This window comes from Apteryx rowi, unplaced genomic scaffold, assembly GCF_003343035.1.
Source record: "Apteryx rowi isolate R43461 unplaced genomic scaffold, aptRow1 scaffold_94, whole genome shotgun sequence".
In the NCBI taxonomy this organism is placed as follows: Eukaryota; Metazoa; Chordata; class Aves; order Apterygiformes; family Apterygidae; genus Apteryx; species Apteryx rowi.
In genome coordinates this window covers 264,841-336,929 of record NW_020451249.1, presented here as the reverse complement: position 1 = coordinate 336,929, position 72,089 = coordinate 264,841, and the positions used below count along the sequence as shown (strand labels likewise).

The window sequence follows — 72,089 nt, the reverse complement described above, 5'->3', positions numbered from 1 at the left end:
TCAAAGCTGCACAGCGAAGGAAGTTCTGCAATAAAGAAGCCAACCACTATAAAAAAAACACTTCAGAAAGACCATTTTTTTTAAAAAAAAAGCAAAGAAGATAGAGACACTGTTTCTGGGCATGGATACTGAGCATGAAAAAACTTAAGCTGCCTAAAGAAAATCTCTAAGCCCCTTTATGTGCTTTTCAAGGCGTGAAAAGAAATATACTGCACATGCAGAATTTTTTCTTAGCTCTGCTTCATGAATAGGCAAGAAACGGCCTTAAAAAGTCAGTCACTTTTAGAAAGAGAAAGAAAATAATCTACCAAAATATTCTGCCCTTGAATGGGGGTTGTTCCCCACTCGCCTCCGATCCCAGAGCCGAACCGAAGCGTGGGGGACTGCAAAAGGAGCAAACGAGCGGCAGTGCCTCTCTGCGACATGCCAGCTGCAGGCAGGAGCTGCTGAAACAGCCTTTCCTCCTGCCAAACACAGCGTAAATCTCCTGTTCCCGAAACAGCTCCCTGAAATGGGCCACCCCTACCCATGCCCAGGCCTCGGCAGCGACGTGCGGCTGGTGAGCAGCTCGCAGGAGGCGACGGGGCATGTTGCCCACCACTGGCTGCATTTTGCACTTGAGGCATTTGCTGGCCTGTTCATGATGTTCCTCCTGCTCTGAAAGCTTCCCTGCCTCCAAGCAGGTTCTCAGCTTGGAAAACAGGGACAACCTCCGGGACAAAATAGGCGTTTTCCCACGCCAGGAATGTTTTCTGCCTCACCGGCCACATTAGGCACAACTGTGCTGTGGACCAGGCAGTGTCCCTGCAGCCACTGTCTCCTGGACGGCTGATGAGGCCATCAGGGATGAATTACCCACTCAGGGCTCAGCGAATATTCCTGTCTCTCCCTTTGCCCAAAAGCTGGGAGATGAATTATTTTGCCACTAGGCTGCAACACTTTCCTGCCAGATGGCCTGCCCAGATGATCTTACTACAGCTCAGCCACTCATTTCCTTGTCCTGTGGTAGAGCCATCGTCTTTACAAGCACCCAGGGAGCTGCCTATTCCCCTTTCGGGATGAAAAGCCTACATTTCCAAACTACAAACTCAAGGGCCAGCCTGTAAAAAAAGCCACATCCTGTGTGAATCAGGTGCAAGGGTGTATGTGAAACATGCTACTGTTGTGGTTACACTGAGCTGTGATGTGATATCCTGCTTCTACATGTCCCATGATTATGAATATGTCAAGGGGTAAACCTGTCCTAGCAGCCTCAGTCAGAGCTAGCAACCTCTCAAGGGGCTTGGAAATGAATATAAATACACTTGTGTTTATCCAGAAATAAATATAAATAAACATGGTATTTTGCTTACTGCTTCTGGCATTGATATACGCAAGGCTTTTGGGTGGTACGGTGTGATACAAGTTAGCTAGCTGGGACCATCCAATGGGATGCATCAGAGGCAAAGCACCAGCCAGCACATTTGGGGAAAATCTGTACTTGTCTCCAAGCTGCAGCAGTTATTCAAAGCCCAGTGTAAAGATATTTTTCTTTCCAACAGTTCATGATTTATGCCAGGTTATTGTTGGCCACCCTGTTATTTGTAGATAGCTCCACATCTGTTAGCTAGTAAAAAAGGACGTTGTTCTCTCTTTTTCTCTCTCTCTGTTTCTCTAGGTGGGATTGTTCTGGAAGGGACACCCTGTAGGTTAAATAGGTTTTACCTTGCCCTTTAATTGTGTCAAAACTAGGATGGCCAACTCAACGCACATATGAAAGAAAGCCATGGTTTCAGTACTGATGGGTACCAGCCCTCATTTACTGCTTTCCACCTGTAGGGTCAAAGCCCTCTTGGCCATTCTCACCAAATTCTCCAGGATGACCAAGAGCAGGTCAAAAATGTCAAGAGCAAATGTAACTTGACTGCAGCATGGCTTACTTTTAACCAGCAGAAGTTTCAGGGCAGGGGGGAGGGGGAAGGAAAAAAAACCCAACTTGTTGACATGAAACATGTGGAGTCACTCATCTAGTATTGTGTAAGGGCCATAAATCTGTCTGGGAATGAGGCATAAAATGCATCATAAAAATGTATAATCAAAACTACAACATCAGTTTAAAATTTATGGTAAGTAGATTATGGAGAACATTAAATGCCTGAACTTTAAATCAAATGCTCTTCAGCTGTATATTTCTACAAGTGTTTGTATAAAACTCTTTTCTCTTCTTGCAGCTTGGGAGAAGTCTAAATATGAAAAACACATACTGATTTCTGTAAATTTGGTATTTACAGAAATGGCAGTGAAAAATTTGTAATCTGAAAGATAACACAAACCTACCACAGAAAATGAGTTACAGTAGAAAACATCAGTGATCTAAAACTGTGGGGAAAAAGGTTATTTGATAACTTGAACTAAAAGAGAACTCGTCCTCTCCCATGAATATTTGGTACATCCAACTAAAGTTTCTCTCTATTTTACTAATTACTTTAAAATGCTCTCCTGGCCTTCATACCCTTACTGTAATAATGTTGTTGGTGTTAGCTTCTCTCTTTTTCCCTCCCAACAGACTGCTTCTGTCTTTTTGTGAATAGATGGAAACCAGATGCAGAGGACGTGGCGAGGACACAGAGGGTTGGGCTATTTACCTGGATTTTGCTGTGCCTGGTGACTATGGGGAAGTGCTATCAAAATTAAATGCTCATTGCAAGATAGCTACAAGTGTAAAAACACCTCCCTGGTCACCTTTCCTGCCTGCGCACATGCAGACTATGCCACAAAGCAGTGATTTTGGATCTGGTGTGTAAAACTCCCCTGAGGAAAATTGGGTTTAAAAGAGACCCAGGTATAAGGTACAAGACACAAACAGCGACGTTATTTTTGCCTCCGTGTCACTGCCCTTGGTTCAGATCACAAGCTCATCTCCAGGAATGGAGAGCAAGGAAACTGCAGAGCAGCGAGGCACCTTCAGACCAAGCTACCTGCCCCAGTCACTCTGCAGCAAGCCCATAATTTCTGTCTTCAGGGACCTCTATAACTATTTGGAAGTCTGATACGAGAACCTTGTTTCATTTTGTCAGATTATTTTAAGAGTAACGATGACCCATTCCTCATTAAAACCTGGCGGAAATCTTTTCCTTTTACATTGTCCCTGGAGAGTGGTAGTTGTGATCCTTCCAAATTACATGGAGCCAAGCCTTTATCTTATCTAAATTTCTCTGTATCATGAACCAACCACAAATCGCCTAGCAGGATCATACAGGAGCTCAGTTTATTGGCAACGATCCCTCAAGAAAAGACTACAACAAGCCATGCAGAAAAGCGTCTTCTACCCATAGAAGAAACACCACATAAAAATCATTTTGAAAACAAACCAAAAGCTTTTCTTTTTCTGCTGATATCTTCTGTGGTTGGACTTCCTGAAGTAGTTATCTGGTAACTCTTGGAAGACTAAGAAGTGAAAGACACAGCCCTTGCACCCAGTATGGGGAGAGGTTAATGGCAGATATCTATAGTTATGAAACTGTTTCATCTAAACTGTAGTTGCAGTATGTCTAGGATGCTCCTTGCTTCTTCCCTGTTGTTCAGCTCAGTGGTAGACAGTGTTGTGCAATTGTTCATATGCAGTTATGACCACTTGCACTTCTGCCAGTCATAGTGGAAAGTATGGAAAAGTTTCTTGGCTAGACACCAAACATACTCTTAAAAAATAATTTCAGAGTTTCGCTAAGGCTCGGCATCAGCATAGCTATCAGAAAGAGCTGATGTGTCCTAGATTTCAGTGCAGCAAAGCACAGTGCTGCTGACAACTTCCTTTGTCCATGTTTCCTGGGCCTGTGTCGCTGCGTATTTCTTCTCATGGGTAAGCCTCTGCTTGCCATTGTTCCCCAGAAGACTGAGTGACATCTGGTTTTGGTTGAGTAAGAATATTTCCTTACATTGACAGCTAATTTGTAGCATATGGCCTAATGTTGTCCTAGCAGTGAATTTATGGCCTTATTACCATCATATGTTAGCATCTTCCAAGCAAATGGAAACCCTTTCTGTCGTCTATTCATCATGCCAAAGTCAGGTTTGCAGGCCAAAAGAGCGCTACAGAAGCACCCAACAGACAGCCTGAAAACTCTGCGAGCAGGCTAAATCTGTAGCCAGAAATAAATATCCATATGTGAGTTAGACAACCAAAAAGCTGCTAAAGCTACAGGCCTGACCTGTTGTGAACATATGACATATGGAGTAAATTCTGCTGAGTAGCTCCAAGAAAATAACAGACATTGCTACCACTGGGCAATCTGGAAGACCCTTGGGATTAATGAATGATTCAGTAAGTAGAGCTGAAATCTGGAATTTACAGCTAAGTTCTCTACAACCCCTGAATAAGCAGGTAGCATGTAGGTGTGTTGTCGCAAGAGCTCTGTGACCCAAAGACTCACAAGCTGGTGCCCGAAGCCTCTCTTGCACAAAGAGAAGAGGAGTAGATGCTACATCTGCCCTGGCGCAGGCATCCTCCTCTCCCAGGCTGGCTTGACTGCTCCTCTGATCCCGAGCCAAAGATCTGCCCAGCCGTCATCCACCTCCAGCCACACGTGGGAGAAAGCGGAGCAGTTTCCTGGTGCCTCTTCCTCTCACTGCAGTGTGAAAACCTGAGCAGAGGAGAGACAAATGGGTCCTTAATGCCTTTCCTGAGTACAAAAGGTTACTCTCAGTCAAGCCCCAGAAAGAAGCTGGTGCGACCAGCTATGGTAAGACTATGTTCTGCTCTTCCTTGCAAGACCAAGGAAATTCTAAAATAAAGTGAGGATGAAACACAGTAGAAAAAAGAGCATAAAAGCACAGACACAAGGCAGATTCAGAAAAAAAAAAAAATCCAACAAATAGCCTATTATCTTTAACGGAATATAGTCGTATATATCTTCTTTTATAGACCTATTACACTGTTCCCTGCTATCTGCATGTCACCATATCACTCACTTTCCACAATTTTACATGATGGATTGTCTCTCCCTTGGTGACACAGTGGTTTGGCACTTGGATTCGCAGGACAACGAATATTGATCCTGCTGGAGTGACTCCTGAGTCAAGCACAGAATGTCCCGTGCTGCAGTCCAAAGCTCGCGCCGCCTCCTTTTTGTGCTCCACTTTATCACTGATGTCTTGGCTGCATCTTCTACTTTTCTGGTTACTGAAGTGTTTTCTCTGTGGGTGTTTCTTTTTTCTTTTTTTTTTTAACTTCTTGTACTTTTGCCTATTTCCTTTTTTCACCAAGTTTTCCTTTAGAAATCTGTTGAGATGAATAATCACTACACTGTAACGTCAGCTGGAATAACATTGAACACGGAGCTGAGATTTATGTGAACTGAATGCTCAGACAGTTGTTAGCTATGGAAACTATTAAGCTTCAGAGGCTGACAGTTGATTTTGAGCAAACCTCTCTAATCTAACCTATTTATATGATCCCTTTCACTATAACATCTTTATGTGTAACTCTTGTCCATGCTTTCACCAGCAAAGGTGGGCAAAAGGAACCGCCAAAGACGAGCAACCAGAACAGGGATTTGGATCTGAGCCCTTTGTAGTGCAACACCACTGTACCCCTGGCCACTGCACATCACCTCCCAGTGCCTCACTTTCCCTCCAAGGTCCTTGAAAGCACTCGGAGCTAGGTTTTCCAGTGTTGAGACCATCCAGGACTAGCTCTCACTTCCACAAGCATTTGATTTGCTCTGGAGCAAAAAGGTGTGAGGTGATGGGACCTCACAACTTGTTTTAATGCTCTGCAGCTGCATTTTGAAATGATCTGGGCTCCAAGGTATCTTTCAGGTGCCCAAATGAGAGCAAAGTCTTGTCAGTCCCGCCCATCCTCACTCTTCATGGCCATATACCTCCATCAGGGCACTCTGCTCCATAACCCAACGTAATGCTATGGGCAGGCAACCAGGGTACATAGTGACTGCCCGTGGGTCCTTCATCTGCAGTGAAAGCAAGGTAAGAAACCCATCAGTGAAAAAGGGGACCAAGACACTCCTTTTAGTATTAGTTGCCGTGACTGTTTCATGTATTTTGGGACCTTTGGCCCATCTTGGCAGTCCTGGTAACGAATTAGCTGACACTTGCTGTTTTCCTTTCTTTTTGTTTTTTTTCTTTGCAAATGTTCTTGCTTGGTTTTAAAAGAAAAGTTTAAAAGAGAAGTAACATTTCCCCAGAGAAAAGAGGTCATGTAGCAAAAATACAAAAGTTATTAGATTTTAAAAATATATTATTTTTAAGCCATTCTTTTGGGGGCAGGTACTGCTTGTTTTGCACTTGAAGATGAAAACTATGAGCAATTCTCTTTACATGAAATAAATGACATTGAGACTGAGCTTGGCTCTTGTTTGGCTCTTTGCCTGTGGAAAACATAACAGTATGCAATGTTCCTCATGCCAGTGGATAGCCCAATAGCTATTTTAATTACTGTTTATGGTAACTGAATCGCAATAGAGAATTCAATAGCAGATTTTTAGTTTCTTAACTCAGAGTCAAGACATTCCTTCTACATATGCCATGTAGGATGCTGGATTCAGGAATATACTGGTTCAGCAGCACTGAAAATAACTGTGTAGTCAAGACACGTCTGCCTAGCCCCAGACTTATTTTAACCAAAGATCTCCCAAACATTTTTGGTTAGTTTGAAGGTCTGATGAGACCTGAAGTACTTCGCAGCTCTGAGCATTTTTGACGAGCCCACGAGAAGGAACCACAACACGGTAACCAAACAGCTGACGACTAGCAGAAAAATGATTTTAGAAAAATCATGTAAAGCCCGAGAGCCTGTCAAAATTAATGCACTGATGTGAACCCGCTGGGGCTGGCGAAAAGGAGCTGTGAGGCAAAACGAGAAGCACTGTCCTATTGCCCTCAGCTGTCGAAGAATGCACAGGCATCACCGTGATGGACACAGCAGTGACTGACATGCTAGTTATTGACACGCCAGTAACATAGCACTCGGCATTGGCCACCCTCCTTTTCCTACTGCTCATCCTTCTGACTGGACTCACTCTTTCTGGTTTTAATATTGTTAACCCTCTTTTTACCTGCTGAGAGGCAGCCTAGCTAGAGCGCGCAGTATTCACTTGCCTCCCCTGACCGTAGTGAAATCCCATTAACAACCAAAACACATGTAAGCTTTCAAGCATGAAATGAAAGTCTAGGAAATACCCTGATACCGTTGTCCCAGGGAAAACTGACTTTCATTTTTCTTCTTTTCTCTAACATCTGGTATGAGTTGCTGGGGAATGATGCTCTGTTCAGCCTTGGACTCCTTCCATGTTGTGGATATGGTAAGAGTCAAGACACCTGTACCTAAAAGCAAGGCCATCCAAGTCTGCTCGGAAATGCTGCCTGAGAGACATTTATTCTTTTCAGATGAGATGTAACTATTAGGCCCTGACTGTACTGGAAAGACCTTACTGTACTTCTTGCAAGAACTGGGTTATTAATTTCTGGCACAAACTAGAGTCAGGACAGTTTTGCTCTCCTAAAATTCCCCCACCCTGAATTTACAGTTGGTAGTATTAATCTTTATTCCTCCATCAAAAAAACACAAACTTAAATTCTGTTTCCTTGCCAGCACAGGCTGACTGTACAGTCCCAACCCCAAGTTTCAGTGATGAAGGAATATGCTGTAATGCTATTTCTCACCAAGCCTGAGGCAGCATTATTTTGACCTTTCCAAGCCTTTAAAAGCCGTCACACTTTGCTATCTACCCTGCTTCCTTGATGAAGACAGCTCTGCAGCAGATGACAGGCCACAAGTCCATGCCTTGGACGAGATGCCAAGGAGGGGATATGTGCTGTATCCCATCTGCCTCAGTACACACTCTGGGGTGATAGCACTAATCTCCAAAAAAAGCAGGATTGCACTAATAGATCAGGCTATGAACTGGCACAGCTAAAACAATATCCGTATTTTTGTAGTCACTTCTTAGGAGACACCGTGGGCTGTCTACTCACTAGCCCCAACGCTGGCTATTGCCCAAAAAGTGTTATCACAGCATAAATAATGGAGACGTGCACAAAGGAGAAAAACATCCTCTGTGTTATCTGCCTTTTTGCTCCCAAAAGATAAACTTCAGTGCAGGGGTACCATTCACAGCCATCTAGCAGGTTATAAACACAGAAAACATAAACTCAGTCAGCACTCCAGGTTCAACGCTGCTGAGGGTTTCCAAGCCAGGGGTGGTGATCTGGAGTCAGGCTGCTACTTTATATGCAGTTCTATGAAGAATAAAGAAGAGGCATAACACAGCAGTGACAGCTCAGGCCACAGAGAGCCGGTGATGGAGGAGTCTTGGCCACAGTCCTAGACAGGTGGAATCACACACTGACACTGCCAATGTGTTATATTTTACTGATGCAATATTATCGCAGCATAAATAATGGTGCAAGCAGAAAAAAAAGCTTCATTTATAAGTCAAAAGTGACTCTAAAGCTCAATCTGTCTCCAAATAAAACCACTCAGTGCCATCGCTAAGATATATGCACTCCACCAAAGGCTTTGTCTAAAGAGCAAGAGGCAGCCCAGAGGGAAGACTCAAATAAATACCATTTGTGCCAAGCTTACAAAGTGTGTCTTTCCAGTCCGGGGGTTGGCTCACTCATGCCAGCTGGGAAAAATCATCTCAGGTAGATCTGAATGCCTACAGGCATGAGCAAACAACTCTACAACAGCCCAGTGCAGTAGACTGAGCTATTTATTGAAGACAAGGGCCAGAAACAAATGAAGTGGCCTGTAAAACCAAACACTTTCGTGGCTCTTACTGAAAGAGCGCAGGATATTCCCGTTCCAGGATTCAGCACAATGGCTATGTCTAGCCGGACATGCTTTTAAGTGATTGAACTCAAGCTCTGTCTGGGCAAGGCATCAAACTCCACAAATCTCCATCCAAACCTCACACCTGATGGCACGCTGAGCCAGGCCAGACAATGTTCTAGTTCATGTCCCGCTTCTGCAGCCCCCTCTATTCCGGCAGAAAATTGCCAGCCAGCCTGCCCTCTTTTAGAGGAAGTAGAAAAGATCAAATGAGAGCAGAGCATTTAAAAAAACAAAGCAGCCCTGTTGAAAAAAGCAGACTTCCAGGGGTGGCGTGGACCATAGATTAAGGCCTTGTGACACTATGCAGTTGAGAAACACCTCGAAGCACTGGCTGCAAGAAATGCAGGATCACAGAGCAACATAGGTGGGAAGGGATGTTTGGTAGGACCAACTTCCCAATCAAAACAGGTCTAACCTCAAAATTATGTCAGGCTGCTCAGGGCCTTATCCAGCCAAGTTTTGAAAGTCTCCAAGGACAGGGATCTCATGGCTTCTCTGAGTCCATGTTCCAGCATTTGACCACACTCATTGAGTGGCTACATCTCTTTGCTGACTTTCATACAGACACAGCATGATCAGTTCCTGCTAATTTTTATACCCCCTAGACATTACACAGACACAGAAGTGTCAGCACTAGCCACTACTCCTGAGGGGACAGAGTTAGACTGAAATTTGAAGTGAGGCATTTATTCATGGACTCAAACCATTCAGAGACCAAGAATAGGTTATTTTTGTCATAGCGGCTCTTTTGGGGGTTTCTTCCTCAAAGTCACTGAAGTGTCAGCATTGCTATCATCTTGGAGATAATGCATGAAGTCTACAATTCAGCTAAACCATCACTGCATTTGACACAGAACAGGACTCCAAGGTGAAAGGATAACTTCCCTGTAATCCCATTCACACCAGAGTTACAAAGGAAAAACTGAAGTCTGAATCAGAAAAACATTTAAATTATATCAGCACCTAAGCAAAAGTTGCTCCTGAGCAACCTGCTCTGGTTGACCCTGCTTTGAACAGGAGGATTAGACAAGACAGTCTCCAGAAGTACCTTCCTTCCTCAACCATTCTGTGTGACAGTGCATGATTTTAGTGGAATTTAAGAATTCTTCATGTTGTTTTGAATACAACTATATTTAAGCATGCATTTCTAAAGTGAAGTATTACTGGGTAGCTTGTTGATAAAAACCATGGATTAAAACTAAGAAATTTTTGACAACTGGATTTTATAAAAATCCAAGCCTGGTCTGGAAATGAGTTTAGTGGTTTTAACGTTTTCCTGTATGAGCTGCTCAACCCCTATGTTTATCCGTGTGGCTGTAGGGATTTTAAGGGAACCATGATAATTTACACTCTCCGAGGAGCTGATTCCACTTTGTAATGCCCATGGTCATGTTGTCTCGCTACCAGAGCCACGTGCCTTCTTTACTTAATTTAAAGCACTGGTATCTGAAACTGTGTAATTCCTCTGGATTCTCTCTAAAACCTTCAGACAGATGACATTCAACGGGAAGACAAAAAAGCCAAAGGAAAGAAAAAACACCCTTCTCACAGAACAAGAACTGCCTGTAGTTTTATAAATGTGGCTTCCAATTTTCTGCAATAGCAATTTGCATATTCAAATATGCATCATTTCAATAGTAATTACACTGCCCAAGGTACACTTTCAACAAGCCAGCCTTAGTTTCCAGTACAGTGAGTTTCAAGAGGAAAATACAGCCTGTTGTATCCTCAGTGAAAGAAGGCCCTTAAAATGTATTAAACGTTAAGGCTGGATATCAAGAGTGTCAAGGGCCGGAGGCAGAGTGGAAGGGTGAGATGGATATGGATATAGATAGAAAATGAAGAGAGGAGGAGAGGGTGGGAAGCTGTGGGGTCTGGGTATCCACACATATGCACACACGCTGCACAGGCGGTGGCATCGCTCTGGGGGACATTAGCCCCATCTTTTGCTCCAGATATTCCTTTCAGTCCCACATTTAGGTAAATTACAGACTAAAAAGGCAAACATCTTCCATTCCCCAATTCTGCTGCAGCTCAGCTCATGCTAGAGAAGCGATTTGTTTCAAGAAGAGAAGGAGAGGACATGGCTCACAACCTGGAGATCAAGCTTCTCGGTCTTCTGAAAACTGTTGAAAGGGCTACAAGGCTACAGCCAAACCCTGAAGATAATCATGTCCTATAACTATGACAAAAAACTGGGAATAACACTGGCAGCAGAACAGACAGCCTCCTCCTGGGGACAAAAGCCAGAACACATTGATTTACAGTAAGAGGAGAAGGGGATTTTTTTTTAAAAATCAAGCCAGTCTGAATCGTCATTGAGGAAGGAACTTAAAAATAAAGACCAGACCCATGTCCTCACTCGTTTCACTGCAGTCGCTCCCTTCAACAGCATTTTGTTTGAATAAAGAGGCCTTTAACCAGATGCTATGTTTAAGAGCCTCGAACGGGCCCGTGCTCCATATGACAGTTCGGCCTTCGCAACATCCCATAGAAACAAGCTCCACCGTTTGGCGATGGATTGCATGAGAAACTGTGGCCATTGAGCTGGTTTGAACACACTGCCTGGGTACCCTGGTGTCTTCAGGGAGAAGCCCAGCCAAGAGGTGACCCCAGTTTTTAGCTTGGGGTTCAACTGAAGTTGCTAAATAAAGTGAGCGCCCATGTTATCTTTCCTTCTTTTTCTTCATCCTCATTTTGAGTTAATTAATCTGAATTGGCTAGCTGGCCTTAAGAACATGTATTTCTGTGGGTGTATGCGTATAAACACATCTTAGGTTAAAACAGAATGAGGATGTAGATATGACCCAAGCCAAGGATCCAGACACACTCTAGGCTGTAGGAAAGCATGTGCTCTGATATATAGTTTGTGCTTGAAATCAAGAAAAAACAGAGAAACACTTCAGTTTGGGAGAAGTTTGTTAGTCTACCTAGTTTTTATTTTAGCTGAGCCTATCTGATTGCAAGAAGAATTAATGACTGATTTTTTTTCTAAGGCCCTACATAGGTCCCTTCATTTTTCTTTCTTTTACTTTTTTTTTAATATTTTTGGCAAATAATTTCCTTCTCTGGCTTCTTCCATCATGTTTTGTATATGAAGGCTAAGGACATGCCTGGCTACACAGAAGGGGGTCACCATTCAGGTTACAGATTAGGAAATAGAACAGTTTGTCAACATTTGGCCTCGACAAACTTTTGGAATATAAATACAGATGGTTTTATTTAAAAGAGAAAAAGTCCAAATTCTACTAAAGGTTGAAGCTTGTTTTTTTTCCAATCCTTTTTTTCCCCTGAATGTTTGGTACATTGTGTTCTGTTGTTATCAAGCTTAATCACATTTATATAATATAATAGTATTAGAAAATGGAAATAGAAATTGAGAGTCCTTTGATTCTGTGGTTTATTCAAGAAATCCCCAGAAATTGAGTAGAATTCAAACATGACAAGTATTTTTGGGATGTTTGGGACGCATTCCCACGTTAGGATGATGAGGAGAGAATACCAGCCCAAGTAAAGTAGAATATAGGTTTTAACTCACCTAATTGCTTCATCATGGACCAGATAATGAATTGCCTTCATTCAGAATTTGACCTGTAAAATGATGAACCAACATCTTCAAGTGGCTGAACTGGAGTGGCTGAACTGCTGTTTGCTGCAGGCTCTGATCATGGATAAGTGGCACAAGACCTTGAAGAAAGCTTCCACTTAGCAAGTTCGTGCTTAGGTGAAGGGAGTTTTGCCCCAGGAAAATAACTGGAGGCCTTTACAGCCTGGCTCTGCAACGTGCCTCTCCATGTCAAAGTTCACTGGCTCGTGGTGGGGTCCTGAATTACCAAAGAAAATTGCACAATAAATTTTACATAACAACCAAACTCTCCACCACATCCTTGTAATTCAGGCCAACATAACACATGCTGATAACCTAATATTCAGCTTTCAATAAGCTGAATGATTAAGCAGCTGAATTTCAAGATATCAGTCTAACGTATCTCAGGCCTGACACTTTCAGTGACCTTTGGATGCTACCACCTTAAAAATATCATATCATGAAAACTCCATGCTCCAGGGCTAATAATCCAATAAACCCACATCTTGTCATTGCTTCCTGTTTTGCTAACGTTTTTCATCTCTCTCTCTGTCTCTCCCTCCTTCCCTAACAAAAGCAAAGGGATTCATTCGCTATATGTGAAGCATGGAGTAAACAAAAGCCCAAGACTGAATAAAGTAAAAATAGTGCTATTGCTGTAGCCAGGGACACACTGAGATGTACAGAATCAACTTTGTGAAGAAAAGGTTTGGGTTAAGACCACTGTTTTATCAAGAGAGGTGGAAAAAACGACATTCCTTAGCTAAGAATTAGATAATGTTCACTGCAGGACAGCAGAGAGCATGGAGCAGAAACAAAGTTTTGGAGATTTATTTCCCTGGGAATCTTACTGTGACTCTCTCTGCATGACATTTGGATAAGCTAACATGGGTAAATATGGTGGAGACAAAACCACTGAAATATGAATGTGAAACTAATTAAAACATCCTGCTTGGTTCTATCAATTTGAAGTCAGGTCCATGGGGTACACCCGGGAATCTGCTCTAGCGAGTATTTGCACTCAGGACTCAGATAAAGAAACAAAGAGCAAACTTTCAAACTCTGAGCTTGGATCACAGTAGGAAGGTTTGCAAGAGCTTTACCAGTGAGGATTAAATTCCAAATATTCTTGGAAAACTGATGAAACAGCCTGAAAAGATCAAATTCCACAAAGACAAGATTGAAGGGTTGTGCTTAGAAAGGGGAACCCAAGGATTTCGGCATGGGGAACCAGTGGCATGGGGAGTGCACGGCTGGGCCCCGGGGCATGCGGGAGCTGGACCGAGCAGCAGACTGGCCAAGCCATGAGATGGTCACAGCACCCTCATTTGGCGTTGCGATAACGCGAGTGTTGTCCCTGCCACGCACCAGGGTCGCCCCACACCACTCGGGACTCCAGCTGAACCACTGCCCTCCTTTGGGGATGAGAGAGGCGGTGAGAATAAATGAGACAAGTCAGAAGAGAGCAGTCTAAAAAAAAAAAGACTTTAGAAAACACAGTGTGTGAACAAGAATTTAATTTGTCCGAGCTGAAAAAGCAGCAACAGGAGATGAGAAATGTGAGTTCACAGCTAACGACATAAAGATTGCGATCAAAGAAACAGCAGCCAGCAGCTCTCCAAGACTGCTGTGAGCAGCACCCAAAGCGGTCCCCTTCATTTGCAGCAAAGAGTACTTAGGTAGGGTAGCAAGAAAGCATTTATACGGACAGTTAAGGACAGGGACAGGCTCAGTTGTGAAGCTCCAGCACATGTGTTTTGTTAAAGGCGAGTAACCACAGATGAGACAGATTCCCACCAGAGAGAACCTAGGTGCATCTGATCCGGCTTCAGTGCGGAAAGGAGCAAATGGCATCTTGCAGCTGTCTCCAGCCAAAATCACATTTCTGGGATTTCTCCAGCTGCAAACCCTGAAGACATCTTCAGTCTTAAACAGTCTTTGTAATTGATACTTTGTTAGGATTTTTTTTCCCCTTTATATCAAACATCCTAAATGCAGTGGTAAATATATATATATAAATGACCTAGTAGCTTAGTCATCCACCCCACAGAGACACTGGAAAAACTTCAGTCTGGCACAAATGCAAAGGCATATGAACCACAAGAAGAACACAGTTTTGCCATGAGGACACTGTTGGTTTTCAATGCAGTTTTTGTAGTGAGTCCATAACAACGGTGATACCTGTCCTGTAGTAGTATTGATCGGCTTGTATGAACAACGAGTGACACTTCTGATTTTCAGTCATCAAGATGCAAGATTGATTTGCATTATGCAGAACACACGATCTGAACACAGACACCAGCACAAAGTGGGAGTGATACTTTATGATCACGTTTTAAGTGCTGTTTCTGTCTCTCTTAGGATTTTGAGACATTCATTTCTAAGAAAACTAAGAGAAAAATGCATCAGAAAAGGGAAGAGACATCACTTCTTAATCTGTAACTCACTCATCTGTGGTTTACAAAAATGCATCAGAAAGGGAAGAGACATCACTTCTTAATCTGTAACTCACTCATCTGTGGTTTACTCATCTGTAACTGAATCTGCACCTCTGCAAGCTGAAATTTGGAAAGCAAATGCTTACGTTTGTGTGTTTTGCTAACGCACAAAGAAGTTATGGGTCTTGCGATTCAGCTGTAATTGTGCAATCGAGTCTGGAAAGAGTTATTTAGAAAAAAAAGTATACAGAACTAGTAGCCGCTTTTGCTGCAACAGACACTAAACGGCAGTGTTACAGCCCTGCAGGACACAGTGGGAATGGTGTGAGCAACAACACGGGGGGGAAGAGCCAAGGCACCATCACAACGAGCCCTGGAGACTGCCTTTGCCTGCAGGCTTTTCATTAGGGTGACATTTGCACCCTCGTTTAGTGAATGGAGACAAAATAAGGAAAGCAAGGAAAAAGTCATCATTTAGAGGATAAGAAAAGATATCAGAGACAAAGGTAAGGGTTTAGCTGTGGATGACCTGGTTAGTGAATTAGTATTATTTACAGCTCCCACAGATGAGTCCCATAGGGCCTCAGATGCCTGGTGGGAAACTTCATATCTTAATCCCCCAAATTAGCACCTAGGGAGGAGCCAAAACTCCACCGAAGCCCCGCTGATGACCTCAATGACCTCAAAAGCTTCCTTTGCACAGGTGCAAATTTCCCCCCGAAATGCTGATTTTGCCCCCTGCGGGGCCTGTGCTTTGCAGGAGCAGGATTCTTGCACCACCTGCACTCCTGCAGTGCCAGGCAGACCTCGGGGGACATACCACGCTCCCGAGGTAGCAAGGGCTCTGCTAAATAGGATGCAAATAATCAAGGTTTGATTATATGACGTATAACTGCATCGGGCAATGTTTCCTGAAGCAATCTATCCCCCGATCCAGATGGAAGGTGCTGTAAAAGCTGACTGGAGCTGCAGCTAGCAAATTATACAGGAGATTTAGGACAACCGTAGAAGTTATTCCTAAAGCTTTCAGCTCCATGTGCAGCTGCAGCAAGGAAGGCAAACAGGATGTCGGCTGCCTTGATAGAGGAATGTAATATAATTGAAAAGATTTGGTTATTATTGTATGAGGAAATGATAAGATCTTGTGCAGAGTATGGTTTGGTCAAGAAATGATATGGGAAATAAATTATATGAGTTCTCCAGGCTTAAGACAGGAGAAACATTCAGGACAATGGGCTTATTCTCGTTTCTAACAGCCACTGGTAGGTGGACCAGCTATAATATTCAAGAGAATGATGTTTCATGTCTGTTTGCATTGTCTGGCTGCCAAATATAAAAAATAATTTCAAGGAAACGCTGAGAAAGATTCCCACCCTTTGCCAGCACAGCTCCGCAGTCACACACCCAGCTTCCGAACACTGCCAACGCTGCTTCGGGCCACAGCCTTACAAAGCGCCTGTCATCTGAAAAAGCCTTAATGCACCACTAACAGAAAGGGGAACAAACCAAATGTCACAAAAAAACAAATGGAAGAAGCTACGTCTTATCATAAGGTAATGCTTGGGTTGCCTCTGGTGGTGAGACCTCAGACAGCTCTGCTTTTCATTTGCAGATGTCACACAAGGGACAATGCTCCAAAGGCCTCTGAAGAAGCAAACCGTTGCCAGTTGGGGCTTCACCCTCAGCTACATTTCACACTTTGCAAAATGTCACCCAAACATTTTGGAAACATTACTCCAACAACTCACCAATGAAAGAGAGAAAAAGAACAAACCAAAACTGTTGCTAAATCAAGCAGAGTGAGGTTAACTAATGAAAGAGATCGAATAGCACGTTGTCGGCCTTCTGTGAGGTCAACCAGAATGGGCTGGTTGATATACCTGCCAAAACAGACCTAGCAAAAAGAATGGATGTACTCACTTTCATGAAAATACAGTTTTGGAAAGATTTCAGCTTTGCTGGGTCAGCCATACATGATGGTTGGTCAACTGAGGCTCTGAAAAATTTTAATAAAGAGATATATAGATATATAGATACACACACATGCCTACTTAGTTATCTACGGGTGCAGAGGGAGACCAGCCAGTCAACGCAGACCACTTGACTCTCCCATCAGTGCCAGAAGGTAGGTGCAAACTCATAGATCCCCATTGGAACACCAAGTCTTAGCAAGCCCATTTGTAACACTGTCCGTGATAAATGTTCCCCCCTGTTGGGTTTGCTTCAGGGAGCAGGGCAATCCACCAAATGTCACTCTTCATGGGCATGTTTCAAAAGGTTTGGCTGTTCGGCGAAACCCCCGAAGCTGGAGCGGTTGTCTAAAGCTTTGTGCCTACCGAAACCTGAGTGAGTGACTGTTGGCTGATTTTAGATCCCTTATTTCATCAAGAATAACACCAGACAACAACCTCTGGAAATCAGTGGAAATGAACACCACTGAGTCTAGCCCAATTACATGGTGGTGTCATAAGCTGGCCAGGCACAAGAACAAGCTTCACCCTTCTCTGTTTTGACCTAAGAACAACTTCTTTTTCTTTATCATCAATATTTTAACACCTATTTATATTATAAGAAATGAAAAGAAAAAAAAAAGATATATGCAGAGATGTAGGGTTTTCTCAAAGTCTCAGTACGAGTTATTTTTTTCATTTTTACTTATTCTGAGTTTTATCAGCTCTAGTTCTACAGTCTACCATAATTGCCCTGTACATTTTCAGAGTAGCAAAGCTTTTACACAAACAACTTGTGTTTTCCAATCTCTTCAAGAAAAAAGAAAACTATTTGTTTATGATTTTGAAAGCATCCTTTGTGCTCTGGTTTTGCAAAAGACCAGATCATATTTCTGCCACAGAAAAATTCAGCAAAGGGAACAGAAATTTGAAGGAAACTTGCAAGTAGTAGTACAGAGAAGGAAAATAAAGGACTTCTATTTTAGACTATTTTTCATCTCTTAAATCTTATAATTGAGCATTATATGACTATAGACGTAGACACAGATCATTTTTACTAAGTCATTCAGTTGTTTATCTTTTCTGCTCTGTACACCATGACATTTCTGGCCAGCAAAGGGCCATATATCAAATTCATACCCGTCTATTCATTTCTTAATAAAAACCAGCTAATTGCATCATCTCCTCTGCCTTCCAAATGGAGACGGTCGTTTTAATTGGCCTACTCCAACTTGTTTTCTGGAGAAGCCATGATATTTCTGGATGTTTCTTTCTCATTTGAGAAAATAAACTCTGCAAAATGATATAAAACTTCCACAAACGCAAGCTGATTCTGAGCAGAGAAATGTTGTGTTCAGACTAGGACATTTCTACTGAGGCCAGTGGAATTATTGCTCAATGTTTGCCAGTGATATAGAAGAAAAAGCACACATTTAAATTCTGTCTAAAGTCTCCTCCACTCACAGTAACCTTGGGCTTCAATGTGGCGTTTCAAATCTTCGGTGAAAAAGCTGAATAAAGTTAATGGAAATGTTTTCTGAGTCAGTATCTTTAGTTTCGCAGCCATGTAGAACAAACCAGTGCTTAATCACAACCTCTGTTTTAGAACACAACGTCCAAACTTGGCCAAATGGCTTCTCAAATTATGCCGATTCGTTTGCTTCTACTGTGCAAAGAACTAACCCATGAAATATTTTGTGCTATCACTATTATTTTTACTCTTCCTACTAGCAGAAAAATTATGTTCTTTTCTGCATCTCAAGGCTTTTGGAGAAACACAACATTTGTTAGAAAATAAATTAGTCTGAGAAGGTGGGTTTTGCCTTGTGCTGCTTTAAGAATGACAGTTCAGCTACCCCTGAAATGCTGCTAGAAGGAGCCCAAAGTACTGGTAGAAGACAGGACAGACGTCCTGAAGTACATGCATCTTCAGCTTGTTAGAGCTCCTTTATGTTTTCTGTTAATAACTATTTCTAATGCTGATGCCTGCCTCACGTGAAGCAGGGCATGCACTGGGATTCAAGCACCCTTAAAAACCTCCGAGGAGGTAAATGAAGTCAGGTTTACAGGGAGACAAAACATCATCGTTAGGCCAACTAATCTATTTAGAGAGGTGGACAAGATGCTGGTTTAGAGAATTTTCTCAGTGACAAGCACGGCAAACTCAACATTGTCACAGTGCCTAAGATACAGCCGTATAGGACTATTCTGCTGTCCTGATTCCCCTTCTTCTGGCAGCTCTTCAGAGGAGTCATCTCTTGTAGTGTGCATGTACAGTATCTAGAAACCCATTCGTGATCAAAACCTTGGTTGCCCTATATGTAATGATATAGTTAATACAACATAATTATTTCTCACCAGGCTTCCAAGCCCTATTGCACATTTGTGTTTGATGAGCATTTATTCTGGGAGGCCTTCCCACGACTGAAGTCTTCTGCAAATCCTCTATGAAATGGTGAGACATGAAATGATGGCTGAACCTCCCCTTCAAGGCGCCAAGGCTCTTTATTCAGTTATGCACAACTACTTTGAATAATGTGATCCTGCTTCTTCCTGCGGGAAATTTTGGTCTGCCCATATACAAACAAGAATCCTTTGATGCTCATGAGCTGCAAGGGCTCAGCGGCTGCCAAAGCCAACTGTCAAAGTGCTAACAAGAATAGATTCATCCATTCCACCACAGCACACTGCATTTGCAGACAGTCCTCAAAGACACTTTCTTTGGCCTGTGCTATTGCCTTGGTCGTGCAGCCTTGAAGGCTCCGGGTGGCAGAGGAAGGCACCATCTCCCTCTCCTGCTATGGGGCTGATGGCAACCCCATCCAAGCCCTGCTGCAGTTAAATGGGATAACCATAACTGGCCATATATCACTGAATCCCACCTGATAGTTGCTCATACGACTTCTCGCTGTACTAGCTGCCTCTCTACACTTGCATCCCAATGATGAGAGGCAAGATGGATAAACAGCAAAGCAGGGTGCTAGTCTGAAAGGACATGGAGCCAACAGAGGAGAGGCTGTGGAAACACCTGATATGTCACCCCTCGTGCATCCCCATGCATCCCCCGACCAGACTCGCGCCCCTCTCAGCTTGTCCCCGCACAGGGCAGCACAGGGGTCATCTCTGCACAGCCAAGAAGCATACATTTTTTTACAATGAAAATTCTCCTTTTGTTGAGCTTGCCTGGAATGGGATCATGTACTTCTAAACTCAACCCTTGCCAAGGACCAGCCAGTGATGCTCATAGCAAACCCCCAGTGCAGGTCAAGCACACGTTAGGCTGCCTCTTCCCTTGGCACTGCCCTTGGGAGCCCCACAGGGATGAGGATGCTCCCATCAGGCACAGAGCTGCCATCCGCATGGACCCATCCTCTCCATGTCCTCCATGTAGGATCCAAAGACATAGGTCCTTCTCCCAGGACAGACTTTTGCCTGCAGGAAGATAAGACAAAAGAATAACATGAATGCAAATACCGCTCAGCATATCCAGTGCTAAAGACTTGGGATAAAGCTTTTCCTTTCTAACGCAGATGCTTAGAGCTTCAAAATGATCTGCTGCTGCAAGTTTAGCCTGGTTTTTTAAGGAAATGTCAAATCAGATGATATTCTGAGGACAGCAAAGCTTAGGTGCACAGATTTGCGGGTGTTTGGCTGCCTCTCAATCCCTCTTTCAGCCTGTTGCCCATCAGCCAGTTTAAACCAACTCCAAAGGAATGTCCCTGTGTAGCTGCCCAGGTTGCTCTCTTCCAGATTCAGCTCTGCTTGCTGATATCATTAAATGTGACTCTTCGTGATTAGTGTTGTCCAAGAGCTTATTTTGACTTGGGGGAAGGAAAGTCGTGATTCAGCAGACTGACAGTACCAGCTTTCGCTAACCGATGCAATTGGAGCTGTGCTCCAAAACACCTGCCAGATGTCTGAGCACAGCAAGGCTGCCGCAGCCAAGCACCCCTGCGACTCAGCAAGGCACATCGCCTCTGCCGCGATTTCCCCGGCCGCAGCAGGCGCGGAGGCTCCCAGCAGCAGCCCGTGGGCTGCAGCCCCTCTGTGCTGCATGCTAGCGAGAGGGCTTGGCCTGAAAGTTTAAAGCAAAGCAAATCTCTGTGCAGATGCCCAGGGAAAAGCACAAAACGTTTGCATTGGCCCGCTGAAATATTGGCCGTGCTGCAAATTGTACCTTTGCACATCAGTTTCCAAGAAAAAAAAAAAAAAAAGGCAACTGTACACTTTTTGCCACTGAAGTCAGGTTCCTGCCTTCCCAGTTCTGTTTCTCATTCTCTAATCAAATCATTATTTTTAATACCACTAGTTCCTAAGAGCCTGTTTTGCCGTAAAGTGCTTTAGCCTTAGAATCCCATTTACTATGACCTCAGCTGAAGGGTTCATTCAGGCTTAATCTGTAAATATCAGTTTTGTGCAATCAGCCAACAAGTCGAGATCAGCAACAAGTCCCTGGCCTAGGAGTCAGCTCTGCCAAACCCAGCGCTACATCTGCGAAGCCAGCCAATCTCAAGGTGTCCTTAAATTAGGGTTGAAATAACACTCTCTGGAAGTGTAGTACAATGCAGTAGAGTGCAGCACAGACCATCCGGGAAAGAACATCCAGGCTGTGGCAACACCAAAAAGCCTTTCACAAGGAAATCCCCTGGATGTAAAGCTAACCTGGAATGTGTTGGGTCTGGTCTCCCCCACTGTCAGAACTAATTTTTCAAAGTACCTTGCAGTAAAGTGAAGGAGAACTCCAACTCTTTCCCTGCTTGGGAAAATGGACTCAATATCAGTGCACTCGGAAATTCTCACCAGAAGAAGTCATGAGCTGGGAAACAGGGCTTTTTCACGATCTCCTTGTGCTGCTGGGAGCAGCACAGCAGGGTCACTGAAATGCCGTGTCCTTGATTTCTGAGAAATGATCGTCAGAAGAATATCTCACTCAAGGCCACTGCAAGTATCTGAAGGTATCATCTTCCCTATACACCTCAAACTATTGTTTTGTTACACTAGAGGCTTTTGCCTGCATTTAACAAGAACGGAACCAGGTGAGGTCTCATGTGCAAGTGGAGGATCCAGCTTTATGAAACTGTTGCCTCTTTTTATGGATCACCCCTGGGTTCCCATGTTGAAAGATGCTCCACTCAGCAAGAAGCATTGAGCGTCTTGAGAAGTCATGTCTTTATAGTCACAGCTTGAACTTTCCATGGCTTACTTTAAAAAAAAAAAAATCAACAACAACAACAACAACAACAAAAACCAGTGTGCCCAAACTTTCATGTTTTCTGGAAAAGATTTTGATTTTCAAATTATTTGGGTATCCTAAAACAAGAAAAATACTTGACAAAGAAGAGCTGCTTGTTGAAAACATTATTTGTTTCATATTTCAAAGGCAAAATTGAAAACACTTATGAAGGGTGTAGTTATTTACCAGTCAAGAGTATTCTTATAAACAAAATAATATGAAACATATCCACATTGCAGTTTTGCTATTTAAAATCTTCCAGTATATCACCATGCAGAGAGCAGAACAGAATAGAAAATACCATATATTCCATGAAGCTTTAAAGTAAATAAAAAGGGTAAGGGAGAACAGCATGGCAGTAATGTGTCTTTATACATAGAGGAATCAGGAGACATGAGACTGGTATGAGTTTTCCATCAGAAAAGCTGAAGAGAGCCTCTCAGGACATCTATCTATAATTCCGGTTGGGCACACCAGGAAAAGTAAAGAAATCTGAAGGCCAAGAGAAGAGTTTATTTCAGCTAATAGACAAACACAAAGGAAATGCTTGAACTATTTTTGACAAACTCTTCACAGAAATTCAATGCTAGAAAACATATTAGTAACTGCAGCATACGTGTTTGCTATAGCTTCTCCCCACCCTGAGGCTATCTGTGAAAAATAGATATTCCTGTGCAAAGCCTAAAGCCCGTATCTTGCAGATGGGTTTCCAACAGTGGGAGCACGGGGAGGGCTTTTGTTCTTTCTAGTGGGGTGCAGAGGCTGTGACACTGCTTAAGAGACTGCATGCTGAAGAAAAGCAACAGCTTATTTGTTTTAAAAAGAACCAGGATCAAATGGATTTCTATCATTTAACATCTGTAGAACAGCTGAACCTACCCTGTGCTTCATCCAACCATTTTATCATATTTCTGTTCTTTGTAACAGAACTAAAACCAAGCAAACGTTTAGCAATAACATTATAGCTAGCAAAGAGAGATGCATTTGCTGACGCTGGTCTCTCAAAACACCACGTACCTCAGAGGAGCAAGCAGGGGGTGAGCAGAGATGCCATGTGAAGTTTATTTCTGTTTCCAGGCCCATATGATTCCCCAGCACAGGGCAGCTCTGCTTGCATCCATGCGGCCTTTCCAAACGAAACAGGAAAACACTCATCAACAACAGCATAACTCATGGCACGGGCCTTACCACGTCATGTTCTGGGTGTTGGATAGGGATGAGTTGCTTTTATTCCAACTGCCACTGAATTTTGGGTTTAGTGTGCACAGCATTATATATCTCACTCTGCTAGCAGCCACAGAGTATGTTCTTTTAGGCTGTGAACACCTGCGGCCAAAACCTGAAGTAGGTCCATCATCTGCAGTGAGGTTGTGCCAGTTTATACCATCTGCCCGTGATGGTTTACCGCGTCTTGAAAACCGAGTGTCTCATTCAAACTGTGGACAAGACAGCTACAGTTTCAGTCACGTGGATAACTTTTGGGCAAGATTACAGTCTGAGCCAAGTGTTCAAGTGCTGCAAACCCAAAATAGAATAGTAGCTTTCTTTCATTAGGGAAAAAGATGTTTTTGAGATAAAATTTTGCTTTAAGATGGCAAGCTCATTCAGGTTGCCAAAAAATTGAGCTAGGATTGCAGATTTTATTTCCCAGATAACTGGGACAAATTACACAGATTATCCAAGACATCAAAACATATCAAAAGATTCATTAAAAATTGTGCCTATTAATGCCATGCTTCTATCACAATCAGAAGTTACTTCAATATAATTTTTATTAGTTCATAGTGCAAGACCTCTCTGCCACAAACCCCAAACTTCACTGATCAAGCCTGAAGAGTAGCTGCTGTGCATCCCCGCACTCTGCCACGTCAGAAGTCACAGTGATGCACCAGAGGATCTCAGGACCATTTGGAGGGGGTTTCCATCAAGCAAAATATCATTACAGAGCAACAGTCCACCAGCTTCCCAGAGCAGTGAAAAAGTGTTTCGAGTGAAATGTAAGTCTCTTCAGTGTTTACATTGGGCATGCTCTCATCTTTCCATGGAAGAGCTAAAATTTTCCAAGAAAACAGGCAACTTCTTACTTATGGAGTAATGTCAAATGTTCAACTTTTCCATCAAAAAAAGTTTTTGTCTGAAAATGTCCAACCCCAAGATCATCACTGCTAGAGCAGGCACCAAAGCTCTCTGACCTGTTCATCTCCCTTCACTCCTGCACACAGTGGCTCCTTCTTGCTTTGCTGTCCATTGACAAAACCCAGCTGGTCTCTCAGGGCTGATAGATCACACACTGAGATCACTGAGCTATGTTTACCTGTTCTGCATCAAAAGAGTGTCCCGAGTTAACATATTTTTGGAAATGTACCGGAAATCTCATCTTACATTTCAAAAATAAATCTCAGATTAATCATAATAGATATTGTGTCAAAAAAGATAAGGGTAAAGGAAAGTATAAAACCAGTAAGATAAAATATGAAATACAGAGCTATATTTTATTTGTATCTTTTGATGACTATTCCCCAATGGGAAGTTTTAGTTGGAAATCATCCACACAACGAACTTGAGAGTCCAGTGTGGTGTTTTGGGTGTAGTTTCTAACAGTTGGCTTGCTAAGCAGGCAACATCTATTTCTCTCCTTCCCAAAACTGTGAGTCAGGCTGTGTATAGAAACCCAGCATGAGTAAAAGCATGAAGAAGAAAAATGCAGAAAGATTCAAAGTGTGGATGCCTTTTTTTGTCTCATGGCATGTCACTAGTCTCTTTGACTCAAAGAGCTCATATTAAAGACTTTCTTCTGCGTGTTCAGCGTCTTGCTTTCATTGCAATGGGCAAAAGCATCGAAAAAATAAATAATCCAAATTGGCCTACAATGAAATGTAACAACTTCTTCAACATTATTGTAAAGATGCTTCACATCTGCCCTTCCTACTTCTTGAAGGAAATAATTGGCCACCTGCCCATAACCCATATCTCACTGTCCCAGAACAAGACGGGCTCCCACTGACAGCAGTACCTGGAGACTGGTTTCACATTCCAGGCTCATTTTCCATGGCACACCATGAAGACCTCCATGTCTGCTAATGAAAGGGTCAAGCATAGCAATAGTTATGTCACTGTCTGTTGTGACTTGGTATCTTACTTTTCTCATATATATATTTCATCAAAACGTAGTCCTTATTCTTAAAAACTCTTTTTATTCTCTCCTTTATCGTTAACAGCTACCCAATACAGAGATAACTATACACATGCACCAAGAGCACTAACCTTCATCTCTCTGCTACAATGACGAGTTGATGAACAGTTGTCCCAGCTGGTATGGGACAGAAGAGTGACTAAACACCCAACGGGATCTGACCAGCAGACAGATCCATCACACTCATATCCTGTTGTGTGCAGTTAAAACACACCTGAAAACATCATCCTCACTTTTGCTGTACATCACAGGCTTTGACTCTGGATTTGGAGTGGCAAATGTCTTTCCAGCCCCCTAACTCCTGTTCCTGCCATAAAACAGGTTAAGGCACCAAGGGGCCGTGCTGCTCTGTGCGATGGCATTAGAGTGCAAGGAATGATCCCACCTCGTCACCAGCTGAATCATTTCCCCCAGGCCACCTCATCCCTACTACACTAATGGGGCTTAACGAGGGATTAATGTGTTCAAAAAGAGCCACTGCAGTGCCTGGAGGGGCACGTTCAGTGGATTCACTCTAGTGAAACTCCAAATGACTCAACACCCCAACATTGCTCCATATCAGCCCTCCAGTCTTCTGCAGTTACTTTAATGACGGGCCTAAAGCAGAATCTAATAAAATAAATGAGGAAGTGAACATTGAGATATTCACAGTTTAGTAAGCGGATATTGCAAAACAAAGTTTATCATGTGTATGTGAATCAGAGGCAGTGTGCTGCTCACAGACCTGCATGGCTTCCTATGACACCTGGTTGTCCCTTTTTAGCCATCCAATATCCTCCAACAAATTGTGAGGAGCAGTCATGATCCTCACGGAGCACTGCTGTGCTTTTGTTCTCAATGTCAGGTGTAATGGCTCATCCATCAGAAGCCATCCGCACGGCTTGATGCCATCTTCTTGATGAGACAGCTTGATGACATGTCCCACTTCTTCCATGGTGCAAACCTGTTGTCCCGTAAACAGCTCCATGCTGACCTACCTCTGTGGCTTTGCAACTTGTGCTTGGGTTCTCTGATGTCTGATAAGGGGTCAGCTCTGATTGACTGATTAAATCTTGTCCAGGGCTGGGGCCCTAATAACAGCTCTTCTAGGGGGGAACAGACCAGATCTGAACTTTCCCTAAAATACGTTGCTTTTGTTAAGTGGGGGACATTTACAGAAGCTTTTTTTTCTGCCCAGCCACTGGTTTTCGTTAATATGGTGGAAAGTAACATCTTTGAGACTCGCAGTCCTCTGTCAAATTTGAGTGAAATCAGCAAAGTTATTCCAGCGATGCTTGTCATGCAGACAATTATACAGGCACAAACACAACATGAGCACATGAGCTAAGCCAAGCTAAAAAATCATAAATGCCAAACAGGATATGACATAAATTTGATACCTAATTCAGGACTTGGTCCACTGGTCCTTTCCCATCCTCTAGTGATAAGGGAGCAGAAGTAGATATTGCCTAAAAACAAAGGCAATACAGAACTGCTAGGAACACCAGATGCTACAGTGGTTGCTAATAAACATCAGCCATTTACCAAAGAGTGAATAATACCCACAAAAAAGCTGGAGTTTCAATGAAGCTTGGAGGATTACGCCACTGAGCGTCTGGGGTGATGGGGTGACACAGATCTGATTTGATCTGATTTTTTTTTTTAAATTACATTTTCAAATTACACACACATGAGGTAGGAAACAGGATAAAGAAGTTTACAATTAGCTTCTCACATGAAGGGTGTGCAGCCACCCTGCAGAATAAGAAGAAAAAAGCTTGAAGATCACAGATTTGAGACTTCCAACAGATGACAGTGTCTACTTCTGAAGACCATGGGACAAGAATGATGAGGACTTTCAAAAGGAATAATTTCTACAAAGCCAGCCCTTTTTTCGCTGCTGCTCATCAGCTGCTCATCCATCTGGAAATCAAGGTGATTTTTCACTTGCCAGAAATCCTGAGTATGGAGAGAGATGTTTTCATGTTTCACACCTCAAAGGGAAGAGGGTTTTCTTTGCCGCTGAGAAATTAAAAAAAACCACTCACTTTGAGGTGGGGGAAGAGGGAAGTGGTGTCAAAGCTTTAACCTGTAGCTGCATCACCGGCTTCATTACCCAGCCACCTTCCGGAGCAAAAGTCCCAGTTTCCCCACACCTCATCCCCCTTGGTGGAACTGGGGACCTTTTTTTGGCTTTGCTGGAGTCAGGGTCAGAGCAGCCTCAGGGCCAGGCCATGCTCCACTGTCTTCGCCCTCAATACATTTACAAGGGCAGCTCCAGCTGTTCCAAGGGAAACCAGGGGCTCCGACTGGCACCACTCTCATCAGCCCAGTGCTGCTCAGGGAAAGCCACCTCGCCTGGATGACGTCCAGGAGCTGACACTCTCTTAGGTCTCCAGGAAATCCAACCTGATTTTTGCCGATTTTCCATGGACATCATGATTAAATACTGAGGTGGACAGTTAATCCTCACCGGGGTGCCGCCACTGTCAGTGCTCAAGAAAATCTGCATTCTCCTGGCAAAGGAAAAATCAAGGCCTGGCTGTTGTAAAGCCTTTAATATGGATCATGGTGCCCTCTAAATGTAAGGCTGGGGGGCTCGGCAAGGGGAGCTGGTACGCTTTGAGCAGAAAACTTGGATTTGTGCCTACATTTCCCCATGAAAACCAACGTGATCAGAACTGGGGTTTGCGTGCAAATGCTGAGCAGGCAAACACAGAGCAGAGGTGCGACAACTGGCCTGGGCCCTGCCTCAAACGTGGTCCCATAAACGAGATCCTGACAGCATGCTGCAGCTTTCTTTTGGAAATGGGATATGCATCTTTGCAACCGTTCCAGTGCTGGGTTCCTGTCCCAATCAAAACAGCTGTGGAAATCTGCAGTAATTTTCAGTACACTCTGTAACCTCATTAAAAAGGAATCCGTGATTCATTTTCACTTCCTCTTCTAATAGTTTTCTTGCTGCCCTGCTCTCCCAGAATAAACTTTCCTGACCATTAACATGACTGAGCACTCTCGGAGCAGAGATCTCAAGGCACAAACGCGGCGATAGATTCGGGTTGATTTTAGTTTCCTCCCTTCAGAGAGAGGCAGAGAGCTATAGCCTATAATCTAGACAGGAAAATACTCCTAACAAGTGAGACAAGGAGGAGGCAGCTTTCCTGGCTGCTTTTAATTAAAGGTGGAGATTACAAAAGCCTGGGCTGGTTGGCGGCCGGTAATGAGAAGGGACAGGAGATCTCAGCACAAAGTGGCTGTCAGCTTTGCTCAGTGGGGCTTTGATGAGAAATTCCCGTCTGCCAAAACTGCTGCGCCCCGAGGGCTGGTAGGAGGTGCTGGTGGGAACAGCATCAGAGGCAGGATTTCACTCCGCTTTGCGCTCCCCCAGACATGGGACTGTCTGCTCTACCTACCTCCCAAGATGGAAATTTAGGAGCCGTGCTCCCACGGGCACGAGGCAGCTAGTGCAAGTTGCAAAGCCTCACAGTGACCGTGCAGGCATGAAGCTGTGCCTTAATGCAGGTGGACATTTACACCGGCTCTGCGAGTGGGGCGGTCACAGGGGCCGTCTGCTTGTCGGTGACCAAGCAGGAAGCTGGTGGTGTCCGTCACCAGCGTAACAGCAGAGGTTGGGTTTGTGTCTGGGCTCCTCGTTCCGTGGCAATTTTTCAAACCACTCCTTACTACAAGAACAGAGCTTAACTCTTAACTTAAGAGCTTCCTGCATTTTAACAGATGTCCTGCTTCACTGATAACATCCAAATATTCTGGGTTTTGTCCTGCAGCAGCTATTAAATAAACGTTATGTTTTTTCATGTCTGAGTGACTAAGCAGTGATTGGGGAGGGCTATTGCCGCCCATAGCAATTGGTGAGGTGACCTTTTTGCTGGAAGAGGACGCATGAAGGGATGTGGTCTCCACCCGCAAGAGCAGACCCAAAGCTGATGCAAAAGGCTAAAGTGCTGGCCACTGTCGGTGCATATGTCTTTGTGAAATTTGACCAGCTGAGTGAGTTGTTCCACTTCATTTTCTTTGAGGAAGGCCCAGTTGGAAGACATCAATATGAAGAGGTAGAAAAAAACGACCTTGCTGTCCACTCATCCACTGAGCTGGAAAGACACCCAATAATCTCAAGAAGTCTGAATGTCAGCTTAGGAAAAGCTAGACTACCATGGCTGCCCTTTCCCAGTGAGAAATTTCCTTTACATTGCATTTACCTGAAATGGAGAATATTGCAGTCTGGTCTCTCACAGCAGATGGTTTTCCTGATGGGAGACAGAGCTGATGGTGACTTCTTCCCCAAGCACTTTTGGGGAAAGCGTGAAAGCTGCCCTCATCATTTTTTAGACCGTTTCAGCATCAGGAATACGCCTGTGAGAGCCCTCAGTAGGAGCTGCCTGGAGTGAGTTTGGAGAACACAGACTGATCTCCTACACCCTGGAGACACGCGGACACTAAGAGGAAAGAGAAAACCGGCTGAATGCATGCTTGCTAGCATCTCCATGCCAATACAGCTCTCGGCTCTGTCAGCCAGGAGTATTTACCCTAGGACTCACAGTGCGCCTTTTCTCTTCACGTTGGAAAGGATCCAGGGTCAAAAAGAAAAACCCAAAGAGGAACATCTATTCCCTGTTCCCGGAAAGGGGCCTCCACCTGCTCTGCCGCAAGGGACCAGAGCGCTACAATCGAGCGCTGCGCGCTTTCAAGCCCTGCGCGCTAATTAATGAATCAACTGCTCGGGGCTAAAAGCTTTCACATGCACACGGAGCCCTTACAAACGCTGGGGTTTGGCTCAAAGGAGGAAGAGAGCTGAGTAACGAGAAACGAGAAGTCATCTAGGACCACCTAAGCGGCAGCAGCCTCCAGCTGCCTGCCTGTCTGCTGCCGCGGCGCTCGGCCAGCTGCGACGCCAACGCGGGGGCACGGGCAAATTACACGCTGGTGACAAGACTGAGCCTTTTATAACCAGCAGAACAAAACTCTTCTTTGGGGGAGGAAGAGGAAAATGTATTTGTGGCAGGTCCAAGCACTGGGACAGCCTCACATCTGGGCTTCCGCTCACCCCTCTGGTTTTGGGGGACTGGCTTTTGCTCCATGCCCGGGCAAAACTGTCCTCATATTTGACAAAAGAATGAGGTCTTATACCCCAGTCCCAGTTGCCTTCATAGTCCCCTGCTCTGCAGCCCTCCTTTGGCCCCATTCACCTCTTCTTCCCGCCCCTGGGCTATGGGAAAAGCCTCCCTGATCAGCAGCTCTGCCTCGGATTGCTGTTTTGTTTTATTGTTAATTGACACTCCCTTTCAATTTCAGCTGAAAAATTATCCCTCTTTTTGCCCAGACTAAACCTCAGTCTCTCCCATAAGCCAACAAATGCCAATTACACACTATGGGAATTTTTTTTTTTTTAATCCACTCAAAATTTTCCGTTAATGCTTTTCAACACCAAGACATTTTTAAGAAGTCCATTTTCAAGCGTGAAAAGAAGTGACTGAAACAACCACACTTTCGATTTGAAAACTCTGAAAATGTTTTTTTTGGGGGCAGCTTGAACAACAAACCCACTTTTCACTTAAAACTGCCTCGACAGAAAGCCAAGGGCCAACCCTCACTCCGTTCTGCTCCTTACTGTGATAGGAGCGCTTGTCAGGGAGAGGCCGTTTGCATAAACTTTGCACAGTGGGTTGTTTTTTTTTTTCCCCCAAAGGTCAGTTTGGCAATGAAAATCTCATCTACCTATGGAGCAGTCTGCAAGTCGGTTCCCCACGGGGGTCCCGCTGCTGCCCGGCTTGCGGGTGCTGGCCGGGTGCTCTGCTCCACGCCGGTCCTTGCCGGGGCTGCGCCGGCAGGCGTCGACACGCCGCCGCCGTTCTCCTGCCGGGCAAGCTGCCGTCCTCGGGCACGCTGACCAGCTTTGCCAACCAGAGGCATCGGCCCGGCTCCAAGCCTGCGTTTCGGACGTGAAAGCTTGGCACATGCAAGGTGAGGGGAAAAAAAAAAAACGAAAAGAGAAGAACACATACCCAATTCTGTATTACTGCACATAAAAAAGACCTGCCTGACAGATCCTCCTAACATTTATGTTCCCAATGTATGAATTCTTAATATTTAGTATCTGTGACTCACTAATATTTACTCTGGGAAGTATTTTTGTAAAGTTTGACCAGTTTTCTCGATATAGGAGCTAATGGAGGCTCCCGTTGTTAACGACCAGGGAGCCCTCCCTGAACAAACTTTTCTGGTTACTGTTTAAACTGGGCTGCTGGGATCTTTTCTGACCCTGAACCTCTAACGCTGCAGCACTGAGGCTGGCAGGGATCTGCCGATGGCTCTGCTGAGACAGAGCTAATTTTAAATCTGGATCTCAAGGCAAAGGAAAAACCTCTCTTTTACTGGCAAAACTGTCACAGTCGAACGCAGTGTTCAGCTTACGGGAACAGACTGCAAGAGAACACACACACAATCCCTTTTTTGGGTACTTGGCATTAATTTTATCTGAAGTCATGGATTATATAAGAAGGGAGCGGAGACCTCACACAAGTTTCTTCTCCGTCAGTGAGAGACGCCCTGGAGCCAGGAAACCTTCTGCACCAGCCACCTCCACGCTGGGGCATGGACCACCGCGACATGCTGCGCAACGGGGACGTCTCCAGTGCCCCACTGCGGTGGGATCCACCCGCGCCCACCGCCAGCATGGAGCAGCCCAGCCTCAGCTGGCTTTTCAGTAGCTCCATCTCCACTACACAGAGCACAACTCCACTGCCACAAAGCCCTATGGAGAGAAAAGTTAGTTTTTGGGTTTGAAAGACAAGTCACTTTTTAAAGAGCAGCAGCTATTGCTGGCTTATAGCTCCTACCTTCCTGCCCGAGAGATGGAGACTGTGCCAGAGAACCAAGACCCATCAGAGAAGGAAAAAGATGTGTTTGACCACAGATTTTTCCATCGGACCTTCCATTCCTAGCGTAGTCCCATCTGTGGACACGTTTTCGGAGTTCTGTCCTGAGCTGTCCACAATATCAGCCAGAGCTGACTTTAAGCACTTTTTTCCCTATAGACTACAGAGTTTTGACCTCATCAAAACTAAAGTCCTTTCAGAATTTTATTGTGGCTCTTGTTAAAACTGTTGGTGTCCAAAAAAATTCCAATTTAATGTTTTGGTTTTACAAAATCACCATTAGCTGATAAAGAAGCTGCTCCTCGGAAAAGCATTGACCAGCACAAGGCTACTTCACTCCTTGCATCTGTTTTGCTGTAACTGTTAAAGACAGCTTTACTTCACCCATGTGTCTGGAAAGGAAAATGCACCCTGCTGAGCTGGCCTGCCGCTCTGAAACATCTGAGATTGTTGCACAACTCTGCAAATGAGAAAATTTCCATGGTCTCCATCTTCCCACCAAAAATCTGTCCTCAGCCGGTGCTACGTCCCTGGCATTGGTACAGGAGGCCTCCTCCAGATCGCAGCAGCCCATGCTCTCTGTCATGGCCAATGCTCGGGCACCGCTGGTTGACGTACCCGTAAGAAGGCTGCGTTACTCCCATCAGTGATATCCCTGTAATGATGCCCTAAATCAGCCATTGCCAGCACTTCAGACCACCTTCTTTCTAGTTTTTTTGACACTACTTTACCTCAGATGTGGTAGGAGGTCCAGGGGCCAACCAAAAACCCACCTCAGAATCCCACAGGGCTGACCTGTCTGCCAAGAGACTCAAAGGGAAAAAAACCTGACCAATAGGAGCACATTGACTAGCGTTTATTATACCAGTCCATGCTGTCGTAAGACCGCGCAGTTACCTGAGCCACTTGCACTAAAAGGTCTCTATCTGTATTGTACATAGTACAATAGAGGTCCATGGTTGTGCACCATCTCAACCCAAATAGATCATGCCCTTTTTCATATGATTTCATGCTTCCTTTGGTCTTGCAAATAATAGAAACTACCACTGGGAGTGTTGTAAAGACATTGTCTTGCCCGTTCCCCACTCAAAGCAAAACTGGAGACGGCTTTCTTAGGAGTTCTTGTCCAATGTTTTCTTAAAAACCTCTAACGATGGCCCGAAAAGACCGTGCAGTCTGTCTCTTCCAGCGAGAGAGCCTTTCCTAATGTTCATTCTCAATGTTTCTTATTGCAATTTAAGGCCACTACTTTTATAGGCCAATCTATAATCCTTGGTTTGAGCCAATCTGTTTGCATCTCTCTACAGTAGGTATTTTGCCAAGTTACTAAGCGGAGACAGGAAGGGTAGCAATTCACCCAAGGTCAAAGTAGAGTCACGTTAGACTCAGAGCAACTCCGCTGAAATTCCTGGCAGAGCCCTGCCCAGACACTCCTGGCTCTACATCTCGGGACAGTTTCGCTTTCAAAATTGTCCTGAATGGTAGCTTTTTTTTGAAAAACTGATCCTCTGTCCTCCTGGCATAGTTCATAGACGAACTGCAAGAGATTTTATCTTATCCTGCCGCACGGGTGCAAAAGACAGATGTTGCAGGCATGAACCCTGGAGAAGGGAGCTACAGAAATGAGACCCCGATGATCTGCGTCAAGCACTTCTCAGCACAGTGCATGTTGGTAGCTCCTCTCACGGGGTCACTGGTCACCCACAGACCTAAAACTGGAGGAACGCCAAGCCTGTGACAAACAACACTTATTTGTAAGGAACTGTTAAGAGCTGGGTTTATTTTACAAGCCGGTACTCCCATCTCTTTGAGCTTTTAGCTATAACAGTCCATCTGAGCCTCCTGACTTTTAGCCTGCTATAAATAGTCTTATATTCAGTTTGACACTTAATAGCACTAAGATGTGCTTGGCTGTGAAGCGGATGATGAGGGAAGCTGCATATAGCATTGGACTGCTCACACGGTACGAACGGTGAGGAGCAAACATTGCAGAGAGGAGCGCTGCATAAGGGATACCTTGTCTGTTGATTTAACTCCATAACTCTATTTTAACCACTGTCAACAAGATATAAGGGTGGTTTCTGTTTACTCTGAGGCTTCTTTACACTGCTCTGTCCACACCCTAAAGTGGCATAAATGTCTCCGAAGTGCCTTAAAGTAGGTCCTTAGTATAAATGAGAACCAACCCCACCGTTTGCAAAATGGCTTTGAAAACATTGCCCCGATGCATCCTATAAATGAATGTGGGTTTTTGAAAGAACACACACACAAGGTGTGTACGCCCAGCGCTATACATAGCCTCTGATGGCCTCAGCGCAGGGCTGGGAAGAGGCAAGCTGGGAGGCACGGCAAGAGGCAACGAGAGGTCTCACCCTGGAACACGCCACCAACCAGGACAGACAAGCACGGAGAAGTCCAGTGTCCTGCTGGCCCCAGAGTCACTAGCTCCCATTTCAATGCGAGCCTCTGAACCGTCCGTGTCCAGCTGCGGCTTCAAATAAATTTTGAGACAACTTTAATGCTTCAGCCACAGAGAGAGCAAGTGAAACCAGTGGTACCAGCTCCAACCCACCTGTAGACCACTACCCTCGCTCATGTTCACACGGGTTTTTCCTCTCCTTTTCCCTCCACTTACATTCAACTTCCCAGTTTTTATATCCCCTTCATTAAAGCATGAACCTGAGTCACACCCCCAAGCTGAGGGGAAAAAAAAAAAGAGGAGTCATTTTGCTCCTACCTCTTTTTGTTTTGTTCCAAGTCTTCGCTTAGCCGATTTGCACCTCTAACATTTGGACAGAAGACATAGCTTTGCAGATGACACCCGCAGTAACACCACTTATCTTCGACAAGCAGAGGATAACGCGCGCATCTCGAACGGGAAGAGACAACTGTTAGGAGAACCAGAGCCAGTGTCCAAGGGCCTGGAGCTCATGCAGAGGACAGGAGGATCTTGCTCAGAAATATCAGCCTTAACACTTTGGTTAATATGTTGTTTTCCTCCCTAGGTCAACCAGGATCTAAATTTTGCAACAGTATTTTAGGGCATTTCGTAGCACTAGCAAATAGAAAAGCAAATAACTGCTACAACCAGCCCTGGACTAACGCAAACATCTCTATTTTATATAGATCTTATTTTGTATGTAATGGAAAATATAAATATATCCCAGTCTTTTTTTTGTAATCAGGACTCTCTCCCATGGCTTAGACCACATTCAGAGACAAAAGCCATGTGGCCCTCATTGTCTGGAGTCTGAGTTACAAGTCTCCTTATCTTCTTGCTCCTTTAACCAAGACAGTATTGAATTACTATGAAATATGGTCTGGTGTGATTTGTAGTGCTGTTGGCAAGTATGAGCTTGGAGAAGGGGAAATAATTAAAAAAAAAAACTGCATATTTTTTCCCTCTTTTTCCTTTAAAAAAAAATCAGTGTGCATTTAACAACAGCCTAGACAAGCAGAGGCAAATCCATCTTCAGTTTTAACTTGCAGCACGAGTTCATAAAACACTTCTTCCTATCCTTTAATCTACTTAGTCCCTTATATTGCAGCGTCCAAGTCATGTACTTAAAGGCAGACACTGATTTGCCCTGGCACTACAGCTCAGGAAGTAAGGAAAAGATGCGCCTCATTCCTAATAGGGGTAAAAGTTGACTTTTAATCCCTGGAAACTGGGCTGTTTTATTTATTAGACTGTGGAACAGGCTCTGCATGATGGCTCGGCACATCCTGATCTCACTCGGGCTCTCCAGGGGCTACTTTAGTCCCATGAGTAATTGCAAATAGCTCAGGCTCTCCCTTCTAAATACAACCTTGGCTCTGACTGAGCATTAAAGACAAGGGGGGACATTCATTCTGGGAAGGTTTTATTTCACAAATAATTCAGAAATCAAAAGAAAACAGAAGGAAAAAAAAAAGATATTTTACAATTCTGTATTTAGAAAAAATTATAGTTTATAAACACACTGCCCCTTGAAAAACATGCAAAGGCACACAAAAAATTTACAAGAAACTTTTATACATAGAAAGTAGTAAAATACATCATTTTTCATAGAAAAAAAAAAAGCAACTCTATGAACTGGCCCTAAATATTTAGACTGCACAACTGACCACATACATGACTGGAGAATCTTCAATCAGCTGTTGGCCAAACCACCGCTGACTTCTTGAAACGGACAAATTGCGAGGGCCAACTGGACCGCGGTTGTGTCCGCCGGCCGGGAGGCAGCGAAGTGATGCGCTTCAGCTTTTGCGCCCCGTGCATTCTCTGGAAATCCAGCTCTGCTGAGCCAGTTTCGGTTTGCTGGCAGTGAAACGACACAACATCTGTGCTGAGTCTCGGTTTTGGAAAGAAGTTGGCTGGACACAAACGACCACGCGGCAGCAGCCTTGCCAGCGTTAACCAGATGCTTCGCTAAGCCTACCGCTCGGGCGCCTAAAGTTGGCACGCACTTTCCTAATCTGCTGAGCTAGGGACTAAGGAGGAACATATCTGGTGATATGAAGGTAAGGACATGCTGTGTCCTTAAGCTGTACTGAAATACATTAGACTAAGTAATGTTTTGGTATCACAGAAATAAAATATATGGCTAAGAACTGGTACTGTCCCACTTATATATGAACAGCTAGCACATACGATCGAAAGTAAGTGATATAACATGACTGCCTCGGAGGACCTGATCTCCCCTAATGCTGGTGGAGGTATGTTCAAATTAATAGCACCCAGGACCTCGAATAATATTTGTGTAGTAAAGTCACAATTTCTCTTTTGTACAACAAATATAAAAATAAACAGATACAGACTTAAATAACATCGGTTTCTAAAAATCCAAACCAGTTGGCTGAAGATAAAAATATGCAATTGTAACTTCAATTAGGCATTTTAGGATATTTCTGTTGGAATAATAATTCTTCCCTTGCCCCCTTTTTGTCAGGTAGATACATCCCAAGTTGGCTGGATTTTTATGTGCGCTCTACGCTGATCCTCCAAGACTTTTCTCCAAGAACTTTCTCCTCTCTCACATCTCTTTCCATCATTTTACAACATCAATGGTTGTCACGGACAGCATGTTAGAGGTGGCATCCTACTTAAGCTCTGATGTGCTTTATGTGCTTTTCAAATCCCCCTGAAGTCAGTGGGAAGGATTCCACTGGATATCTGCTTGCATCTACTACACTTTCAAGTCATAGGAAATACATAGTACTGTGGCTAACATTTGGCCCACGATTGCCATGGTTTCATGCCGCAGCACTTAACGGGCTTGCACTGGACCATGTAGAGCATTACTGTCCACAGCAGGCAGAAACAGGGAAGCCTCATCTCACTGCCAAGATCTCAGACCCTTCCAACCAGCAGCTTTTCTAAGATATATTCCAGCTGTTTTTAACATCAATTTACCTAATAAGAAAAAATAGTTAATTCTTTCCTATCTAAAGCAAATACTGTACACCTTGAAAGACGATACTATATAAACAAAGACGACAGAGAGTCATTTTTCTGTATCTGTTCCAAAGGAAGGTTTGCTATGCAGAACTCATGGAGACAATGCAAAGCAGTTCCAGCTTCATATTTTACAGAAGGTCTCTTTCCAAACTCAGATTTCACAGAGAAGGAAACCTCAGCTGTGAGACAAACTGACTGATAAATGCAATTTCCTTGTTGATTTCATGGTGTTTATAGAATTAAAGAAGGGTTTAATCATATAAACATTTTTGGTCTCTGTTTTGAAACAGCTTGAGGAGACGGCTTTATATTTCCCTAGTTTAAATTGAACACAGCCTGAGCATAAGAGCAGCTATGAGACATCTGCCAAATAAAGTGAAATATTTGCCCATTTGTTATACAATACTATAATCAAGTTATCGAGCAGAGGGACTATGGGTTTATATGAACTGAAGAACTAAAGTTTACGTTGCCTTCTCATGACTAATGAAGTTACTGGATGTGTGTGCATCGAAAGACAACTAGTTGCCTGTGTACATCAAGTCTAAAAATCCATTTCAAATAGAAAGCAAGGAATACTCTCCTGCTTTAAAGAGCAGCTTATGCTAGGCTATTCTTTTGGCTAGCTTTAATTTTCTTTAAATAGTCTTTGAAACGCATTTGGATGCTCGCTGAGACATAAATAACAAAATATTAAATAACATTATTACCACACCTATGTGTTTTGCAAATACAGCACCCTGGATGTCCAGTGCTCCGGGATACTGCATTTGCATTTGCAAGTCGGGTTCTGCAGGTGTCACAAACCAAATGGAAGAAATTCATCAAGCCCAATTCATCTCATATGTTTAAAGTCTCAGAACTGCACACACAACGAAGAACTTCACCGAGGTAAAGCGAACATGCTTCATATGGATGCAACCGTTCCTAACAAAAATAAGATTAACTTTATCACTGCTTGACTACTACAGATAAAACAACCAGCACTGCTGTATAAAACGATACACTGCATTTAACTGATATTTTATTTTTTTAAATGGCGGGTAATATAATACGAGATGTGCCAGCACAGGAGCCCCAATTCACTGACTTCTCATAGGTTACCAGACTTACAAAGGACCTGCAAATGTTTGACCAGCAAACACTAAACCTGCTGTTTGGATTATCCAGTGGCCTCATTTTCTGCAGCGAGGGACTCTGCCACCAACTCCTACCCTACTCCATCCTCCAGTAAACCTCAACGTCAGGCCGACAGAAACGTCCTCTCCCGTCACGCTACTTAGCTCGATGCAACGCTCCAGCAGCCTAACTCAGTGTCACTCGTGCGTGTCACCCTGTTAGGAAAAACTCACTTGGCTGTTCTTTCACACACAAAACACCAAAACTGACCAAAAACACTCTCAAAGCCCACGCTCTCCCCAAAAGATGCAACTTTTAAAACAGTTTCTTGTTTTAAAGGGCCTGTCGCCTGGACAGTAGCTCACTGCTGAGCCTGCTCGCCTGTGCACTGCGTCGGGCACGCAAAAGTAGATGCTTCAAACTCTAAAATGCCATCCGAGGGCCAGGCAAAGACCGCCGCGTCTGCTGTATGTTGAGCCACCTCGGTTCTGTGTAGCACACCTCTCTTGTAAATTGGAAGTTACAATAGTCTATCATTGCTGAACGCCCCTAGAAAAATGAAAACATGAAACGAAAAGATACAACGCTGAACTGGTGCCGTGAGATGCAAACAGCTGAGTCAGAACCTGTTGTCTTTTTTTTTGTCTTTTTTTTTTTGTCTTCTTGTTTAATTCCCTGAAAGAGATCGGCAAGGAGGGTACGTTCAGAGCTGATGCCATCAGAGGAGCCTTCCTGTCTTGAGATCAACGGAGTGCTCTCCCAGAGAAACTTGCACCTTCCCTGGGAATTTACTGCTTCACAGCAAAAATTCGGAAAGCATTTCCATCCGAAGGATTCGTCAAGCTGGAGGAAAAAATGAGGGGAAAAAAAAAAAAGAGAAATGTAACAAACCAAAGATGGGCACTGCAGGACAGACCTACGGACAACACAACATCCTGGGGCGCCTGGACTCTGCATGCTACGTTAATGCTGACGTGGCTCTTCGGGAGCTGCTCACGTAAAAGCCTGGTGGCTCAGCGCAGCGATAAAGTGCACAGCAGCGTAAAGAGAAAGGAGTGAAAAGAGAAGAGGCGAAAATCCACAGATTCACATTTGTTTTATGCTTTCAGCCTAGCTCTGCAGTGCTAACGCCAATTAAAGGAACTGGGAAGCAAAAGGCTCTTTACAGCAATAGCTTTTATCTGAGGGATTCTGTGCTCCCTTCTGCAGAAATTCACGCGTAAAGAGGAACACGTTTTCCTAAGAACGATTGTCACAGAGGCTGGCAGGCTCCCAGAGCCCGTCTGGACCATCTCCTGGTGCTGGCAGGAGGAATAGCCAGATCTGCTCACTTAAAATGACAATAAAGATGGATATTCATTTTCAGTCTGCAAAGGTGCCTCCAACAACTGCTGGAGGTGGCTGTGTGTATGGGGACGGGGGATTATTTCCATTTCCAGACCTTATTTCCTCAGATCTGCTGGACTGAAAAACCCTGGGAGAAAGGCAGAATTTGCATCTTCTGCAGAATTTACATTCCAACAGGAATGAAGACACAACAGACCTCAAAGGCAGCCTTGCCCCGTACCTGTTTGGATGCATATCTCTACCAAGGTTATTTCCAGTGTCCTAAAGGATAAGGCTTTCACCTTGGTCTTTGAAAGCTAGCCCACAGTCCAGTGGATCTCGTAGCACGAAGGTGCTCCTTACTACTGAGCACAAATAACACTTTCCAAATCTTCGTACTCATCCCTGCTGCAATAACGTCCTCAGTTTCCCTCACCTCCTAGATCAGCATCTGCTGCTCGTATTACAGGACACTGCCAGTGGTGAAGTTTATTCTTAGCTGGGCCAGTGTTTGTCATGCAAGTAAAAAGTTTGCTATTAGTGTAAAAGATAAGAGAAAGATAGAAGAAAAATTATACGAACAGGAGACTTTGACATAAATCCAAGCTGAAAGCAAATGTACCAAATTCCAACAAATAAACTGCACTAAATATTATTCACCCTGCTGAAAAATTCTGATCCTGGTAGATCTATAGTAAAGAATCCCATATCTAATGCCTCTAGTTTGCCCACCACGGTCTTTTTTAATTTTCTGAAATGCTCTACAGCATTCTGGGATGTTAAATATTAGAATAAAAATCACAAATTCTTTTGGATTTCTTATGGTAATTATAAACGAGGAACTGCGTAAAGCAGACAGAGCCATGTCAGTATTGACCAAGAATCACCACGCTTGTGGAGACTCGTGTTTGCAAAGGCAGCTTTGAGGAATCAGTGCCACCCCATCAACATCTGAAAAATATATTATAAGCTGAACCAGAGGTGGCAAATCAGGAAGGACTGAACGAGCTGAGACTCAGTCGTTACATTCATCATTACATCATACATTTACATGCATTCTGAGGTGCAGAATATCGGAAGCATTGAATCACAATTATTCATTGAAATCAGCAAAGTGAAACCAAAAGAAACCATAAAGAGTTACAAGGTGGCCAGCTTCATCTTCAGAATCTCTCAAGAGATTAATTTGTTTATACTTCTTTTCACAAGAATATAGAGGAAATTAATTAACAAATACAAAAGCATCCTACACCCCAGAATTCAGTGAGGATCCCTCCTACAACCTCAAAGCATGACTCAGTGACAAAAGCTGCAGAAATATCCATGTACTTATCCTTCGGACAAGCAAGTTGAGAAAGTTTCTTCTTTAGAATTTATTCCCTGAACATTGTCCAGTACTAACCAGTGTAATAATTAAAGCAGTGAAATTCTATTGTGATATACACATAGGGAAACGTATTAATATGGACTCATACTGTAAAATCAAAGTAACTGGCAAAAAAAAAAAAAAAAAAGAGCTTAATATTCCTTACCTTTCAACATGGATCTGAAAGTAGCTACTCACATGTGGAAGGTAGGAATAGGAAAATAGGCTCTATTTGTTTGCTTCTCAAGATTCACAGTGACATTATTAAGTTGTGTGTTTCCAGCCCACTGGCCTGACTAGCTGATATCTGCTGACTTTAACATATAATTGAACACATGATTGAAAATACAAGAGAGAGGAAAGTACAAAGGAAAACGTCTTACCTCTCAGACTGGACTCCGTTCCTTAAGGAGCCAACATAGTTTTTCTTCTTTTCTACAGGCATCACATCCACAAAACCACCTTCTTCACCTGAAATGACTCCTGCATGCACTGCTGTTTTGCAGATACTGGAGCTCTGAAAAATATTTAATTATTTTGACTTACAAAACATCTGTTTTATGTCTGGGCATCCTGATTTACCTTTTCCATCAGCATCAAGGAATACAAAAGACAGACATATGAAAGAAGCATGAAGCAGTTCTGTTCCTCTTTATGGACAGAATAGGAAGAAAGATGTCACAGACCAGACCTTGCCCATATGTCACAAGCCCCAGCACCCAAATGCAAAAGTCAAACGGCTGCAAAAGGACCCACCGCAGCAGAGGGCAAACAGCCTTTCCACTGCTCCCTCCTGTCACAGAGCCATGTCTGGGACGTTATCCAGGGCCAAAGCTGACTCAAGGACAACTTTCCAGCCAACGTCTCCTGCTCCTTGTGCCCACACCAGAGAGCGGTGGTGACACCTCTTTGCTAGTGACCAGCCACCTCTCCAAGCTCATTCACCCTGTTGCTTGAAAAGCAGACACTTTTGCTGAATTAAGCTAAACGACCAGTTATTTGGGAGAGTTCACATCCTTCTTTCTAGGAAAAATCAGGTGCACTGCACCCACTGAGTGGTCTAGCTTTCAGACAGCCAGATAACCCATTACCCCGCAAGACTACATCGAGCCTGAGGGAAATTAACCCCTCTGAAAGGACTAAAAACCCTGCTGCACGCTGCTCTCTTACCCTGATCTACTCGATGCACAGTCAAAAGTGCTGGAGGATCACAAAATACTAACAAATGATGACTAAGTGCCAAAAGCATCCAGGATATAGAGTAATAGCAGAGAAGACTTAGACATAGTATAAACTTGACGATCAACCCTCTAAAGGATTTACATACAGCTAGCTGGAATAACAACAAATAAAAATCAGCCCTAGCACAGAGAACTGCAGCAGGTGAAAATCCCAAACCCATGAACTCTTCAATCGCTTAAGAAAAAAAAAAAAAAAAAAAAAAAAAAAAATCAAATTACTGCAGAACCTGCAATGCCCTTGCCAGTGCCAAGGGCAAACATTCCCATCGTGCATGTACAATACAGAGTGTGCTGTTTCTTTCCCTCAGCCTTATATGGCAGGTTTGCCTTGTCCCCTATATATTTATCACTCTGAATCGCCTATCTCTTGGCAGCTCTGGCAGTTTTAATTGCCAATTTGGTATTTTGCTTCTATATATGGTCAAGGGAGCAAGGGAACACTGTGTTTGGAAGATACACTGTGAATTTTCCCTAGTATGCAATGGGAAATCTGTAAATCTAAAATTGGCTCGTAAAATTAAACCATTCCCGAATCCATTTGCAACACACTCCACTGGGAGACATCCTAAACGATGTTCTTATCAAAGCATCCCTTTTTTTTTTTTTTTCCAGGATTTGCTGTTCTGTTGCTTACTCAAAGCTTTGACCAAAAAGCTTTTTTTTCCCTCACCTATTACCTTCCCTTTATCACTGTGTTGGAATACTGTCTTATTCCACGCGAGTCCAGGTTGTACTTTAATGAGTTGCTTGCAGAGCCTTTGGAAGATGAGAAATACTACAGAAATAAAGGCTTTCCCCCTCAAAATCAAAACTACGAGAGCAGCACCGCCAATGCAACAGCTTTCCTTAGCGCAGCTCTTGCATCCGCCTCAGCACCGCACGGGTCTCCTGAGGTGCTCTCGGGAGCGTTTGCTGAAGAAGCGGACTCTGAGGCATACACCATAAAATTACAGTACATTTTATAGGGGGCTATAACAATCAATGACTATGAATTAAATCACCCGTAATTTCCTCATTAGTGCGACTGGTTTAATCATTAAGGTTTACTTCTCAGGAGAGCTGAGCAGCCCAACTTGGCTTCCTCCGGTGATAAAAACCTGCCTCGTTGTGCAAGTGGCCTATCCTCCTCCAACTAATGGCCTCGCAAATGAGAGCGCTCCTGGATAACGTACCCTGTCTCGAGAGCAGAGAGCCATCTGCTCTCAGCTCAGGAGGGTCCTGAACGCAAACGAGACACAGGTTTCCCTTGGGGGGATGTCACACCCGGAGCCAGGCAGCACGTGACTTTGGTTATTTATACATTTCCCAACGTAATGGTGTTTTGTGAAACTTAAAAGCTCTTTTACAGCCTTGATGAAGATCCCCAGCTGTTCACACAGCTCCAACATCACCTCACAACTGCTCCTGTCTGCATGAGCAGAAGTTCGATTTTATTTCCCAGGCACATGACTGCATTCATGGAAACTGTCCATTTTTCCCCCGTTTTTCCACTGGAAAAGTCAACCATGCATGTTCTAGCACCTAGATATAACCGACCCCACAGAAGCAGGTACCTCTGAGTATCCCAGGGATGCTCCCATCCTCTTCAGCACAAACCCACCTGTGACATTACCAACAGCTACAAACTGGAGATCCCTGCAGACACCATAAAGCAGCAAAGTGCCTCTGAATATGTGCTTTTACGAGTCACCCCTGAAAGACCTACTTTCAGTACTTATCTCCCTTAGCAGGTAACCCAGACCCCAGGCCTGAGGCTGGATTTTATGTCTTCTACCCACCCCTGGAAGAGCAGCTGCCTCTCCATCAGCTGCATGCCAGGGGAAAAGCACACAGACTAAATTTTGTCTAAAATTTGGCAGCGCAAACAACTTTTCCCTTCCCTGCAATGCAACACCAAAGAATATAGGCAATAATTTTTCTATTCCCTCGTCAGCCGCTTCTCACCATTAATTTCAGTGCTGAAAGGATTTTGGACACGATTCCCCCATCCCATGTGCCACTTAATCTGTAAACTCTGCATACAGGCAACAAGTCTGTTCTCATGGAAAAGTAATTCCATTCAGCGGATAGGCCTGGAATTTGGACAAGAACTTCTCCCATAACAGGTTTTCTGGCATTTTGTTCACCCTTCCTCACCCCCAATTTCAAGGCTGCTCTATGGCCTTGTTTCATAGTCTTATTAATTTCACCATGAAAAATTTCCTGCACTGCTTTTAAAGCAAAGGTTGCCTATACCTCTTGTGCTTTAGGCCACCAAGTATTCCTACAAAATAATCTTATTGCTCTGAAAAAGGTCCAGTTACTATCTGTAGCAGGAACTGGGACTGGTGGACTTTCAGGCCTCCTGTAAGGCAAAGCGGACCAGTGGTGAGGGAGTTGGGCTCTCCAAGCTTTGTGTCCTATTAATAGAAAAAAACCCTAAAAACCGTTTTATTCACAAAGTCACTTCATTTGTCTCATTTAAAATAGCAGTTAGAGACCTGCTTTCTGAAAGACTGTGGAACAGCTTTTCCTATTCCGGAATGATTTATCAGAACTGCAAAAAATCCCAATTTCATGAGCCAGGTTTCTCCTTCTACTCTTTGCTCCCATGATTTGCCACGAACTTTTCACGATTTCCTAGCTGCTATATTTCAGCAGAACGTTTGTGGTTTTATTCTGCCCTTGAGCACAACTATCCAAGCTTCACTGACTCCTCAGCTACCCAAACTGTGTCGACCTCACCTCTTATAAATGCACGTTTCCCAAGCCTTTGAAGAATAGTCTAAAAGAGCAGGTTTTTTCTGATGAGTAAAAAAAAGCCAATCAGAATGCATTTAAGTGGATAAACACAAACTGAGATAGTGGCTCCTATGCCCCCTAAAGAAAAAAATTCATTAAAAAAGAATTATTTCATAAAAACCACCAGTTCTTCACGTCACAGCTTCGTTCTTTTTGGCAAAGCAAACTTTCACATGCCATCCCGGGATCAGGCAAATATAGAAACTATCTCAGGCTGAAAGCTCAGTGAATCAGATACAGTTACAGGGACCGGCCAAGTATTTCTGTCACCACTGCTTGGACTATTTACTCTTTAGTTGCCAGAGCATTTTGCAGATTGATGTTTCGGAGGAGATGCTAAGAGCCAGAGGGCACCCTGGAAGGGAGCACAGATTTGAGACGGGGCAAAACGCTTCATCTGCTCATAACTAACTTATTAAATGAGACACAGCTGGGGCACAAGTCCCCCCAGGGCCGTGAAGGTGCCACTCCAGATGCGAAGCCAGAGAGCCCTCCCAGAAGATTAGCACTTGTCTCATCCTGTTTATTGCCTGTTTTAATTATTCTTCGGACTCCGGCTTCGGTTAATTCACAGCATCCCCTCCTGGAGGGCATTCTGCGCAGTCAGCGCTCTCTGTGGGAAAAGACTTTGCCCAAATTCCCACCGCACGGCATGCGCGTTTCTCTTGTCAGCTTTCCAGCTTTAGGATTTATCGTCATCGATACCCTTCCCCTTGCAATGTGCTTCACAGCCTCCTCAAATTCTCTTTTTCCCTGCAGGTTTCACCTTTTTTTTTTTTTGCTACCAATTGCTCACTCTCCTAAAAATGTAAGTGCTTTCCTTATTTAGACTCTCGCCATACTGTTGGCACAGTGGTCCAGAAAAAGGTTAACCAAACCCTTTAGGAAGTGGCCAAATACATTTTTTCCCCCCCTCAAATCATGTTCCGCGCTCCAGCTTCTGAAACACAATACCCAGGGAGTACGGTCGGAAACGGAGCTTGTGATTCATTAAAGGACACTAATCCTTTTGCATCAGTACAAATCAGGAAACAGTAAACGACCGGGATGGTGGTACTCACCTAATACCCCCGTAATCTCAGGCCTCACTCTGGGCTAATCTAAGGGAGTTTCCTCCTCAGCGAGAGGAAGAGGGAAAACTATTTTCCACTTGCTGCAGGGTCAGAGCGTACACAGGTACCACAGGACAGCATCGGTGCTATAAATTTGTCTACAGTAACTTGTTTGTGTGGCCCTACGGTGAAAAAAGTTGTCTAGAGTGAAATAAAAGCTGTTTAAAACCCACTTTCACAATGGCTTTCTCCCCCCTTTTTTTTTTTTTTTTTTTTATATATATCTTCTCCAGCAGATTTTTCTCAGGAGCCCAAAAAGCTCCGTGAGGACACTGAGCTGCCAGAGTAAGAGCTGCTCACCACGCAGGGGCAGGTATTTGTGTGCTCACCAGGACGCATGACCCGCTGACTGCTTCCCGAAGGCCTGCAGAAAGCAAGTTCCTACACACTACGCACACCCAGGAGGTGACATTCCTAAAGGCAGAAACTCTAACGGGAAAGAAAAAAAAATGAGGCACACACACATTGAAAAAACATTGAAACAAAGGTTTTACAGGCCTAATGGTAAGACTTTTCAAAAATATGACTCTTCGCCTTGTTCTAGCATCAAGTCGCTGCTCATCCCCGTGAGCAGCGTTAAGAAAAACAAACCGATAAACCCGACTCGCGTGCTTTCTTCCCGCTGCACTACGCTGTGTCCCAGCTGTTCCCAAACGCTACTCAGCTCCCAGAAAGAGGAGGACGGGGAGGGGGAAGACGGGCTCCTTCTGCCATCTATGGAGCGTGGTAGTACGTGTAATAACACAAGCTCTTAGGTTGTCACCTGCAGACCTCAAGGCACCTGACAAAGGGGGACGAGAGCAATCGTGGTTTCACAGACAAGGGCCCTGAGGCGGAGGGTGGCTGAGTGATCTGCCAAAGACCAGAAGAGCAAGTCAGTGGCAGGAGACACAAGGCTCCCAAACCCGTTGTCCCAGCCCGGTGTAGTAGCACTTGTGCCTGTTGCTAACGTCTGCGGAACACCATGGCTTGCAGAGGATATGTCTAGCACAAGTGCTGCCGTTGCACTGCCACCTCCCGCGCTGGCGGGACGTGTCTCCATGACCGAAAAGGACTCTCTTCATCCAGCATGCCAGCTTGCATGGCAGAATTGTCTCCTTTGAGGGTATATCATGCCATGGGTAGAGCCATCTCACGTAGGTTTATCTCTGTGACACGATGCCACGAGGACCTGGAGAGCAACCCTTCAGAGACTCCTGCTGGCTCCACACTGTGTTTGCCCCACATCTCCCAATCTATTCCTTGGGAGACCAACTTAACGCTGGTGGCAATACTTCTTCCCCATTTATCCCAGCCCGAAACTGCAACAGTCCGGGAGAGTTTGACTGCACGTGTAACTCGTGCCTTCCTAATTTGCAGTCCCCCACGTCCTTTGTGGGCCCCATCGCTGCAATCTAGACTTCGGGCCATGCATGTTCGTCAAGGAAAGGAGCATACTCACATCTGCGTAGACGTTGGTGCCAAACACTGGTGCCCAGTATGATGGCTCGTCTTTACAGTGGGCTGGACAATAAATCCTAGAAAAAAAAATTTATTCATATTTATTCTCTATATAAAGGCTCAACAGGAAAACAAGTTGCATTCTTGGAAGATTTCAAGTGCCTGCATCTGGTCTGCAGGTGGCAACAGTGAATCTAATTATTTGTTCCCCTCAGATGACATTTGGCAGTTACTGCAGGACTGCAAATAGAGATTTTTTTCGACCAGTAAAAGAGGGATTGATCTTTTATGACATTTTCAAAGGGGAGTTTCTATGTTTTTGCATAATGCTGTGCACACGATTAGTTGCATATGTTCGTTACCCCCACACTGCCATCACTTACACCTGCACAAAACAGCTTTCTAGAACAAAGTTCTCCCACGTTTTAAGATGAAAAGGAAAAACAGATCAAAACACCAGCAAGCACAAGAGAATAAAGGCAGAGCACGAAGCTGCGCACCCGTACACAGCGGCTCGCTGAAACGGATCACGTTGCCCGACTTTTTTATGCTGCTGAATCAGCTGAGAAACTTAGCATGGATTTTATATCACGGTGTCGGTGTGCCTGCCCGTGCTGAGGATACGCTCAGGGAAAAGCCTGGCTGGAGGATGAAACAGGCCGGTCTTGACCCCCTTCTCCAGCTCATCCGGCACAACCTGCTCCTCTTGCTTTAGCCCCCAGATTCGGACACCTCCACGCGGCTGGCCCTGCTATAACCCGCCCGTCCCTCCAGCAGCGCAGGTCGTGCTCGTGGTGTGCCGTTACCTTGGGCAGTGAGATGCCGGCTTTTTGAACTGGCACAGTTCAGCTACCGTAGCGTAGCAATCCACCGTCTGCGCTGCGGGAATGAAAACAGAGAGGCGAATTATTAGGGCTGGTAGCTTGAGCCGCTGCGGTAGGCACGAGCCTCGGTCCCGCAGCGCCTCCGACGAGCCGCGTGTCCGGCTGAGCGCGGAGCTGCGGCCGGAAGGAGAGCTGCTTTCTGCTTCCGGACGGCGCGGAGGAGAGGCTCTGAAGCTCTCCAGCAGAAACCCAGCTACGTTACTACAGCATGGTCTGCAAAAGGTCACAGCTTTCGAAAGAGGAAAGTAGCTAACCCTTAAGATTAGTGTATTTTTGCTACAGCTACATAAACTCCAGACGTGGAGTCTTAATAAGCTGACACCTCAGGTTTTACCCTAACGTGGCTCAAAGGGACGTAATCAAAATGAAGATTCTATAGAAGAGGAATTACTCAGATTTATTCAGAAAGTGAGCATTGTTTAAAAAGCAGGAACTATGGTGAGTCACTGTTAGAAACTAAATTAATATGTATTATTATATTATTTTATATGTTTCGATATACTATTGCACTATTATGTTATGTACTTTTAGATACAAATTTTTGCAGGTTTTGTAGTGTTCGCACTAGACAGAGGCTTTCACACAAGGATGGCTGACCTTCCACTACTCCACCATCAGCAGCTTGTGACTCTATAGCAGAGGTTTAGACCTGACCATGATTCACCACCATGGTTCGCTGCTGGAAATGGCCAGTTATCTCACTGTTCACTGCCCTCCTCCTAGCTCCCCATGAAAAAATGAGATGGTTGACGGTGAAATGGCCCATATTGGGTCATGGATGGCCAGAGTAGTACTTAGCTGTGATATCGGTTCATTTGACATGACCACTTAAAATGAAAAAGAGTATTGTATGGAATGATGTTTTCAAGCATGCCATAAAACTCTTGGGACAATGGTTTCTCCTCAGCTTTATAAACTTACTTGTGACTTTGGAAACCATGAATGCATTTGAAGGCTTATTTTTCCTGTAAAACAAGCAAACAAAAAAGATTATTAAAAATCAGTGTACTATAATTACTTGAATTGCTATGTCCATATACAAGTAACAAAGAAGGTGGAACATCTACTTATATTAAAACAAATACAGAGGTAAGATGGTTTTTCCAAAAAGGCGGTACCTAAAAGATTCGACGCCGTTTCTGGTGGACTTCACAAACGCCGGCGTCCTGCCCTTCCTCGTGATATCAACCAGTCCTCCCTTGTTGTCCAGGATGCCGTAATGAATGGCAGCACGACATATGCTCGATGACTGAGGGGAACAGAGCAAATTGCACGTGAAATAGATCTCAGTCACGGGGCAACACTGACCAACAACCGTGTAACAAAACAATAAGGAATAAAAGCACCACCGAAAGGCCAAGTGGAAAATAAACCAAGTACCTTCCTGCTGTTAAACGTTACCCTTCCAGCATAACCTTACTCATTTTTTCTCTTCTAAGCGCTGCTTGGTTGAACGACAAACTTTGTTAAATAACAAAACTGAACATTCAGAGATAATTCAGAAGAAAAGCAGTATTGGAAAGTAACCACCCGTATGAAATATTCCCAGTTCTCAACAAAATACCGAAACCCAAAATATTTCTGCTGAAATCACTTGGAGGCAGCAGGTATTTGCAGTCCATGAAGCTGCGAGGCAACGGCGTATCCTGGGCGATGCTGTCACGTACCCGCAGCGAGAACGGGCAACGAGGTCAGCCCAGGGAAAACACCAGGAGCGCACTGGTAAAAGTATCTGGGACTTGTGGTGTTTGGCTTTATGCTGAAAACTTGCGATTTCAAGCAGGAAGCAAACATGTTTTTATACAAAAAAAACCCTTTCATCTTCAACCTTTTTTTCACTGCAAAAGTAGTTCTGATGGGAAAACACCACCTTGCTTTATATATAAATTATCCTGCTAATTCAAGATCTGTCAGATCATCCAAAATTATTCTTTAGTTACAACTTTTAACAGTGTTTTTAGCAGAGAGTTTCTGTTCAGCATGACAACTGCCTGCACTACAAAAAAGATCCATATAAAAATTGTTGATCCCTGTCCCACGGTCTCCATGGATTTTAATTTCACGTTAAGGACATTCATGACAAGATCAAGCCAGAATCACTTTACCTTTCCGGACATTTTTTTTTAATCACTAAGATGAGGAAAATGCAGGTAATCTTTATTAGCACATTTTACAGCACCACAAGTGGAGAATTTGAAAAGTCAAATTACATTAGAATAGTTGGCATTTCCCATTTCTGTTATTACCACTAACTCCCCACAAATTACATCTATGAGCTATTAAAAGGTACTTACACTCTCATAATAAAATGTTCCAAAGATCTTTCCCTTACTGTACAGGCAGCCAGCTGGGCACAGATACCTGGTAAAGATATATATCTTTGAGGGTGGCGAAAAAACAATTCAAGAAAAACAGACTTTGACTCTATTTCATTTAATAGTCATTCCATTCATTTCACGTAATTCTTCCATTTAAAACAAGATTGCAAAATAGTTACTTTTTAAAACTGTTTCTCCTCTCTCCCTAAAAACCCAACCAATATTTAGATTTTTTGGATTTGGTTTTTCTCCAAGTGATAAACTGTCTCGTTCTTTACAGAAACCTTAACCAGAAGTTCTTGACTGGCTGGGAGGGGACAAGCCATGAATTATTGGTCTGCCTTGGACAGAAAAGGAACGCATGAGAAAAGTTCAAAAAATGACTGCCAAAATTCATTAAATGATTTTGGACACCTGGATCTGTGGGTTATCATGGCTGCATAAAATAAACTGAGTCACCTTACTGCTTGGCCGAATGCTTTGTATAAAGGGAAGGAAAGCTTTTTCAAGGTCTTGGGTAAATCCCTTGAAGGGATATACCTAGACAGTCACAAAAAATATGTAGTATAGGCTATCCCCTGTTTGCAAGAACCTGCCAATTTTTAGACCGCTTTTTCCTGGACCGCTCCAAGAGGTATCATTGAAACACTACCTGTTGCATGTCGAGCCTCTGCATTTGTCCCGCATCTTGGTTTCACAGGTAATGACTTGTGCTGGGGGAAAAAAAATATATATATGTATAAAGCAAACAAAATGTGAGGTGCAAAAGGAAAGACTGAGAGGAACAGAGTGCCAGATAAAATCTGGTTCGTGCCTCTTCAGCCTTTTGCGTACGAGACAGGTGTTTTCTTAAATGTTAAGAGGGAAGAAACATTTGACAGCAGAAGACTTTGATTTACAGCCCGAGGTCTGCAGCCAGAGCTCTCATTCTCCACTTGATTACAGGCTCTCAAGATGGAAGCAGATAAACTTGAAAAGGTTGTGGTTATTCGCCTCCCCTCCGTTTCAGGATAACTCTCTTAATTAACAATGATTAGAAAACAAGAATGGGAGCACTATCAGCTCCTCAAATAACTTCAGAAATCTTCCCAAGCAAGAAACAGAAAGGGAAAAAAAAAAAAAAAACAACTTAAAACCCCCAGCAAAGTTGTGAAGAGGGTCACTGCTGAGTTTAGCGTGTTTTAAAGGTGACACAAAACCGACATTTGCTGAAGTGACCCGTGATCTGGGGACCTTCGCTTCATTGACGCTTGCTCAAGACGTCTCACAAGGCAGCACCTGGCGTGAAGAACGAGCAAATACTGCCGAGCGCCACACGCGGAAGGGCACGAGCGGCTTTGGAGAGCTTCACCCCTCGCTTCTGCTATAACTAGCTGCAAGTTGTCACGCAGATCACCTCCCCCCTCCGCTCAAACATCCTCCCGGCTGTTTTTTTTAACTGACCCTCCACACCTCGTCCTACAGAGGTGCTTTAAAACGTAGAGGAGCTGAAAAACCAAGACACCGTCTTACTCATGTAGCTGTCCGAGACGTTTTTCTTGGGCTTGACTGGTTTGGTGGGTTTGCTCTCCACGCTGGGGAACCTCACGGGCTTGTGCTCTGCCAGCTGCGAGGTCTCCACTTCATTGGTCTCATCTGTCTCTGGGATTACAGTATCCTCATAACGATAATCTTATTGGAAGGGGGATTAAAAGTAATGGCGGCACGTTAGTATTAACAGGAAAGGCAGACGAGCTCGTATGTTGAGGGAGATTATTTGCTTTGACAAGGATCCATTTTTAAATAGCTGGGAACTAAAAATGCAAGTTAAACACTGCGCTGGGCTATTGCCAAGGCAGGTATCGCACCAGGAAAGGAGACCTGGTTCTCCAGCAGTCACTTGCTCTGCACACAGAGCAGCATTTACAGAGCTTAACGATAATCGGTTGCAACGAGTCTCACTATTTAGAGAACAGAAATGCACTGAAATTTCTATTTTTCCAACCTGTTTCCAGCTCTTTCGCTCCGGAGGGAAATAAAAAATACAAATTTGCTGGAAGTCTACCAAAAAGAGAGTCTTAGTACCTGGGAAGGTGGCTGAAGCTCTTCAACCCCCCCATGGCTGCAGCCTCACCTGGCCCAGCAGTAAAACAAGGGTCTCGCTGCAGCCTAATTCCTGCTACGTCACGGCTCCATAGCCGTGGAGCCGTTATCCTCCTTTTCACCTCTGCTAAAGAACAAGTCTGCTGCTGTTGCAGGTAGGAAAAGGGACTCTGGAAACGGTGCCAGCTAAGTTCATTGCACTTGGCCCGTCCCATCTGAAACCCTACGCCACGCTCATCCTCAGCAGCAAGAAGAGGACCGACGCAAACAGGGGGATGATGGATGGCCGAAATCTTCCAGAGGAATTTCTCCCTCCAGCTGCACAGCCAGCGTGCTCCATCCCCTCTCTGCGCGGCATCCACCTGCACTCGCTCAACTTCCCTCGCGGTCCCCGCGCCCCCGGATTACAATGACAAATGCAAAAAATGAGCCTCCGCTTTGGGCAAGTCTCCAGTTTGCCTATTTCTAGGAGCAGTTCTTCACGCAATAAAACACACGGGGGGGAAAAAGCAAACAAAAAAAAGACTCTCTCAACACTCGTCCCAGTAAATCCTCTGCGCTAGGGAAATAGAGCTGCTTCATTGGAAATTTCAGCATTAATAGCATTTTTCACCCTTTCTATATAACAACCTTTATTCTAAGGGAACTCCACGTGTCGGAAAACTGTCCAGGATCCCCCCTTCTCCTCCGAGAAAGAGGAATCGCTGTATTCATTTTGCGGACGGCAAACCCAGGGTGGAGGAGAGGGAAAGGCTCCGTCCCAGGACCCAGAAGGCGCGGGGCAGGCGGCCAAGGCCTGCCCACCCACGTTGCTGCTGGAAACCGCGGCAGAACATTCCCTTCCCAAACAAACCCGGGAGGACGGGATCGCTGCTACTCGCAGCCTTCCAGAGATCAAAATCCCGCCGGAACACGTGAGCCAAACCGATGTAAACGCAGAGTAATTTCCCTCAATCGGAGCGCCGGCTCTAATTTTCCCTGGGACAAATAGGCAGGAGTGGAGCTGGGGGATTTTTTTTTTTTTTTTTTTTTTTAGGTATCTCGATGTCATTCTGTTTCGGACACGGCTGCTGACGTACCAATGGCTACCCGTTAAGGGTGGCAAACTAAAAGGCACGTAAATCTGTGACTAATTAAAAGTTTCCGGGGAAAAAGGCATTTGAGCCTTTCCGCTCCGTGCTGCCCGAAGGCGGCGGGCACCGGCACCTACCTTTGTAGCAGAGGTTGTTCTGGCAGCCTCCTCCGTAGCTTGGCGGGCACTCGGAGCAGGGCCGGCCGTTCTTGTACGGGGCTTCCCCGATCCAGTTGCCCCTGGAAGCACGGGAGAAACGCAGTCTGGTCATGGACCCGAGCGCGGGAAAGGCCGCCTGGCTCCGCTCGTCCCCTTCCCAGACGGTCTGCAGCTCGTTAGTGCTAACGCCGCAGACCGCGGGAAGGACGCACACSCGGAGGCTGCCTGCTTTCCGCTTCCCGGATGGGTATTCGCTGGCTAGCGCTTGCCATCGGCTCTTTGGCATGCATTCGCCAAAGCCACCGGAGCCGCAAGTCTCCCATCGTTTTCTCCTACCCCCTTGGGCAGCTCCGTGGCCAGGCCGGAGCACAGCTCTTTCCATTTACGAGCTGTCCCATTTTCCATCTGGTGCCGTTCCCAAGCAGAAAAGCGCACGGCTCAGCCTGAGGCACCAGAAATAGGAGCGCCCTGGGCTCACCAGATCATCTGGGAAGCAGAAGAGCACTTTGCACTTTCTCCTTGCCCAAACCGGCCACCCCCCAGTCCCCAGTTTTGCTTCCGAGGCCGCAGAAGACCTCAGCTCTTGCCCTAGCCCAGAGGAGCTAAACCAAGACTAAACAGCTAGCCCAGGAAAGCCTTGCAAGGAAAACGTTCCCCTTGGTTTCACTTCCGAGAAGACAATTTCTCCAGGGTTTATTTAAATAAATTGCAGGTTCTTATACACATAAGTGGTATCACCTTCACATTAAACTAACACAAATACCGTGATCTTATGTAAACAGACGTAAGTCAATGGATGACTGTATTTTCTCCAGAAATTACCCAGAAACAAAAGGCCTCTTTGGCCCTCTGTGTTGCAAACATTACGGGCCGAGGAGGTTCAAGACGGCAGAGTGCAGCCTGTGACTACGAACCCTTTCGTTATTGCTCTTTCAGCTGTCTCCACCTATAAGGCTAGCTGAGGACAGCGTGCACTGAAGCCAGAGAGAAGAGATTAAGCAGAAACGGCAGAAATAGAGTATTTTTCCATCCAGCAGCCCTGAATGGATGACATGCAAAGGAGTCCAACCTACTGCGGGAACTCCAAGGGCTACAGCGGGATCCCATATGAGGATCGGTTATTAAATCCCACCAAATTGCGAAGGAGCATAACGCGCTCAGTATCTTAAGTGGGGAGAAGGGTTCACGCGGGACAACCCGCCCGCGAGCTTCTGCCTGGCTTGCGCTACAGGTGCCAGCTGCTGGGTTTCGTGGCCCAGCTCCGTACCCACACGGCTTTTTTCCCCTGCGTTACTACGCCCTGCGGACTCCAGAACTCAGATGCTCTCCAAGCTGCTCCTTTTGTATTTAGTGATTTCCCTGTTTCTTTTCGCTGCGCTCTCAGTTTCAAATCAGCAGCAACCCGGAGGGGAAATGCCTCTCATACGAGCCATTAAAACAGAAAATACTAATTGCAACTGCCAGCTTCCCAGAAGGCAGGAAACCTCTTCCAGATGCAGTTCTCAAGGTTTTTAAATACGAGTTTCATTTTTAAACCTAATCAAACTATCAAGCTGGCTATAATCTCAACTGCTACGGTTATTTCTCTCTTTTTTTTTTTTAATCAGGGGGAGCTCGCTGGGCCAGGCGCTCCTCTTTATGCAGCTCCTTGCACAGCAGCTCCTAGCTCGGGTAGCTTCTCCCAGCGGCTGCCGCAGGCCTGACTCTGCACAGAGCAGCAGTTTGCTTAAAACAGCAGATTGCACAGGGAGGGGGGTGAAAATTCGTCACGACAGCACAGGCTGCTTCGCCTGCGCCAGCCCCGGGGCCGGGGCATGGATGCTACCGCTGGAATTGAGGCCGGCGGCGCTCGGCAGCGTTAAGCACCGCTCCCGTCCCCTCCCATGCTCCGAGCAGCAGCGAGAGCGAGCCTCGAGCCTCCTCGCTTGGCAGGCAGCTCCCCCAGCTCTGTCCCCGCCACCTCCTGCTCCTCCTTCCCATGGCAGCAACATCAAAGCTCCGGCCTGGCCCCAGCCCCTCATTCAGTTTTCCAGGCAACGCTCGGAAGGTTTGAACCGGCTCCGTGCTGCAGTCTAAAGAAAAAATTTAAAGCCACAACCACCAGTCTAGACTGCCTGCAATCTCTTCCCCAGATTCCGGGCGAGGGAAGCGACCTGCCGGCGCGCGGCTTTAGGAGAGCCGGGAGAGCCCGTCTGATCCGCCTTACTTGGGCGAGTAGTTGCAGACCAGGTAGACGGCATTCTCCCAGATCTCTCCCCAGACGTTCATCTGCTTGCAGACGTTCACGGCGCAGCCGATCTTGTTCGTCGTGGCCCAGACTATCTGCAAAGGCGACACCGTTATTGAAAACGAGCAAACCAGCCCGCTGAGGGCACATCGAGCCAATATCTCAGTGGCAAACGGGCCGTGGGGGGACAGGGAGAACACGGATGCCTGACCTGGGTGTAATGTGTGCACATGGATCCGGTGCATTTCTCCGGGCACCAGGGGTTGCATTCGTGAGGATAGGGGTACGTGTAATCTTTAACCTCATCATACCAAGCCTGGACATGGAAGGCTGGAGAGCGATACCTGAAAGATCGAAACCATCACAGTTTAGAGCACCAGCTTCTATTAGAGGTTTTCAAACAGTATCTGTAGCCTCCTGGCATATCGTAACTTCAAGATTTCAACACAATTTTTGCTAACTATGTATAAACCAACTGAAAAATTTCTTAAGGCAATTTCCATTTGCTGAGAAGTTGTTACTTAAAAAACCCAGTAACACGGTCTTATAATCAGAAAGAAAAAAAAAATCTTACCAAAAAAGTTAAAGGATATTTCTTCCCCCAAATTCACAGCCCAGTCTGACTGTATTATTTATAGGTTTGACACTCTCTTCAAATGCTGCTGACCTGAAATGTCCTCCTGGCTTTTCCACTCAATTACAAAAAACTTCTAGTTTGGCAGAAAGGTGTATTTTGAAAGTAAACACAAGTTAAGGTTTGCCAAACATCTTAAACTGAAAGCCATCATGTACCTATTTTACCACGAGGCAATTTGCTAAATCTGGAAGTACATTAGCAGTTAATACTGTACAGCCTTTGCAAATGGAGTAAGCTTTTTCACACTCACATCGCACCCGTGTTAGTGCAGAATCGTTGATGCACCAGACACGTACCCCACCTTCAACTGCCGTAATTTCCCTGTGCAGCAGACTCCTCCGTGTGCTGCATGTACTTTGCACAAGCTACGCACAATATATTGCAGTCTGTGGCTCCGCTGACGTTACTTGTGCTTATTTGGGGAACGGGAATGGAGTTACAATTACCTAGAGAAAGTCATATGCATAGTTGCATGCTACGTACGCAAGGAGCAAACAGCAATCTGCACTCTGTGTCAAACTAGAGCAGTGCTTCAAACCCACTGCTTTTTATTGCTTTCAACAGCTCACGTGAAGCAAGCAGCCAGAAACACAAATGATGTCATTACCAACTGTAGTTTGTTCTTTCAGCCAACTCTTCATTAAAAATCATGCATTAGAAGTATTTTAAAAACATTAATCTCATGATGTCATTAAGTGAATTCTTTCCGAGTCCTATTTTACAAAAGAGGAAATTGAGGCAATCAAGTTATGGCCCGTTCCCGAAAAAACTGAGATAAATATGATTTCTTTTTCCTCTCAGTGATTGCAAAGGCAGCAAGATTGGATCTAACTTCATCAATAACCATGGCCATCTTGAAAGCTTGTAGGAGAGCCAAGAACAGTCTGATCTTTTAACTTTGTTTCCAACGGATTAACCACTCTACTTTCCAATCATTATTTAAATCTGCCAGCAAAAATGGGTCCAATTTTTATATCAGGCTAATTTCACACCAGCAAATTTCCATTGCTTTCAACCAAGTTCTACCTGATTTACAACAAGCATAACTGCATTTCAGCTCATTAGGGTTTCTGAGCACGTACAAAACGTTTGCTTTACAAAGCAGGCTTAACCTGTAACAGGCTTAACAATAGGATCTTAACAATAAACACTTTTCACCATGGCATGGAGAGGCAAAGCCATTTGGAAGCTTTACCTTAATCATTCCTAGCTGGGTTAACAACCTTAGGTTAAAAACTTTCCCCAGAAGGATGAAATAAACTGCAAAGTGGTTTCAGTAAAGAGAAACTAGGAGCTGGATAAATATTTATGGAAAACATGGTGAGAGATATTCAAGACATTTACAGCAAGGAGTGTTGAATGAGCAGTAGTAAGTAGATATTGTTTCTGAGAAACTGCAGTTTTCAGCTGGTTCTCAGCGTGCTGCCAGAAGCTGTCGCTGAAACAGCAGACTGAGGAGCGAGGGCGGTGGGTTCAGTAGCTGTTCTTCTCAATGAGCACGAGTGACCTTAGGCATGTCATGACCTGAGATACAGACATATGAAGTAACCAACATCAGAGCTGGTTTGCTGGGAATAGTCACCTGAAGGGTATTGCAGATGTTTTTACTGTCCTTATTTCACTGAAGTAATAGCAGTTATTGCTCCTCACCTTTTCTCCCATCTCCCCAGTGCTCTGTTAAGCAGCGATTGGGCAAACTTTTCACACTGCCTCTCAGGGAGCATCCATAAATTGCTCTTTGCGCTTAGCTTGTGGCTTCCCAACTCTTACCTGCCCCAGTGAACCGCCAGGTTCTGTCCAATTGACCTGATGAGGACACTAGGCCCATGGTCCCAGATGCACTGCTGAGCCCAAGCATGGGCTGATCTTTCCAGCTCATCATCCCAGGTCTGTGGAGGGTGGGAAAGAAAAGAATAGGTCAATTTGTCCTAATCATGCTTATTAGACCAAGAGAGTCAACCAAGAGCAATTAATGGAGAAAGAGAGACTGAATTCCAGCTCACCAGTGGTGTCTGGCCTATCATTGCGAAACCAGCATATTTTATTGATGTGCCTTGACCTAAGAGCGAATATCTCAAGACACCCCCCTGCTACAGAAATGGATGGCACAAAATAGCCTTTTTTTTTTTTTTACTGCTTGATGCTATGTTTCTTTGGAGATGCTTTGCATAGAATAGAAAACAGATCTGGCAGGACCTCCAGAACTTGTCTAGACCACCCACTCCAAAATATAATAAGTAAAACAAGACATTCTTGGCAGGTGTTTTCCTAGTCTGTTTAAAAAAAGAAAAAAATCCACCAGATGATAGAGATCCCAGTGTTTCCTCATGCAGTCTATTACTCAGATCTGCAGGACTTCTAACATGCTGTGATGTAGTTATGGCAGGATTTTCCAGCCTTAATGTCAGGGCATTTCCTGGCTTACCCATTAAATCATAATTTCAGCAATCGATGTACTCCTGCACTCCACTACGGACACAGCTGGATATTTTTGGCCCAACTTCCTAAGCAAGCGACAATTATATAATTACCATGCCTGTGTAGGCCTGAGTCTCCCATCTTCCCTTCCTCTGATGGATGTAGTCAAATCTGACAGAGGTGGCAAAGTCTCAGAGCTATTAAGCTAGTATCATTTTCATTAAAACAGGCAAGTTAGAAAGCAACAGATCCCATTAGCATTCCTACTGAGGGAAAGACGTCAGCGTGAGATCAGTCCTCACTGAATATCACCCAAATATAATCCAAACTGGAGTTCAAATATAACACAAAGGCAAATAGGAAACCAGGCTTCTTGGTTCCAGTACCCAGGGGCGTATTTGTTTTGAAGGCTAGACTTGTTGGACGGGGTAGATAGTGTGCTGTTGGACCCAAAAGATAGTGCACTGACTTCACTGTTTAATTACTGGCAGCTGGTCTATTCAGAAGAGTCCTGAGAGGATAATTTGTTGGGACTAAAACATTACTGCACATTCCTACAAATAAAAACAAAGAGAAGAGAGGCCTTGTGATGTGTCTCCAGCTCATTCACGTGCCAGTGTAAGACTATGTCCTTTTTGGACATTTACCATCATAACCAGCTGATCTTTCCAACTTCTGTCTTCTTCAGAAGAAAAGCGACTTATGGTCTCAAACATATCAAAGGATCTGTCAGAGACCATTTGGAGGAGTGGAGGGCATTGAGGCTCTCAAACACATTATAAAAACACTGAGTGCTCATGCCGAATAAGTATCTGAACATGGTCTCAGGCAGTTATAACAGGGATGGGGAAGGACCTCCTGTCTCTGGCTAGGAGAGCAGGAAAACGCAGCGTCTCCTGGAACTCGGTACGTCTACGCTATCTTCGGAAGGCAAACATGACCTCATCGAACTGAGCTAACAACCCAGACCTCCAAGAACAGCTTATCATTAAGCATGCTCAGCAACCCAAATTCCAGCAACAGCCCAGAGTTACTCTGGGCTTATTAGCTTTGCTTTGAACTGACCAGTGGCCAAACAAATTCATGTCAGTCTGCGAAAACCCATGTGGACACAGCTCTGACAAACAGAGGGGATAAAACCATTTTCCATTTCAGCCCTCCAGCTCCCTGAAGGTGTATGGGATCTGACCCACTGCACGCATTTTCAAACCTGTGTTAAGAGCAGACTATTGTAATTGTGCCTAGACACACAGCTTTTTGTGGTCTCCCACTTTCTGCACCCGGCAATGACCTGCCGCAAACCACCTTCCAATCCAACACACAAGCCACAAAAACTCTCCCAAGATGTTATGCGTGGCTAGTACTTCAGACTTTCTAGCAGAGCATTATTTCCTGCAGCCTCAAAGGCAGACGTTCCAAAACTCCTAATCTAACACAGAGACATTATGAGCAATAGGCCATTAAGTGGAAACTGATGTGAACGTATGCATTACATCTTTCTTTGATGCCTATGGATAAATGAACCCAGACAAAAGATACTCAACAGACAACTGGGAATGAGCTACGTCTTTGCATGGCTTTGTGCTTGATGAGTAGAGAAGCTCACTTCTGCAGGCGTCGGATTACAAAGCCACCCATTTAAATTAGAGCTGTTATTTGCTTCTTGCTTCTCAGACATGAATGTGGTCAGGAGACTGGAATTATTTCAGAGCAATAAAGGTATCAAAAAAATAGAGTTCAGACTCTCCCAGCTATGCTTGCAAGAACTCTTTATGCCAATATTCAGCAGTATCTAGGAAGAATATTGAAGCCAGAGCTGCAGCATATGTCTGTGTTCAGGGTCTTAAATCCATTCTGTGACAATCAGGCAAAGCCAATGCTGACTATTTGGAGGACAAGAAGCTCATGGCATGAAACGATTCTAAGCATCAGGCTAGGTTTATATTCACTTTTTCCCCCTTCATGTTGAGGTTTTCTCTCGCCAGACTGCTGCAATCATAAGCAACTACCTTGTTTGGAAAATACCAACTCAGTCTACACTACTGAATTCTCAACTAGAGGTTTTTAAGAGCCTATGGCAATGTGTGATTCCAAGTGATTTAGTCAACAGACTCTCTTTTTTTACTCCTGGAAAGTTGCAATGACCTTTCAAAGAAGTACAGTACACACTCTACATCTAAAATACATGCATGGCATACATGCACAATATTACAATTTGTAGGTTCAGATTCAATAAGAATGTATCCCACAAGGAGTCTGTTTACTCATTGACTAGTTTGTAAAACCAACCCTAGACCTGGAATACTATCTTAATTCACTCATGTTGGAGTGATGAGGTTGCTCTCTCATTTTTCTCCACAGCTTGGACTTCTCGCAATCCTGGCAGTTTATTCTTACAAGTGGCATGAAAGTTCAGGACTGACAAATACTGGCAGAAGCTTGGACATGCCTTGTTAGCCCCCACAAAAGTATTATCCCACCCTGATAAAGAAAGTCAGCACCCTACAGTGAAGAGGAAGGACGGGTACCTCATACCTGAAAGCGAACTATTTTCCTTCCAGAAACTTGCACTGAGAACAACTTCATTTTATCCAGCTTTCTTTGAGGCCTCCATGTGAGGCAAGATTTCTGCCTTTCATCACTGCTGAAAGCCATCTGACTAAGCCATCTTAAAAGGTCAAAGATGTCTTAGGACATCTTCCTTTCTTCTTCCCTTTATTTTTTTTATTTTAATCTTTATCCACATGGGTATGTGATAATTCTTTTGATCTCTAGATATGTCATGAAACTCACTGTGCTATTGCTCTTTTACTAATAGCCTCCACTGCCTGAAGTTCCTGCTGTAGTAGATTAATGTCTCCCTTTCCTGGAGCACATTAGCTCCCTTTGCCACTTTAGATCACTTATACGCGTCAGATATAGAGCTGGGAGAAAGGACTTTCATGGGCAGCATTGGGAGGTTGATGGCCAAGAACACGTTCTACCTGCTTATCCACAGATTAGCACCACACGTCGCCTGTGACGTTCCTCACTGGTACCAAAGGAAAAGAGAAAAGTTTATCTGTCTACAGCGCTAAAGACATGCTATTTTCTTAAACACATCCAAATGAGAAGTGTCCTATGCAGAACAAAGGATTAAAGTGAAATTCACGTTCAGAATATACACAGCGTTTCCAAGTAATATTGGGTAAACATGAATACATGAAAGACTGATTATAGCCCTTCCAAGTAGCACCATTTTATACTCAGCTTCTTTCTTCACAGCATATAAGGCTCTTTCATTTGCCCTAAATCACCCATAAAACCACTAGAAAAGCACACTGAGCAAAGACAAACATAAAAGAGTAACCATGCTGGATGAGTAAATAGCAGTCGGCCAGTGGACATTCCGCAACTGCAGCCCTTTCAGATCCTCAAAGCCAACAAAAACACATTTGGCTTTCTCATGCTTTATGTTTACTTTCTGGAAATTAATCAAATCACCTCTTCTCTGGCAATATGTTACAGGGAGCCGGCAGGATAATGTAATAGCCAGCTGAGAGAGAGAGAGATACAAAGCAACAGTTCTTAGAAAGGCGTGTGATTTCTGACAAAATTGAGATGAAAGACTAACAGTGGGAATACTAATATGAACCAGCTAATGAGCAATTGTCCTTTCTTACTGTCCTCTGCTTTCCCTTCCCTTTTCCTTTTCCCTAAAACCATAAAAAGCAAAAAACTTTCCATTTGCAGCATTCATTTCAGCACATAGTAACAGTTGGCAAACAATCCTATATTACGCTTAATATACTATTTCTTTTACCTTTTAAATATGGTCTTAGCAAATCATTAATCATCTAATCTGTCAGCAGGAGCACACAGTTGAAGTCAGGCTAGTTTCTGTCATAACCATATTTGCACACTGGGAAAAGGCACAGAAAATATTATTTGCCTACATCATTTTCTGGCCCCACAATATTTTGAAGACATCTCAAAAATAGCTCAAAGTAGGGTCTCTGGCATCAGGTGAAAACAACTTATTCATCTGAATTGTTGATGGTAAAGGCACACTTTATACTCCTACCGTAACGTTCTCCCTCTGAAGTGGGAGAATACGTTGACCAAACTTTTATTTTGGTTCCTCAAGCTGCAAAAAGCCAATAGAACCATTCCACCTAGCCCTGAACTTCACCGGAGTCTTTCCAGTGAGTTCCATGGATCAAACTTATTTGCGGATGGAGCCATATTCCTTATGCCCTGCTTGTCTAAGGTGCCAAGCAGACTCCCATCAGTCCTACAAACACTTGGCTCACATTGATATTCTGCAGTCACCAGCATATCACAAAACCGCAGATGCTACCTTCAGTGTTGGGCAATAGCTGATGGCAACCCAAAGCTGCCCATCATGAGTTTGTGCTGAGCAGACTGTGGTGATCCAAAACACCAGTCGCAATGGTCTGAAAGCTTTGACAGGGAGAACATGCGTTAAACACTAGGGAAAATCTGATGCTTTTATGACATTAAGGTAATGGAACAACCTGCTGAGGCAGGCTATGGAATTGCCATCTCTGGAGATACATTCAGGGCAAGGCTAGACAGTATTTTATGAATAATGGAACCAGTTCTGAAACTATGCAGTGGATGGACAAGATGACCCGTTAGTGGTCTTTTCCAACCAAAACAATCCAATGATCTAAAGCATCATTCACTGTGGACTGAAATTGCTCCAGGAAACCTCTTGAGAAAAAAACTTTTTTTAGAGGAAATTTGCTACAATACTTTCACCATAAGGGAAACTAAAATAAAGTTTAAAAAAATAGTAATAAAGTTAGGTATCAGGAGCTAGACTTACCATATATTCCATATTAGAAGCCGATGGATAAACTTCACCTCTTAATTTATTGTGGAGCATCAATATCTCCTGTCTGTCTGAAAATAAAATGGCTCTCTTGGATCTGGCATGAGGTTCCTCATCCTGATATTTACTCAAAATGCTCTCCAGGTGACTTGAATTGGGCAAAATAAAGCATTCAGCTGCATTTGTCAGAAGCAGTAGACATCCAAGAGGAAAGATCCAAGGCAGGGTAGGATTCATGCTGAAACAGAAGCTGGCAGAAATGGAGATAAAGATGATGGATGTGTTTTTCAATTTCCTTGCAGGGACGTCTAGTGATCAGGACGGGCCTGGAATTTGGGGGAGACAGAAAGTCAGAATAATGCCAGAGAAACTCGCTGTGCACATGACCTCCAAGGAAGCCACACAACTCAGATTTTTTGCATGAGAAAGAGTGATACAAGCAAAGTCTAACCAATTATTGTTCATCCCGGTTACAGGAAGACCTATACAACTCCATACATGATGGGAACTCAGTTTATTGTCTTACTGCTGACTAACCCCTCACGCAACTTCTAAGCTATGTTTGACCTAGATCTTCATGGAACCTCTCAGCTTCTACAAGCTACCTGAGCAATCACAGGGACTTCAAGGACCTGCAGATGAGTTAGCCATGCAGAAGCTTTTCAGGTAAGGCTTATCCCTCATGCCTACATGGGAGGAAAGAGGACTGAAACCATGCCATGTAGCTTCTGCGATGGAAATTTGATAGGACACAGCAAAATTCCACCAAGACTGCACTAGGAGCGAGGGTTTGCAGATGGCCTCAGGCACAGTGGTGGAGGTGGATACCTTCTCCTCTGAATGTGCTGAGCTGCAGCCATCTCCCAGCAACATCCAGGAGCTCCAAATAATCCCAGCTCCAAGCTGTGTTCCTTCACGGATGGGAAAGGGAGACATTTTCAGCTCTTTTCCCAAAGTGGAGAACAGATACGTATAAAAGGGAAAGTAAATTCCCCAGTAAGCCAAGTGGCAGAGGTCAGACATGAGCAAGAGCTATTTCAGAGGCCCAGGCCTGCCAACACGCTCTGCAAGAGCAGCTGCCAGACTCCCGAAAAGTAGCTGTTTATGTGAAATGTCATCGTCATGCCGAATGATCAGAACCGCTGCTGGCCAATGACGCACCGGCGCGCTCCCGCTGACGCTGCCGGGCCGCTTGACGGCGGGTGGAAGCGCAGCCAGGGGATGGGCTATAACGGATTAGGAGAGGAGCTGGAGTGCCCTCGCTCCCCAGCTGGGAGATCAGGCGTTCCCACGCGCGCTCCATCGCCGTGGGTTTACCCAGCCCGAGAATTGGTGGTAATTGTACAGCTGCTGACGGCTGATGGTTTGGATGCCTGGGCTGAATTTAATCCCCATCCTCTCCCTGCGAGACACGTGCGCCGTAGTCCTCCCGCTCTGCCTGTCATTCCCAAACAGCTTCTCCCTTCCTCTTCCCTAGGCCCGACTTTTCAGTCTAATATGCCTTGTGCATCTCAGCTAGTCCAACCTAGATCACAAGCCTTTCAGGGGAGGAATCTTTGCTGTTGCATGTCCCTACAGCACCTAGTGCTCTGTATGTGCAATCCCAGAGCCGACAGAACAGCATCAATCCATTCAGGGCAGGAAATATCCGTACAGCACGTCAGGGATGAGGCAAGCACAGCATCTCTCTCCTCAAGGCTATACTTTGGAACAAGATTCCCCATCGCTGTCTTTACCATTAGGTGAGGATCTAGCTTTGCAAGCTCTTTTAAAAGACATATATATATATATAGTGGCAGGAAATAAACCCCAGATTAGCAGGAATTATTCTAAAATTTCCAGCCCAGTGACTTGGACATATCAAGGCAGGACTACTTGTAAAGTGGCAAACGTGGGAAAAGCTTTTTGGCTCCCAGCCGTCACCCTTGAGCGGGAAGTTGCAAGTCCCTGATTGCCCAGACCTGGCACGGCAGCACCTTGCTGGGAAACATGAAGGTGCTGTGTGCAGCCCCCCGAACTCTAAGAACCCCTCAAAACTCTAAGAATCCCCCAAATTTGTAGGGTGCCTGCACAATAGCACACTTGTTCCCCTCTGAGCCTTCTTCGTGTAATAAGGCAGAATGAACCCAGCAGCCTTTAGTCTCCAGGCAGAGCGTTAAGCCTTCGCTTTGATAGAACACGGCAAGGATATAATTTGCTAAATTTTAGGCAACCTCCTTTCATTATTTGCTGCTCTGCAGAGCGAGCGTAACACACACGCCTTGTCCCCAGCTCAAGGCACACCTGAAAGACAGGACATGCAGTTGCCTCGGGGCAAATACTGCTTTAACCTCATCCTCTGCTCAGCCCTGCTTGCTGGCGTTCGCCTCCCCGAAAGCAGGAGCCCGGCTTGCCAACCTGGCTGCAGAGGGGGAGGGAGACAAAACGCGCTGCCGCTTTTGTAGACTGTCTGACCCAAATTCAGGGAACAATCCCTACTTTGAGGCACTTCCCCAAGAGTTTAAAAATAGCTGCTCTGCTGCGGCCGTTCACAATGTGGCCATTTAGCAGCGGCAGCTTTAGCTGCTGCCTGCTCTGGAGGCAGAGCAGGCAGGAACAGACCGCTCGTGTACGCTGCAGTTATACCCCTGCCTTTGGACACCTGCCCTTTTCTAAACAGCAGCCGCATCCACCGCCCATTTAAGGCGAACACTGACCTTACAGAAAGCGCAGCCTGAAAAATCCGCTCTAACACCCGAAAGCGAACCTGCCCCGCTCATCCCTGCGCAGCGGAGCCGACACGTCTCGCTTTGACAGCTGGCCGAAACCATGCAACAGACGCCGCCTCCTTCCTCGGCATCCCCTTCCCTGGACCTCGCTGGTGCACGAAGGGATGTTAGCAGCTCTCTAAAATCAGGCTACCTCGGCACTAGCATCTTTTCCACTTTGGTGGCTCCGGTGTGCAGGCCCTCGTCTCCGCTTTGTGCCAGGTAGGGAGTGCTCAGCCTCTGGAGAAAGGGTGAAATCAATGCGCAGGGCAGCGAGGAAAGAGCTCCCCGGCTGTTTTAATCAAAACCAGCAGAGAGATGCTTACGATTTCAGCAAGCTCACATTGATTTCAGATGTCCATCCATTTGCCTCTCCTAACATCCCCATGCCCAGGTGCAATGAAACACTCAGACATATGTTAAAGCTAAGCGAGCCTAAGTGTCTTGCAGAGGCACGGCAATGTCCCCAGGGTGCACTAGGAATTCCCCTAATTAGGGCACATTAAAAGCATATTGTTTTCGAGTTGGGATTCGATATTATTCAGGGAAAATTATCAGCTGACAGTCAGCTGAGAGAGTTTTGACTATTGTTTCAAGGGTCCGAAAAGAAGCATTAGTGCAGCCTCGCTCTAAACCCACGAGGCTCTTGATACTGCTGCCAGGTAAACATCTGGGAGCGATCAGAAACGAGTGAGTCGGCAGAAAGCGACTCCGGAATATCCTCCGAAGCGTGTTGTAACGGGACGAAGGGGAGGCATTCTTCTGAAATCTGAGGAAGTTAGAAAACGGCACTGGACTTTGAAAAAAAAAAAAAAAAGATTATTTTTAGAAAGCTATTTCCCAGACTAATGGATGGTGTCTGGATTTCACAGTAAGCAGAAGAGCTGGTAGCGTTTAGAGGCTGGCATGGAGCATTGCCTGCTAGAGCCACATGCGGACTCGCTTCTGCATTTGATTATGTCCTCACTTCACCCTAATACCTTGCGGCTATTGATCTTTAACTGGCTCGCTGGTTAAGCGTAAGAGTGGGTCTTTACCCCTTGCTTATGGATGACATTTGCAGCAAGCACATCCAGGACCCTGTGACATTATACACAGAACAAGCAGATGGTGCCAGAAGACGCAGGAGTCAGCATGGGATGCCAGCAAAGCCAAGGGGAGTTAGCCAGGGATCGGCTTCTAACCTGTGCAAATAAATTCAGTGATAAAGCCACAACATATCTCAGACATTAAACCCTAGGTCATCTATTTAACCAGGATGCACACATTTAAAGCTTTTAAGAATGGCTGTGTTGGCTTCAAAAAAAGAAAAAAAAAGTGAAATGACAAGTTTCGTGACACAGGGTATAATGTTGTCTACTCAGAGTGCACTAAAGATCCAGCATCTTCAATACCGTGGACAAAAACACACAGATCCTTCATTTTCATTCACTTCAACAGAACTCAAGTGGGTGAGTTCCTATGAAAAAAAACACTAAAAACCTACAAATAACAGACACAACATGTGACACCACCACTAAATTCCTTTTGATTGAATTTTTAGAGCAGAGTGGCATAAACACATGGCTTCTTGGAGATGACTAGATGTTTCCATAAGTAGCCAACTATTAGAGACCGCTGCAGCATCCCGTAGATAGTTTCTGTCTGTGCAAAGTCTGCTCCTGTACTTACAAGCTCTTCCCATTCATTCAAGATGAACGTTCATTAATCTTGCATTAGTCGCTGTGAAGTTCACATAACAAGTTCAGGCAGTGTTGTGTTATTTTATACCATGCATGCAACTTGTTGGAAGAGTTACTAAAATTCTGCATACCAAATCGAGACATTTCTTGCATATGCACACACAAAACCACATTTCAGAAACAGGGACGAAAACTTGCACTTACCTGCTGAGCACTTTCAAGTCCGCAGGAAATTGCAGCTGCTCCAAGCCTGCTTGTGGAAAATAAATTATATATCTAAAACGCTCAAACGAGGAGGGGGAGAGGATGAAAGAAGCCTTAGGAGGTGCAGGCAGCGTGAGGTCTCGGCTCAGCAGCTCGTACCAACTGCGGTCTCACAGAGCTCCCCAGTGGTATTTATGCTCTCCAGGCAGAGGACAGCGCTGGATCATCCCGTTTGGCACCGGGCCTGTAGTATCAACGAAGGGGGGGAAAAAAAAGAAAAAAGAAAAAAAGAGAAGGAGGCAGGAGCAAGGAGCAGAGGGATGTCACTTCAGATCTCCGAGCGGGTGAAAGACAGTCATTGGGGCTAAGAAAACCAGGACCATCCTCCCAAAGGCTGTAACACAACACCCGGGGAGGGGGAGAGGAGGAGGAGGAGGAGGAGGGGACGGGGGAGAGGGAGAGCCGCCAGATGATCCTATAAAAGGGTTTTCTTCTCCGCTCTCCCCCGCAGCCGGGTTTTGGGCAGCGCCGGGGCAGCCCGGCGGGGAGAGGGCAGCTGCCTGGCGGAGGAGCATCCTCCCGGCCCCGGGGCGACGTTAGGAGGGAAGGGAAACTCAGGCAAGGAAACCGCTGCGAGCGCCAGCAGGCAGCTGCCTCCTGCCGGCTGCCAAGCTGCCCGTTCCTAGCTCTCCCTGGGAAGCTCCTCTGCCCCTCCGTCTGCCCGAGCCTGCCGGCGCCGCCGGGACACTCCGCGGGGACCCAGGCCCGCTGCACGATGAGGGGTCCGGTGCCCAGGGCAAGCCGGTTGCATCCCCTTTTCCAGGGCCGGGCGCTTGCTGGGAATCGGGAGGTTTGTCGGGTCCCAAAGCTCGCGTGGCACCTGGCGACGCTCCCTGCGCGCACAACCACGCACGCAGCGGTGCCGCTGCCTTAGCGAGACCACGGGGCGAACCGCAGAGAAGAGGGAAGGGAGAAAAGCGAGCGAAGCATCTGGGCACCGCGCACCTCTCCCAAAGCGCGGCCCACGGCCAAGAGCCCCAGCGCCGCTTCCGCAGCGAGCTCCGTGCCTCCCTTGGCAATCCTACGTGCACTGGTGAAATACAGTTATACTCACTGTAAAAGGAAACGGTTGAGCAAAAGGGCAAGCTGAAAGATCCTCTTCTCGTTGTTTTTTTTTTTCCTTTTTTTTTTTTAAATAAACAGAAAAAATAAACCATTATCATGGGCAACGGCAGGAGCGTATTTCAGCAGCTTGGCTGCAGCAGCTCTGTCACCCCGGGAGAGCCGCGCCACGGACTCCTGGGGCGGCCTCCCTCGCCTCCTCCCACCCGTCCCGGGGACTCAGGATATCCATAGAAAGCAGCTAGGATTTCTCCAAAAAAACTGTCTGTTCATGTGTTTAAAGTTCTTGGGAAAAAGTCCTTCCATTCTTCTAAACAGTAAATATTTATTTCTTTAAGCAAGACATTAACCAACTTTATTTACTGTTTAGAAAAATGAAACTTGCATGATATTCTCCTAAGAGCTTACCCTTAACTGGCTTGCTTAAGCCCCAGCAGCCTTTAAAAAGCAGGATGATATTTATCAAAGTTGTTAAACAATATATGAGTAAATAAGCAAATATTGGAAGCTGATAGAGCAACGCCACAGTGCAAAGAAAGCAACCTCTCTTAAGTCACATCTACCAACACATCTCTGCCTATTTAATCTCTTACGTCTTTTTCTGAGGATAATTTTTCCAGAGGTAGCAGATTTTCATCACCTGGGATATTTTCAGCAGTTTATGGTGTGCATCTTTTCAAATAAACCAAGTCGCAGCCCGGGCACTGCAGACCGGGCTCCAGCAGACAGCCCCGGTCGCGCAGCTGCGACGCTCTTTCTGGCGGCTCTTCTTGGCCCACGCTCCCCCAGCTGTATATTCCTGTATGTTCCATAGTATTTCTCTTTACGTCTGTGCAAGCTGTGCATACGAACTGACAACACACAGTCTCTCCTTAGTAACTGGCAGTTCTACCTTGCTAATAGCAATTCACGGTTATTTGGGCATCTCATCCCAAAGAGGCTCAGATGCTGCCACCAAGACGATGCAAAAACCAGAATGACAAGAGGCTCGGCACTAGCTTGCTTTGGAATCTGGACTGCATCTTGCCTATTTTTTCTTTCCCCTCTGATTTATTCTGGATCAATGAGTTTGCTGCATTTGTGGAAGGACTTCCCTCGTTACCTGAAAGATGCTTCATCCACCAGCTTCCTAATCCGCTTGTAGTAACGAGTGACAGCTCCTGTGAATCATCCATGTCCCGTAGAGGCCCAGGTCCCCACAGAGTCTACTACCTCCATTGCCAGTCCCCAGAGAAACCACATTCAGCTTTGGAGCACTGAGTCATCTGCCTCAAAAGGTGCTCTTCATGGGAATTACCAGAAAGTTGGATTAGCTCATTTTAAATATCACGTACCAACATACAAATTATTTCCAGATCTTGGAGAAACTTGGCATTTTGCAATCTCCACAAATGCTCCTATGGGGAATTAATCCCTGAAGGATGGTCAGGGCTGTCTAAATTCTCCATCAACCCAGTTCCTGCTGCTCTACAAAGATTTATTTATTTATTTTTAATATACACCAGCACAGTTTCACCATACAAACCATATTTGGCGTGCAGTTGTGTTTAGAGATGAACATAGCCCAGAATGAGGCAACTGAAATTACTGCCTGTCATCTTGGAGCCTTTCTCAATATGAAGTAACCAGAGATAAAGCACTTGTTGCCAAACCCCTTTTCCTACCTAGCTCTGCTGGTATCGGCTCTAAAGCGTCCAGCAGCAGCGAGTACCCCAGGAAAGGGCAACTCCAGTGCCAGCCCACTGGGATGAGCGGCTTTAGAAACACGAGCTCA

The 72,089-nt window shown here is 44.9% G+C and overlaps 1 protein-coding gene across 2 annotated transcripts; it reads right to left on the bottom strand.

Moving 5' to 3' along the window:
- Positions 1-36,070: 36,070 nt before the first annotated feature.
- Positions 36,071-70,259, bottom strand: CRISPLD2 (cysteine rich secretory protein LCCL domain containing 2). Of its 2 annotated transcripts, XM_026092089.1 has the most exons (16): positions 70,199-70,259; positions 69,194-69,239; positions 64,555-64,886; positions 59,076-59,194; positions 56,880-57,012; positions 56,648-56,763; positions 54,421-54,521; positions 52,641-52,799; positions 51,781-51,841; positions 51,105-51,171; positions 49,929-50,059; positions 49,732-49,775; positions 48,733-48,805; positions 47,928-48,003; positions 41,736-41,869; positions 36,071-39,503 (listed from the first exon to the last, which is right to left on the bottom strand). In XM_026092089.1, exons 3-16 carry the CDS (start codon positions 64,795-64,797, stop codon positions 39,449-39,451), a joined length of 1,512 nt encoding a protein of 503 aa, XP_025947874.1. In that variant the 5' UTR covers positions 64,798-64,886; positions 69,194-69,239; positions 70,199-70,259; the 3' UTR covers positions 36,071-39,448. The 2 variants fall into 2 exon arrangements, with proteins under 2 accessions (XP_025947874.1, XP_025947875.1); XM_026092090.1 differs by lacking the exon at positions 70,199-70,259 and having other exon boundaries at positions 69,194-69,598.
- Positions 70,260-72,089: the final 1,830 nt, after the last annotated feature.

Bases quoted from the DNA above. Each gene is read 5' to 3' on its own strand.
- CRISPLD2 (XM_026092089.1), bottom strand. From the start codon at position 64,797: ATGAATCCTACCCTGCCTTGGATCTTTCCTCTTGGATGTCTACTGCTT. The intron at 59,195-64,554 runs GTAAGTCTAGCT...CACCCTCCACAG, and splicing joins CTTCTAATATGGAATATATG to ACCTGGGATGATGAGCTGGA. The intron at 39,504-41,735 runs GTAAGACGTTTT...TTTTTCCTCCAG, and splicing joins AACGGAGTCCAGTCTGAGAG to CTTGACGAATCCTTCGGATG.